Genomic DNA, 72,089 nt, shown 5'->3' on the forward strand with positions numbered 1-72,089 from the left:
ACATTCAGGCAATCTAACTACAGAACTGATGTTCAAAGTATAAACATTTTTTCCTTCATGTCCTTCAACATTCCCATTTCCCATCTGTGACCAAACATATGGAACACATAAATTTCTTTTATGGGCCCTAACATCACCATAGAGCCCTAGATAAATCTTGACTGGGTGCTGGATGACAAAGAAGCATATTAAGGATGGCGGGTAGCAGTAAAGTTGGCCTGATTTCAGTACTCTGAAGGATAAAGCATGTTGCTTTGAAAGACATGAAAGATCATTAATATTTTGATAGCCAGAAAGAACACAATGCCACGAAGTAAGGAATTCTACCACGCTATACCAACAACTTCAATGGCCTGGAGTTCTGACCATGCCAAGGAAGAGGCATACAGAGAGGCAGACCTTCAAAACTGATGCTCGGGGCATGAAGTCCCTTGGTGGCATCTGCTCTTTCATCTTAAATCCTTAAAATCCCCATTGCAGATGGTCTTGCACTTTATCACAAAACATCTACTGTCCAGAGTTTTCAATCTAGTCAACTAAAGAAGTAGAATTTCAGATAAATAGCAGAAATGGCCAGGAGCCATGGTGCAATTCATTTGCTTAACATGCAAATCTCCGTCCCTTGTGATTACCTGGCATTCAGTGTGTTTCTGACATAAAATCAAAGATAAACATGATTTCAAAAAGAAAGCAGAGCAAATAATTATAGTAGAACTTTTGTGTTTGCCAGGTCGTCTGGTGTTAAGGGCTCTGTCCTGCACAAAATATGGAAAAGTAAAACCATTGAGTGGCCCTTGAGACAGGAGAAATGATTGGGTGTGAACTGTCCCTTACATTTTGAGAGCCAGCTGAGGCAGAGATATTAGGAACCCGAGTGGCTCTAATACTGGTTGCCTAAACGTGCTTACTGAGGTGGGGGACAAGTCTATTTATCTCTACCGAGCAGGGCGAGCCGTCAGCAGAATGCTGAGTAGCTATTTCAGTGGTGCTGATTGATTTGCAGAGATGGCACAGATGTGACCTTCTCGATCAAAGTCAATGTTTTCTTGGCCCTCAAAATTTCAGAAAAATACAAATGTAAATAAAAAATAATGACAAGGCCCACATATAGCCCCAGAGTCATTGCCTCAACAATTATTAATGCCTGCCAGGTTTCCAGCATCCTGCTACATGCTGATGATGACATAAAAATCGTCAAAGACATAACTCCTGTTCTCTACAATGTTAATAAAGATAAAGTAGCAAAAACTATAGAGTTTTTGAAATCACAGAGTTGAACGTTACCTTTGCCACATATATCCCGCTTTTCAAATTAAAAACTAACAGATAACACAAGCATGCCTTGCACGTAGTCTTCCCTTTGTCTAGAATGCCCTTTTCTTCATCTGCCTGGAGAAACTCCATGTATAATTCAAAGTCCAGCATGGCTGTTGCCTCAATGACATGAAGGCCCAATGACCATGCCCACACTGCAATCCTCATCCTTTCTCTGTGCTGTCTTTATACCCTATCCACATCATTGCAATTTAATATGTTATTGTAGGTATCTAGGTATGTGTCAGAATCTCCCACTTAGTGACCTCATTTGCTTGAGGTTCTTCTAAACTCTGGCTGTTTCTTAGAATCATCTCTGAGTATGTTAAAAAATAGAAAAGTTCATGTTCCAAACCAGACCCATCAAGGCCCGCACATCTTAATTTTAACTTTCTCTCCACAGGTAATGTTGAGTTACAGTCGGGGCTTTGAAGCACTCACTGTGCCTGATTCCTCTTTACAGGTCCAGTGCCAGCACAAGGCCTAGCACACAGTAGGTGCTCAGATCATGCTTGTGGACTGAACGAATTACTTGCATCCATTTTATTTCTCTTTGCGTGTAAATATCTAAATTATCCATGGCACCAACTTGCTGTGGTCAACTAGGATGTTTTTGTGGACACTCCTTAAAGACATCTGAGTTTCTACAACCACACTCTTTGGTTGGTCCCAGTGTTTTAGCACTCTGGTAGGTAGAAATATTTTCTTTTGGACATTGATTGTATGAATTTTTACAATAAACAAGTTGGAATTTAAAGATAGGAGGTATTTATTGCCAAAATGTGACAAGGAAATAAAGGTTAATTGTAAAGGCTTCTCTGCATATTCACTCACATGTCCAAATTCAGACTAGAAAAAATACCGATAAATTTTTATTCTAAAGTATATAATCAAATTTCTAACTGCCCAATGGGCATTTACACCTTCAGACAACATATGTAAAATAGAACTTACTAAATCCTCCCTAAACAGTTCTCTCTCCTTGTTAGAGGTAAGGGCTGAAGTTCAGCCAGTGGTAAGATGGTATTACATGGTCAAGGACTCATAATGATAGAATCTTGCCTTGCCTCTTGCCCCTCTTCCCTGTGGAGAAGAGAAGTAGCCATACAAAGAATAATAGCAGAATACGAATCAAAATACCACATCATTAATATCTGAGTCAGGATCTAATAACCCAGTGAAATGTGTCATGGTTTAGAACACACAGCTTGGGCTGGAGGCTGAAGTGAGCCTTCCATTTCTTTTCTACTATTTAAATCTAAATCTTGAGACCAGCACACTCAATTCTCTCTGTGCGAAGAGGGAGTGGGAGGCCAGATCTGCAGAGAAGGCCTTGGTCTAACTTATGCACTCAACTCTGTGCTCAGAAGAGTTAGAAAAGAAAAGGAGAGAACCATGTCTGGGCCTGGATCAAGGAGACACACTCTGTCTAGATTTATTTACCAACAGGGCAAGAAGAGAAAAAAATGAGAGCATGTGTCCCTGCTGTAAGACACAGTAACCCTGTTTAAGAGTACAACACAGCCCAAAGAATGATCTAGTCTCAGATAGATCATATTAAAAACTCCTGCCCCCTTGATGGAAGATCTGCAAAGTAAGCAGAAGTAGATCTGGAATGAAAGGAGCAGCCTTAAGTTACTTCTTATCCTGCTGTCTTCTTGTCAAAAGGCGGCCATCCCAAATATCAGGTCTACAAGCCCCAATCAGCCACAAATCTTCTCTTATAGCCTATAAGTGTGTGTGTGTGTGTGCATGTGTGTGTGGTTGTTAAAACTAGGGGTGGAGAGTACTAGTAGTAGCTAGTGGGCAGAGCCCTGGGATGCTACTGAACATCTTATCATGCACAGGACAGCCCTCCACAACAAAGAATGACCTGGCCTAAAATATCAATAATGCCCAGGTTGAGAAACCATGGAAAGAACGTTTATTGAGCACTCACTTTTTACCACACAAAGAAACTTGTTCTTTACATTTATTATCCCATGTAATTCTAACAGAAACCCTTTGATGAAAATGTAATTCTCATTTTCAGATGAGGACTCTGAAGCTCAGAGTAGTTGAGTACCAGCTCGAGCTCACAGATCTGGAAGGAAGTAGAAGGGGATTGAAGCCATGTTTCTAATTCTCTCTCACGTTCATTCCTCTACCACAGAGTTCCCTATTTCTGCTACATCAGTCACATCTCCCTTTCATATCCCCATTGTCACTGAAATAACTGGGGGTCTCTCGGGGCAAGGTGTTTTGTCAGGTCAGCCTACAACCATTTCAGTTCGTTCAGGTTCCCTGTTTCCTCAGCCAGACTCTTGTGTAGCTATGCTACAAGTTTAGTGTTACCTAGGACAGGACACATGACAGAAGCACTGTCAGTCCTTTACTTTTAAACTCAGCAATGTATTATCCCATTCCTTTGAAGAATGTGGACTCATCTTTTGCATGCACTTCTGAAATAATGGCTGATTGTCAACACAGATTACTTGATCAAAAAGAAACAGCCAAAAAAAGTGTTCAAAAGAGCAAGTGTAGATGGGATTTTGGATAAAATAGATCTGGGTTTCAGCTACTCTATAACTTGGACTTGCTTATCTCTTCTGCTTCATGGCCTTCATGTCCTTTAACTCGCCGCTCACTTACTACCCTCCAGCCACAAAGACCTTCCTCAATTCCTCAAATGCACCAAGTTCTTTCTTCAGGGTGTCCACTCATGCTCTTGCTTCTTCTAGAACGTGCTTCCTCCTACAATCTATTTGGCGATCACCTACTTTTTTGTTCAAGTCTCAACTTGGATGCCATTTCTTCAGAGAGGCTCTCCATTGACCTCTCCTAGTCTAAATCAGCCTCTCTTCTTTTGTATCGCTTGCCACTGTTTGTAGTATATTCTTGGTGGTGTTTATTGGTGGAATGCCTGTCTCCCCACAAAAGGGAAAGAGCTCCATGAGGGCAAAGGCTCTATCAGCTTAGTTCATCAATGCTCAGCCCATAGCCTGCACTGAAAAATTATTTTTTGAATGAATGAATAAATGGTATTGGTTAAGTTACTTAACCTCTATGAACCTTATGTCCTTGTCTATACAATGATGATATTAATTCCAACTTCCCAAAGTTGTCGTTAGAATTAAATGAGGTGATATATCTAAATAGCCCAGTATAATACTTGGACCATAGTTATGTGCTCTATTACTATTATTCAAGACCTGAGAGTTCTTATCTTAATTCTTTGACTAAATTATTTTCCATGTGACCTGGGGTAAGAACTCTGCCTCTTTGTGCCTCCTTGCTTTCTTTTATTATTAGGTCACATCATATAAAAACACTCAAAAAGCAGCAATTTCATAATTTTTTATTTGTCTAGGCCTCTTATACAGAGAAGTGAAATATCATTCAATAGCTTCAGACATATTAGAAGATAACTTGTAAGCAAGATGGAGAGAGGGCATTTCTACCCCATTTAGTGAATAGTCATGTTGATAGACTGGGAGTCAAAAGATATTGCCTCAAATTATATTCCAGTTTGGTGGGAAAGTCAAGTTCTAATGGGGTATTAGTCCTCCAGATTCTCTCTTACCCCTGACTTGGCTCTTTTTGTTTTTGCTTCACGTGTTTTGGGAAAATTTTGTGATTCTTTTCCTTGCCATTGATTCCTGACAAGGCATTCCTGAGTTCAACTTTACCCACTCATCCTCAGGATGCCTTATTGAAGGGAGATGAACTTTTTATTGTCTGTGGTTACAAACAGCTGTTATTACAGCCCTAGCCAGGAATAATCTATATACATTCTCCTGTAATTGAACATAGCTACTGAGGAGTTGATAACCCAATTGATTGATGAATCTGAATGCATCTTCATTCATGGCGGATGGAGCTAAATAAAGAAGGATAATATGTGCATTGTACCGTATCATGAATTTCTCAAACTTCTTCCCTTTGTTCCTTATTCCTTATGTTCCAGAAACTGCAGAGCAGCATGTAGTGGCCTGTCAAACTCGGGATGCTGACAGTGTGACTGAGCTAATCCCGGGGGTCTTCACAGAAAAGGCAGTCGGGGTCCTGGTCAGCTGGAGATTCCATCTGAATGGTGAGTGAGTGCACAATAAAGCTATTGCTGAGGACTTTAGCAATCTCTCTCCGAATGACCTGGCTGTCCCGGCTGGCTGCTGTTGATAAAGAACCACAGTGAGACTGGCACTGATTGCACACACATGGGCAACTGCTAAATCTCCAGCTTCACTTTGTCTTTGACCTGACGGGGTGGGACGCAGTCACGGCACTCAGAAGGAGCCACGATGCTCTGACAATCAGCTACATTCACACAGACAAGGCAGGGGAAATTCTAGTGCAGCAATGTACCCTGTCACTATGGGAACTCTTCCTGCCCACAGATCTCTCTGAGGTCTGGCACTTCTAAGAGCTGAGTATGGAAGGGGAAATAAGCCTTGGAAAAAGCCAAGACAGAGCTATTATTTCTCATACAGCCCTGCTCACCAGTCTCCAGGGATCTCTGGTTGCAGTCCTTGTATCCAATCAGAATTTATATCAAGGCTGGTGTTGGGAACCAGGAAGCACTTAGAGTTCCCCACAGACCTTTCTTAGAGCAGCAATCCTCACTGCCATCTTTTCTCTTGTCCCAAAAGTATCAAGAGGCTGCAAAGTTCCCTCCATAGTAACCCAATTGTTTACTAGATTATTCCATTTGCAGTGAAATATTGGTGTAGTGGGTGCTGTAAATTCCCTGTAGTCAGATCTGAGTCTCTCAGCAAAGAAGAGGATGTCTGAGAAAGCACAGTCCTCAAATACCTGTCACTGGTTCCTGTACCCTGCCTCTAAGTAACTTCTTGAGTAATTTTTTAGCAGCTTAATGTATCATCCTTGGCCTGAGCTGTCTCCTGAGGCATTTAAAGACCCCCACTGCCTGTTTTCTCAGCCATAGGACATATCTTGGACAAAATCACCTTCTACTTGAGAAAGTATTCTTTAGAATAAACCCAACATCCTAAGAATGATCTCACATGGGTTATAGAGTTTCTAACCATCTGGTAAAGGAACCATTATTAATTCCTACTGGCACATCTTTTAACTCGTTAGGATCTTAAGGATGGTACTGTGTCTCTATCTTTCTATCTTCAGTGATAGGCAAAGCATCTTATACACAGGAGATACTCAATGAGGATTTATTGTTGAATTCATCCCTATTATTTAACTGATAGGACACTAAGTCAAACAGACAGAGTCTAAGTCCTGGAGGTTTGGGTGACATTTTAGCCCTTTGTTCTACTTTCTACCCTCTGCAGTCGGACTTAAGGGATGTCTGTCATTGGTATCATTGTTGCTATGATGACATCAACAAAGGGGGTGGTTTTGTAAGGCCCTTAGTAATACTAAACACTTTACAGTTGTTTTGACAGGCAATAGACACTACAGGCAGCTCTACAAAAAGAAAGGACATTAATGACTTTACAGGACAAGGACTGAATTTTGTCCAGAGTGTTTACAAAAGTCACTGACCTGCAGCAACATGAGCCGAGAGAATCACTTGGTTCATTGTCAGAGACCAGATGTGCAAGCTGTGCACAGACACCACCCCATCCACCGCTAAGATGAGCTCTTTCACACTGTTATAATTCACGTTCTTCGGCACACCTAACAAGAGGAAAGAGTGGGGGGCTGTTGTTACTCAACTAAACACAGCTCATTGACGTGGCTAAACAGGGCTGCAAAGTCCTCACCAAAATATCAACTTGCCCTCCCCTTTTCTGGTTTCTTACTTCAAATGTTTATAAATCAGAGTCACTTGACTATTTCAAAGGGTTTACCATCAATCAAACAAAGGATATTTGCAGATTTTACCATGCAGTAACCAACAACAGTAATCATCCTTCATTTTCAGGGTGTATTATTAAACCAGTTGTGCTTGTCTCAATTATCTTTGCAAACACTCTGGAAAGCAAAATGAGACAACATGGGATTTGGAATCAAATCATTCCTGGTTAGCATTCTGACTGCAACTATTTTGTGAATTTACCCAAATCATGGAACTTCTCTGATCCTCAGCACATTTGTAGTAAAATAGAAGTGATAAGAACAATATGTAGTTCACAGAGTTCTTGGAGCAGTAAATCAGAAAATATCTGTCCTTTGTAAACTGTAATGCTATACAAACACTAGCTATCCTACAGGTCACTTAGTGAACTGTGTTAATAGGGGATCCTAACATTGTAATACCATTGTATTATTCTGTTTGTAAAATTTCTATTATTTTAGATACATTAGTCAGGGTTTAATGTCCTAGTTGTAGAATGTAATAGTTTGACTGTCATCCTTGTTTTTAAAAGAATGGTGTGGGGCACACAGGAAGTTGGGGAGCCTGACAGCCAATCAGCTATTCTTTGGGGCTGAAGGAACTAGGGTGCCTCTAGCCTGGAGAAGAGAAGGCTAAGGGAGGTGGGATCACTTTTTGCAAACATTGCAAGGATTGTCATATAGAAGATGAGAGGATATGAAAGTGTAAGTGCACGTGCTTTGATTAGCTATAGAGGAAGAAACCGAGCCAATGGTTGGTTAGAATCATAAAAGACATCAATTCAATACAAGAATTTTTTTTTAAAAAATCAACTCAACCAGGACAACAATGGTAAAGCCATTTAATGCAATATGTAAATCTCTGTCAATTAAAGATGATCCAAAGAGGATGCTATAGAAGAGATTCCTAAGGATGACCACTTTTTAGCCTCTAATCCAAGTTTATATATACAACACAAACACCTAGAGTGTTTGTTAAAAATAAATACGCATCAGCTCCATTCCAGTCCTCCTGAAGAAAATTTCTGTGGATGAGGCTCTGAAATCGACATGCTTTCAGAGTGGCTCTCAACCTTGGATGCACATTAGTATCACCAGAGGAGATTTTAGAAAGCCTGATGACCAGGTTACACCCAAGATCAATTAAATCAGACTCTCTGAGGATAAGGCCCAGCATCAGTATTTTCGTAGCTCATTTGATGATTCTAACACACAGCCAAAGTTGAGAACCATCACGCTAATATTTATGAGACTCTGGGCAGCTCTGCCTTGTAGTTCTCAAGCTTGGCTGCATGTTAAAAAAACACCAAAGCCTGCCCCACCCCAATCAATTAAATCAGAATCTCTGGGTAAAGGGGCCTGGGCATAAGTACTTTTTGAAAGCTTCCCAGATGATTGTAATGAGCAGCTAGTCAAGAACCACTTATTTAAAGAACTATGAAATCCTTAACCTCCCTTTTTCAAGGTTTAAGAACCTTCATCTAGGGAATTTCCTCCTTGGGGCTAACTTAAAATTCTCTACAGTTTGAGTTTAGAAGTTTAATCCAACTTTGTATTGTTTCGTGGAGGTAACAAAGAGCTTGTCATCATGTTCTTTTACTCTGTGAGCTGCATGAAGCTCAGGGTACTGGAAACAAATTAAAGGAGTTCTTTTCTCAGATTAACAATAGAATGTGTGTGGAGTCATGGAGGAAATTTTTATATTGTAATAATAATAACAACAACTTTATTGAGAACCTACTATATGTCAAAGTTGGTGCTAAGCACTTTATTTATAGTGATAATCTTATTCAATAATTATAAGAACTTCAAGAGCTAGTTCTCAATATTACAATTCCTATTTAACTGGAGTATAGGAAATTGGGGGTCAGAGAGGTTGCTAAGGCCACATAGATAAGTAGGATGTCAGATTCTAAAGTCCATGCTCTGAGTGTGAAGCATTATGCAAATGCTAGACTCTAGGTGTTACAACCCAATGTTGACTATTATGCCTGATGTGCATCTCTGGGGAGTTTCATTTGCCCCTTTGAAGACCTGCTGTTACTCACCTAGGACCCTTGAGATGAAGTCATGATCCCGCTATGCTTTTTGTCTCTTGCCTCCTTTATCTCTTTACTTTTATGGAAAACACAAGTCCACTGTTACTTATTTTAATTTATGAAATAAATTTGACAAGCAAGAGGATATGCTCCCATGAGCCTCAATGCTACATTACATCTTAGCAGCCTTTTTTTTCTGAGGGAGATCCTGCAAAAATATTAATGCATCCAGGAAAATACCCAAATGAGCATTTAAAAAATAATTACGTAGGCTGATAAATATATGAAAAATCACTCAATATCATTCATAATTAAAGAATTGCATACGGAATCAATAAGATATAATATTTCACCTATCAGATTAGAAAGGATCAACAGTTTGATAATACCCAATGATGGTGAGGATGTGAAGAGATGGGCACTCTCACATGCTGTTGTCGGGAAAGAAATTGATATGGTATCATTGCAATAGAATTGCAAATTGCCATTGCATAGAAATGGCAATATCTATCAAATTTTAAAATGCACATAACTTTTGAAACAGCAATAGCACTCTAGGAATTATTCTACAGATATACGAGTGCTAAAAATATATATGTACAAGAATGGTAATTACACCATTGTTTGTAATGTCCATCAATAAGCGAGTACATGCATACCGTGGAATACTTTGTGACTATGTAAAAGAATGGGGTGTATCTATGTAAGTACTAATACAGAAAGACCTCCAAGGGAAAAACGCAAGGTACAGAACAAAATATGTATCAATGTGTAATCTCATTTGTATAAAAAATGACATACACATACTATATATATGTATCTGCTTATATATTATATGTACATATACATATCTTTGTAAATGCATAGATTTTTTTTTTGGAAAGATGTATGTCAACTTATTAGGTTGTTACCCCTGATGAATGGGACTGGGAATTCAAAGGCAGAGAAATAGGGATATTTTTTTCTTATCATTTTATACCTCTCCATATCATTTTAAAATTTTACCAAGTACAAATATTATTTTATGCTAACCTAATTTAAAAACCTACTTTAAAAATTAAGCATCTTCCAGATAGGATTTACCTGCCAGTTTCAATAATTAGCTGCACTTTTCCTTAGATAAAAAAAAAGATAATCACCAGAGAAGAGCTATACTGAGAGACAGAGAAAGTAGAATATGGTCATTTCAAATTGTACACAAGTTATCTTTTATCCCCTTCAAGTCAATAAGTTCCATAATAGCAACAACAGCTGCTGCCCAACACTCAGCCTTTAGGAAAGGAAATGGATGCATCTGTGACTTGACAAACTACATATTGTCACCTTCAGAACCAGAAAGTGCACTTTTGTTACTCAGTTATGTTTGACTCCATTTTCTGTTTCACTACCAACACTACCACCTGCCAACAACCATAATGCCCACTGAGAACAAAACCCTTAAATGTATAGTCGGCAGTGAACGCTAAGGCAGTGTCAGCTGTTCCTGAGGGCAATGGCACTCTAACGCTGTGCCTACCTTGTGTCAAAATGCGCTGGACAAAAAAGAAAAGTTCAGCCAATGTCCAGATATTTTTGGTCGTCTGAATGTTTGATACAACACAAACCTCTAGTTCTGACTGAATTTTCTAGGTGCCATTCCCAGTGCCCTCACATGGGAATCCCTTAAGTGGGAATGAAAAGACTAATCCAGTGTTGGTATCAAAGTGTGGTCCCCAGACCAGCAGCAGCAGCATCTCGTTAGAAATTCAAATTCTCAGACCACACCCCCGCCCCCTGGTCTCAGGAACTGTGGGGTAAACCCAGCAATCTGTGTTTTATCAGACCACCCAAGTGATTCTGACGCCACTGAAGTCTGAGAACTGCTGGCCTAGTCTGACAGGAGTTTTAGGCAAGTCCTTCATAGCAGTTCGAATGCTGCCTGAGGAATAGATTTACGCAGTCTTTCTTAGGTCTTTTCCATATGTTTAGGGATAAATTTATATTTTTGCAATACCTCCCTCAACGTCTATCTTTAGTGTTTGGACGTATTGTTTTTACTCTGTGCCGTATCATTCAACAGTTGCTGGACAAAAAATAGAAGCCAATTCTTTTTATTTGCTCCCATATGAATAAAAACCATAATATTTGTTTCCACAAAAATTCCTTATAAGCTTACATTTTCCCTATAATGCAAATTAACAGTGGGCATGCCTTGAAGCCATTCCCTTTTGTGATTATAGGGAAAAGAAGACATAGATCCTCAAATAATAAAATCACTCCTACCTTCCATGAGTAAGATGGAGAAGTCCTTTACGATAGTGATGGTGCTGGTCAAAACCAGGATGGAAAAGACAAATGTGCAGATTGGGTCGGCCATTTTATAGTCTGGCTAGAAACAATAGGGACTTCGGTTAACTCAATTCAGGCCTCCCATGCAGAAAGTCTGATTAATAAAATAAGTAAACCTCTCTCCTCCCTTCCCTCTCTATTACCCTCTCACCCTCCTGACACTTGACATCCAACTCAGAGGAAGACTTCCTGAAGACTCAGTCCTCCTTTTAAGCTTTAAACTAGCAGTGACTGAAGAAGGAGACTACAGGACATGCCGTCCCCATAATTTAATAAGTAGAGGGAAAGATATCCTTGAGTGTTCTCTCAAGAGGCCTGATTTAACTTCTCTCAAATTAATAGAAGTACAGAGTATGGGATGAAAATATGCACAAATTTGCACAATATGCAATGACTTTTCAGGCTTAATTATGATGAGAAGAAAGGGTGTTATCTGCTCAGAGTTTGCATATGACCGAGGTACAGCTGGCGCCTGGATTTGGCAGACTGGGATTAGTTTCTTTCTTTCTCTCCCAAGTATGATACTTACTGGAGGCAGGCATCTTTGATACAGTTCTAAGAGTAGGAGCCGAGGCCTCACTCACCGCTGGAGCCCTTAGCCTCAGGCTGAAACACCTGCTAGTCTGCCCTTGTTGAGGTCTTGTGCCACAAAAAAGTCTGTGCCTCATTATCTCTAAGAAACTCGGCATCAACATAACCTTTGTAAGAGTATTCCCAAACTCCACTAACCTGTACAATCTTGAAATACTTTGCCTTAAAGCTTTCAGTGAGCATTTGCTCAACTAAATTCAGATATGTCTTTGTAATTTTTATTTGCATGTTTTCATTTTTTGGTAATAATAAAGAGTCCTGGCTAACTGAACAATAGTGATGCAGACAGAGCTGAACGCTGTTCTCCTCGGTCACCCCTCCACCTCCACCCTAACCCACCTCTGTTAGTTCTTGTTATTACCAGGTAGAGATCTGTAGTGAATATTCATTTAGAGTCAGAGGTCCACCCAGGATCCATTTCCACTTTCCACTAGCACCCTGGCTCTTTGGGGAGAAGTTACCTCTCCCCATCGGGGGTGATATTGGGAGGACAGTCAATCAGGTGCTCTACCCTCCCCAGCCAAGCAGCAGGTATACAACCCCAGCCAGGTCAATTGGACTCCCTTTCCCAGAAATATGAATGTTCAGCAGACAAGAACAGGAAAAAAATTAGTTGAGTGGCATTCATTTCAGCATGGTGCTGGGGCAGAAGAGGGATAGTTTGTGAAATCTGAAAATCAAAAGTTGCCCTTAACTCTACCTTCATTTCTCTCCAAGACTAAGTCCAATAATTTTCAGCCAACAAATCTATTTTTGCTTAAGTGAGCTAGAGATCTTTTCTGTTGCTTACAACCCAACAACCCTAAGGTATTCACGGTTCCTTGCTGTCCATCTTAACCCCATGACAAAAGGAACTACTTCTTGAAAGACTGACAGCCCAACAGTAAAAGACACAGCTCTTAGGAATTTGGAAAGTCTAAGGTTTCAGCCTTTGAGTGTTTATTTGTTTGTTCAAACCTTGCAAAGTAGTTTGCATAGGCAAACGTAGGCTGTCCACCCTTGTTTAAGTTAATATTGGAGGGTCAGCTTCTATACTACCTAATCTATAACATTACTATGATGGTGAGAAAACTCAAGCATACTCACCTTAAAGTAGATAATAATTGCACTGGTTAGCACACTGATGCTCTGAAACAGGTCTCCGAGGGCATGCACAAAAGCTGCTCTGACACTGGCATTAGCTTGCACATCCCTGTGATTGTCGCCAGAACGTCTCTGGTGCAAAATCACACTTAGCCTAAAAGAGAGAACAATTCTCGGCACACATGAGATTAACCCTTAAAAACCTATGCAGCATAACGGAGGAGTTGACAGTAGCATATATTATCCAAAATGGCAGATAGTTGAAATATTAATGCTTTAAAATGTACTATTTTGGACTAATTTTGAACACAAGCATATCATAGAATTTTACATTTTTCACACGAGGACAGATTATGAAGATTCACCTCAGTTTTCTCATCCATCTACCTAACGCTACTCTGTTTCATATTAAAACCAGAAAGCATCACTTCTTAGATGAAGGCCAAGTATTTCACAGTGAGCAGGGGAAATACTTATTGAGGGTCTAATAAATGTCAGGCACTGAGCTAAGCTTAAAGCTGAACTTTGGTGGGAGCTTAATTAAATGTACTGGTTTTAAATGCAAAAAGCAGCAGAAAGGCATAAAACAAAATAAGAAGCAGTGAATTTCATCCACGTTGGATTTTTTATTCTTTTATTTTACCTAATTTTGTTCATATCCATGAGAATTTGAAATTTCAATAATTTCCTAATGGCCAACGATGAGAGTACTGTGCTTACGTATATGCAACTATTTATCAAGAGACTGAAATATGCAAATGTATTATAAATGTGTATATTTATATATAATATTGCAAAATTTAACTTCTCCTATCCAAGTCAAAGAGATAAGTAATGTGTACCTGCTTCTATTTATCTACAACGTTAGAAGGTATTAGACCAAAGTTAAAATGAGAATCTCTTTACTGATGGCCACAAGTATTTTGCCTAGAAACTCTTTCTGAACATTTTGGAACAAAGCTTAAAAAACAAAAAAGCACTGCGGGGCCGGCCCCGTGGTGTAGCGGTTAAGTGTGCGCGTTCCGCTGCTGGCGACCCGGGTTCGGATCCCGGTCGCGCACCGACACACCACGTATCAGGCCATACTGTGGCGGCGGCCCACATAAAGTGGAGGAAGATCAGCACGGGTGCTAGCTCAGGGCCAGTCTTTCTCAGCAAAAACAGGAGGATTGGCATGGATGTTAGCTCAGGGCTGATCTTCCTCACAAAAAAAAATTAAAAAACCACTGTTTAATGTCATGTATTCCAGTCTATTTGCAGGTAGTGTCTGTTAAATCTCAGGCCATCTCTATGAAGTGGAATGACTGCTACCCAACAAGATTTGATCATTACAGAATGTTAGGTTTTCAGGTTGTCAGTGTTTGGGCAGAAATTCACCCTCAATTAGGAATTGCATTTAAGGTTCTACAGACAGCCTGATGTAGCTGGCAATTAATAGACTCTTTTTTTAGATCTGCCATGTGTGCTCATCACATTGTCATGCATTCTTTTACTCATTTTATTTAAAAACTTACTTAGGGACTCTTGTATGTCAGGCACAGTTAATGGGCATAAAGGCGAGTGAAAGACGTGGTCCCTCCCTAGTGTAGCTTTAATTATGATGGAGATGGCAGAGATTATAAAAGGACAAATATAAATGGAAAATTCTAATTAGAATAAGTCTACTAAGGACTGGTGCTATGGATAGTAAAACAGGGGAGTCTGATTTTGTTAGATAGACAAAGCAATTGAGCTGGATTTGAAAGGTTATATTAGAGTGAAATAGACTAGGAAGGGAGGGAATGTTTCAGGCAGAGAAACCTTAGCATGCAATAGTTTAAGGCTCTGTCAATAATATTCATCCCAGAATCCCTTTGCAATTTCTATTAGAAGTATCTGTCCTGATATTGAGTCCCCAAGGAATAGATTTATTCCCAAATTATGATTCTGATATCTCTGTTTTCAGACAACATAGCATTTAGCAGCACTTGAAACCTGTAATCCCAGTTCTGGGAGAAAACATTAGAGTCACTCAGCATCTTTATCCATAAATAACTACCTACTTGCATGGAGAAGTCAATGCTTTTCAATTCCCTTGTCATTTTGTTTTTGTTTTTGTTTTGTTTTGTTTTGTTTTGTTTTGTGAGGAAGATCAGCCCCGAGCTATCATCCATGGTAATCCTCCTCTTTTTGCTGAGCAAGACCGGCTCTGAGCTAACATCTATTGCCAATCCTCCTCCTTTTTCTCCCCAAAGCCCCAGTAGGTAGTTGTATGTCATAGATGCACATCCTTCTAGTTGCTGTATGTGGGATGCGGCCTCAGCATGGCCGGAGAAGCGGTGCATCGGTGCGCGCCCGGGATCCGAATCCAGGCCGCCAGTAGTGGAGCGCGTGCACTTAACCGCTAAGCCGTGGGGCCGGCCCACCCTTGTCTTTCTAAGTATGAAAAGCACCTGCAATCTTAAGGTCCAAGTTCAAAAGCAGTTGCAGTAAAAAGAAAATTTGGATGGTATCTGTTTAGAAAGTCATACTTGATCATTGAGGTCCCAGATTTACGTGGCACTTAGGCTAGGTATATCCTTCATCCTTGTATAGCATCAACACGACCTATGTGACATACGACTCTAAGGAAAATATTAATACTTTTATTCTTCCTGCTGCCTTGTGGACACATTGTTCTCCTTACGTAAAGATGATGTTATTGACCCCCAGCCAGCAGAACATGTGCTTTGGCTTGTCTCCCAGTGGTGATAGATTTGCATTCTCCCCACACTTTTTCTCCTACTGCCAATGTGAAACATATTTTCAAGTTAACTGGGTGGAAATGGGGATCTAGTAATGACAGCAGATCAAGTACCACTCCTACTGTTTAGCTCAGAGATTTGGAGCAAAAGTTCGCAAACTAAGAGGTGAGGAACCGAGGCAGGCACAAGATAAGGGCATTGAGTGACATGAGGAGCTTTCTCAAAGCGTACATGCTCATATTTTCCTCCAATTCCAGAGATTCCATTGTGCCTTCTCTTAAAAACCACTGTTCAAAGCTCTATTCTTTTATCGCTGTCTTCTTCACTTTCATGTATAAGCCTACCTTGTAGCACGTATCACGTTGCATTGCAAGATAGATAGATGATAGATAGTGCACAAGTTTCCTATTGCTGCTGCAACAAATTACCACAGAGCCTTTGTGGCTTAGAATGCCGTAAATGTATTATCTTACAGTTCTGGAGGTCAGAAGTGTAAAACAGATCTGCAGAACTGCATTCCTTCTGGAGACTCGAGGAGAGAATTCATTTTCTTACCTTTTACAGCTTTTAGAGGTCACTTACATTCCTTGGCTCCAGGTCCCTTCCTCCATCTTTAAAGCCGATATTGCAACATCTTCTCTCCTCTCTGACCTCATGCCTCTCTCTTATAAGGGCCTTTGTGGTTACACTGGACCTGTCTAGGTAATCCAGGATAATCTCTCCATCTCAAGATCCATCCTTAACTTAATCACATTTGCAAAATTCTTTTTACTATGGGCGTTAACATAGTCAGAAGTTCCAAGGATTAGAATGTGGAAATCTTTGAGGGGCCATTGTTCTATCCACCACGGTTGATGGAAAGATGATAGATAGATAGATAGATAGATAGATAGATAGATAGATAGATAGATAGAGAAATAGAGAAATAGATAGATAGATAGATAGATCAATAGATAGATGATAGAGTTTTAAGTAGGTTTGTCCATAAGTCCAGACTATCAAATGAGAAAGAACAAATCAACCCAAAAGGATCAAAGCCCTGGCCTCAAAACCCCATTGTCATGAGCAATCAAGTGGTTTATTTTGGGAAGAGCAGACCAATATGACAATGATCACAAATCCAATAGGACATGATCACATGTCCCATAAGAATGATTTAAGACTGCCTAGATAAGGGAATGGGCCCACAGGTGGAAACCAGAGAGAGAATTTAGCTAACACAGCTTACGGAAGAATTTTTATACAGTCACAATGATGCAAAGATAGATAGACTGCTTTTAAGGGAAATAACTTCCCTGTTATTAGTTCTGTTAAAATGTATGAAACTAATGACCGTTTTATGAGGATGCTGCAAAAAAGAATTCAAAAGTAGAAAGGAGACTGAAGTAAATAACATTTAAGATCCCTTCCAACCCAGCTCTCTGGGAACATGTAATGTGTTCATGTAACAAAAAATGAACAAGAGTAAGTCACAACCCATACGGAATCATCAATATGCATGAGAGTAGAATGTCTAGGAGTTCGATTCTGGATCTGGTGGGTCTGGATTCAAATCCTGGCTCTGCACTACCTCATTGGCAATTTCCTTAACCTACTGAGCTTCAGTTTGCTAATCTGTAAAGTAGAGGTGTTGCAAACATTGAGCTTGATAATGTAGATCAAAAGATCTGAGCACAGTCTCTGGCACATAGGAAGCATTCGAAATGGTAGCTATTAGAAGACGATATTAAAACACTCTTTAACTTAAACTAGCACAACCAGCCTTATTTTCAGTCTTAGAGCCATTTGAGCACTCTTTCAGGTATCTACCATCCTCAAAAGTAGAGGAATTAAACAAAAACCAAAAACAACAACAACAAAACCAACAAATCTATGTCCAGACTAAATTAAAGACAGCTTCATGGGCAGTGTGTGGGGTGACTTACATAATGTTGGCTGCCACTGCACAGCCTGACACGATGATCATCACGGTCGCCTGGATCTGGTAATCAGGGTACAGCAGGCGCTCGCACGCCAGGTACACCAACACACCAGTCACCACCCAGACGCATAGGATGGACAGCAGGGCACCAAGGATCTCTAGGGGTTCAAGCACACAGACACCCATATACAAAGAATTCATGCATCACTTTAACCTCCCCAAGAGTTATATGACATTAATGTTCCCTCCTCTCCCCAAAAAGAAGCTTCAAACTAGTTCACTCAGTGATTCACAAAGCAAGAGTGTGGATGGATTTTAACACTAAGATGAGGCACTTCAACGTTGAATTCATAAAACGCCAGTGTCTGACTTCATTATGCTCCATATTACTAAGTAATTTCCAGCAAATTTTTAAAGCATATTAATTGCCGCCTGCCCTTGCTGTTTTCCTCGGGGATTTTAATTTATGGGTGCTAAAATGATCGAAACTTATTAGGCGATGAAATAATGAGACACAAAGAGTAAAATGTGTTTAGAAACTCTTAATTTCGCCATAAAACATTTACAACTTGCCAGTACCAGTACCTTCTGTGGAATAAATAGTAAAAAGGAAGGCTTCAGAGGGTACTTGAGGAAAATGAGTTCCATTTGCCAACTCAACATATTGTAAACACAGAGGCAAGCTCAGAGGTGTATCAACACTCTGACTGCATTTTAAAAGCAACTGTAAAGAAAAGAAGTACCAGAATGGAGACATTTACATTAATATTTAAAGATAAGATAGTTCCATCTGCCACTGAGTTAAGTACATTTCCTTACTTAGGAGTTCATTACACCTCACCTTGATCTTTAACTCAACCTGCAGGTAGGTTCTAAAAGCCTGCAAGGGCCTAGAAACATTCTCTGAGTCAGTGGTCAGGCACATTCCATAATTTTGACTGTCCCCCTTAAAGTAGAGCAATGTAACATACTGTTTCCCAGTGTGGGACTAGTGTTTCCCAGACTCTAGTCATTTACATACAACCTTCACGATTTTTCCTGTATCTACATGCCACCTGTCTAAGTGTTACATGTCTTATGAGTCACTTATATTTTCTTTAAATAAATTCACTTTTTACACTTAGCTTTTTCCTAAGCAAAGCTCCCCATGAAATTACTTTTGATGTGCTAGTTGATTTTCTAATACATACTAGGATATGTAATTATTGTTCATGTGACACTTAAAATCATCTGACTCACCACCAGTGGTACACTTCTTACACTACAGGAAATGCTGGCGCAGGTGTTTAGGGCATGAGGTCATGATTCAGACATATATGGTCTGCCGGTTACTGGCTATGTGACTTTAGGCAAGTAACCTAACCTATTTGAGCCTGAGTTTCCTCATCTATAAAGTGAGTATAATAATAGCATACAATGTGTAATAAGTTGGCATATGTTTTGGGTTGAATTGTGTCCCCCTAAAATTCGTATGTAGAAGTCCAAACCCTCAATATCTCAGAGTATGACCTTATTTGGAAATAGGGTTGTTGCAGATGTAATTGGTTAAGTTAAAATGAGGTCATACTGGAGTAGCACAGATCTATGCTGGATTCAACATGGCAGATGCCCTTATTTAAAGAGGAAATTTGAACACAGACATGCACACTGGGAGAATGCCATGTGAAGATGGAAGCAGAAATCTACAAGCCGAGGAATGCTCAAGATTGTCAGCAAACCACCAGACGCTAAGAAAGAGGCATGGAATAGATTTCCCCCCACAGAACGCGAAAGGAACCAACTCTGACAACTCTTGATCTTGGACTTCTATCTTCCAGAACTATGAGACAATAAATTTCTCTTATTTAAGTCACCAAGTCTGTAGTACTTTGATATAGCAGCCCTAGGAAACTAACACAATATATAGCAAGCACTCAAGAAATATTTATTATTTCATTAGTCTAGCCAGGGTATTTAAAATCTCCCTTTGCAGAAATTTATGAGAACCAGGCTCAAGAATTTCTGGTTAGCCAGAACCAGAGATTGGGTTTGTAGAAGTCAGCTAGTGTGTTTCCTACCCAGGGGCACTACATCAGGGTATGGAAGTAGAGTATGTCCAAATCAAAACCCAGGGACAGAGAGGCATGATGAAGCAAGGACTAGGAGGACAAAGCCCAAATACCAAGTCCAAAAGTCAGGAGTGGATCAAACATAGGACTAAACGGAGAGTCAAGAATTTTAAAGTAGCTAGTTAGGAAAAGAAACATGTTAGGAACCATCAACAGGTGCCACAATGATTGCTAAAGAAAACTGTTAGGATAGCAGAGTCATTGGGTTGACCACCAGTCTGCGGTTATGCTGGCTCACCTATATGTCTACAGTGGTGCTGCCTGGGGTAGCCACCAATAACATGTGGCTATTTAAATTTAAATTAAGTAGAATTAAAAGTCCAGTTCTTCAGTAGCACTAGCCACATTTAAAGTGCTCCATAGCCACATTATACTCTATATTATACAATATTTCCCTCGAAGCAGAGAGTTCTGTTGCACAGCATTGGTCTTCTAAAGTGTCAATGCTCATGGACTTCCACAGCCAGGATGAGAAAGTACAAGCAGTGATCTAAATTCTGAGTCCACTCTACCTTTACAAAACAGCTTTGACCAATGGTACCAGAAAGGGTACAGCACTAAAAACGTATACGGACAAATGATGGGTGTTCAGCCTAAGGTACATGTTTTCCAAGTGTAGCTCTGTTCAGGGACTGAAAAAGCATCCTCAGATCACCTTGTGACAAACTCTCTTTATTGCCTCATCTCGTTCTGAATGTTAGAGGAAAGGCAATTGAAAACACTTGCGATGATAAATTGTTTGGTGTGGAATTAGAACTTCCTATCATTCTAAGCTTGAGAAATCACAGTCCACATTGTCAGTCTACAAGCTGTGGTCTGTGTCTAGGGGCACCTTTCAGTGAAGGCTGGCTGTGACAGCATGTTGACCACCCCTGCTCTGCCCTCAGATCTCCTTCACGTTGATTCTCTCAACCAGTGTAAAAATACGGAATTGTGACTATTGTTCACATGATTTTCACAAAACATTCAGCCAGAAGCTCTCCCAGTTGATATAAGGAATAATACAGAAGAGGAGAAGTGGAATGGCAGTGTGTGTATTGGGGACAAGGGTGGATTGTAAAAATAAGCCAAAATAAAAATTTCACAGATAATAAACCCTCATCATGACCTGGGCCACTTCCTAGACAAGAGCAAGCAATTACTCGGTGGAAGAACCATCTCTAAGAAAACAGGAAAAGTAAAATTTCATTCCCTTCTCTTCCTTCTCCTTCTCCTTCTTCTGTTTTTGTTATTGTTGATGATTGATTGAGCAAGATGTTCAACTGAGCCATTCACTGAATGTCTAAATGCTATGTGAGCAGGCAAGCCCATATATTCCCAGCTCCCCTATGAGAAGTTCTTCAGTCTCTCCAACTCTCATGGGCTCTCTGTGCCTTACTTTGCAAAATGGCAGAAGCTTTACCCCAGCCTCTCCGCCAGATGCAGAGTAATGTAATGAATTATATCATGGCTATTACCGTACGCTGAACACCCTTGGGCTGGGGTGGTTGCTAAGGTGATACATGTGCTCCTGTTGTCCCATCAGAGTAGAGGTAGCCCATTAATCTGGCTGTTAGCTGAATTAACATTGAGAACACATTCCCACTTGCATGTCTATTTCACTCTGTGAGCCAGAGATGTGCCTCTAAGGGATTTTCAAACAAGCCTTTGCCTTGTCCTTCCATTTTTATCCTTGGTTTGACTCTGCAGCACTACTCTGTGTTAATGTTCAATTGGTGAACTCTACCTGCTCGGTGCCATCCAAATGTTAGCCGCTTGGAGGGGGGCTTCGATGACAACCACAAGGAGAAGAGGCTGAGCAGGAAACTGGTCAGGTCAATTAAGAGGTGGGCAGCATCTGTGATGACAGCCAGACTCCCAGCAATGTGCCCACCTAGGGGATACAGAATATCACACGGGGTTAGGGCCTCAGAGTGCAGCTAGATTCATATGCATACCCTAACCACCGTTGGTAAAAATGCCACCGACTCACAGAACCTTAGAAGAGAAAGGGTCTGCATGTTGATTTAATCCACCTCTTCTTCCCAATATGACAAGTAAAGAAACTGAGACCCAGAGTGAGTAGGATTTGAACATGTAGAAATGAATTTCAAGGGAGAGGCCATCCCTGGGGGAGCAAGGGTACAGAGACTGGAAAGTGTGGGGCACATTTGGAGAACACCTCAGTTAGAACAGGGCATAAGGATTCAAAAGAGGAATACAAAAAGATGCAGCTGGAGGGGGCGAGGCCAGATTCAAGGGGTCTCACACTCCAGACTGAGGACCTGGACTTTTGTCTGTAAACTAGATGACACAGTCTGGCCCACTGGTGTGTTTTTATTTGACTTGTAATTTTATCATAGTTTTTACTTTCCTTCTGCTCTACTGGGTTATATTACCCACCTGAGTTCTAGATCCCTGTTATGAACAGTGGGGAGCAGTGAGGAGAAGGGGCAGGCACCTTCCAGTGGGACTCTTGAGTGCAACAACAATCCAATGAAGCATGGAAGAGAACCTAAGCCACGGCTCCATTGGGTGTGCTCCCTCTAATTCCCTCTAGTTCTCCTTTGAGAAAAGACCTCCAGCCTCCAAAAAAGAAGTCAAAGGAAAACCTTGTCTTTTCCTTCCCAAACAGAGCTTGTCATTTGAGAGCAATAATCTTTATTGCTCTTACTACCTCTTCCCAGCAAAGAGCTTTTGCTGACTGATTAGTCCTTCCAGCAGCTGTTTATTGCCTCATGTACCACAAAGTGACAGAGACTGTCAGTCACCAGCCCCTCCATCATCAGACTCACCTTGTCTCAACTAATGATTTAAAAAAATTACATATATGGCTCATAATTGCAATAATCCCCACAGACCGCTGGCTCTAGCTGTAGTTAATAACTGGTTTGTCAAAGTTTAATGGTCTGAAGCAAAGTAGCTTCAAGCTTGTTACTGAGCTGTCAGTACAAAAATCCGAATGATTCATTAGCCAAAAAGCAACATTTTGCTAACAAATCAGCTGTCCTTCCAATTATCCTCTAATGTTGCTCTATCTGCCAAACTTGGGCCTGATAATAAAGCTGTGTTAATAATGCATTATTTCTTGCCTGGAGAATTGACTGCATGCAGATAAGCAGAATGTCAAAGTCTCAGCAATGAATGATGGTGACGATTCTATGTACTGGGCTAAAATTGTAGCCTAAATCAAAGAAATGAAGTCTTATAGGGTTTCTTCAACAGTCTCAGCTGAGTCAGGAGACAACTGAGAAAGAAAACGGACTTGCTTTGGAGAAGTATGTTAACGTAGAGGCCCAGGAAATGAGAACCGTTTTGCAACCTCAGAGCTACTTATAAGAACAATCCAGAAAACTGTGGGCAATCATGCTAAATCCTATGGAGCAAACTATTTGCAAGAAGTAGTTTGTGACTGAACTTGCATTTGCTTCTGAAAGCATGTGGTATTATTGACAATTAATTCAATCTTCCAGCCAGTATTTGTTGAGCCCTTACTGTGCATGGTACAGGGATAGGGTATACACAGATCAACAAAGTTTACAAATCACTGTCCCTCTCTTTAATGATCCCATTGTCTAACACTCAATGTACTGAAGACATGCATCATGAGCTAGGGAATTGGAAAGCCACGCTCATTGGGAGCACTGAGGAACTTTTCACCAGAGAGGGGTAAGAATTAGCTAGAAGAGAAACTTTTTTCAGAAAGAGATAAGAGCAAGAACAAAAACAGAGAGAAACGAAAGAAGACGGCACCTTGTAGAAAAACGAGAGGTGTGGAGTGTTGGAGAATAATGAGAAATGAGACTGGAAAGGTGGATTGGGGACCCTTGCTTAGGGTGTGATAGGTCTTGCCAAAGAATTTGAATGTTATGCTACGGGTTAAGGGGATCTACTTATGATTTTGAGGCAAGGTTTTGACATGTTCAGATCTGTATTAAGAGAGAGATCTTTGCCAGGAATATGGAGGCTGACTTGGAGGAAGGAGAACCTGGAGGTTAACACACCACAGTAATAGCCAAAGGAAATTACGATAAAGGCGTGAAGTAGGCAGTAGCAGTCGTATTTCTGAATTACTTGGCAAGATGTAGAAAGCAATGCACTTATAACAAGATAGGAGAGGCACTAAGGACTAAGTCCTGGAAACAGACTCTTCTTAGGGCCTGTGGCGTGAAGATGACACTAGCAGAGCAGGGGAGCCACTGGTCTTGGTTCTCATGTTCACTTCAGATTTAGAGTTGGTGTTAAGTACACATGACATTTTCCAAGGAGAACAGAGACATACTGATGGGATTGAAAGAAGTAAATGTTCATCTGACAACATTAGCCTTGTGTCTCATTACTGTACCATAACATTCTATGCTATTAATTCATATTTTTAAAATTCTTTAACTGTCTTTTGAATAGGAATATTATATTATACAACATGTTATGTTGAAAACTCATAACTTGTTATTATTTAACAAGTATTCAAAATATACCATAGTTTGCATGGGCATGTTTTGACATTTCTTAAATTTTTAATCCCAGTAATCTCAAAAAATATAAGTAGCCTAAGCCACTGAGACACCGTGGCTCTAGTGCAAAGTAAGTTCCCTTATCAATAAAGCTTGTGGTTATCACACCACCCAGCTATAGCTTTCTCTTACTAAGAGAGATTTAAAAAAAAAAAAAAAAAAAAACCACCTGCTCCCAGGAGGGAGTTGCTCCCAGCTCTGTATTCCTATCTATCAATCTAGTGTTTTCTCCATCCTTGCTTAACTCTAAAGAGTCCTTCTTCAAGATGCCTTTCGCTGACCACTCTCAATTTCTTCCACTAATGGCCGTACTTGAGCTTATTCTTCTGAGTGTATGTCTATCTTTTTAAATACAGATACATGTTTACCTCTGCAAAGTAACTCCTCTTTATGAACTTTCCATGATTAGGAATTTCCACAAGAAATGAGAAAGAATCCTGATTCAACAGGTTCAAAGGCTCATTAACAATGGAAGGATTGATTCTTATAGCCTTCCTTAATTTCTTCCTCCAATCTGCTCTGCACCCTGTGGCCAGTTATCTCACTAAACACAACTCTATGACCTGATTCTCCCCTATTCTAAATATGAATTACTCCCCAAGGCCCACAGAATGATCCAGATTCCTCAGCCAGGCCTCATGGTCCTTCTTGACCCCCAACTACCATTCCAGTTTTATTCTCCACCAACCATGTTTTACCCTACACCACTGCTTTAGATAGGGTCTTTCAGTCGTAAGCCATAAAGGCCTAGCTCAAACTAGCTTAAACAACAACAAAATGATAATATATTGGCTCAAATCACTGAGAACAAATCTAGGTGGGATTGGATCAGGTGCAGCCTAATCCTAAGGTTGAAAAACTGCTGTTGGTGCTCTGCTCTGTCTCCAACCATAGCTACTTAATGTCCTACCCGAGACAGACTTCCTCCTCCTCAGCAAGAAAGGTGGGCCTGTGGAAGCTCCAGGTTTATATCATTTCAGCATACTATTTTAGAAGAAAGAGAGCCTTTTTTCAGCCTCTCTATATAAAGACCCAGGGACTCTGATTAGTCGAGGCTGGTATCTCACACCCAGCCTTGTGCCAGGAGGGCCAGAGCAGCAACCAGCACAATGAGTATGAGAAGGCTTGCTGAGCAGGCGGTACCAGTCCACTACAGACTGAGGCACCCAAATGTGGCTACACAGCAGAATCACTTGAATAGCTTTCTAAGAATACAGATTTCCTGGCCTGCTGCAGGCTTACCCAGTCAAAATCTTTTCCAGGTGCATCGGGTGCTGCTCATTTGGGCCCCTCCATCTAAAAGGCCCTTCTCATCTCCCTCTTACCCACCTCTCAATTCCCACCCATCCTTCAAGACCTTGCTCACATCCCATATCCTGCAGGAGGACCTCCCAGATCCCCAAAAGTAATCTGAGAATAATAATTGCTTTCTCTGCCATGGTAAAAGGTGGCTTTAGGGAGGAGGTGAGTTGTGGGTTGGGGTCGTAAATGATGGCCAGGGTTTTGATGAGTGAGTGTAGGAATGAGGAGAGGGCTTTTCCATTAAAATAAAAAAGCATAAGCAAAAGCCTCAGAGACGTTAGGTACAGTGATTATTTTGCATAGAATGAAAAAATAGCTGAAACAGAAGAGTTATGTGAGGAAGTAGTAAAAGAAAAAGGTTGTCAGTTTGGCAGCCAGAGGGTGGAATGACTTGAAAGCCAAAGTAAGAGTTTTTCATTTTGTCCAAGATGCCAGAGCTTTCCAATATAGTGATGTCTTTTCACTTGGAGTAACTAAGTGGGGCCTGGCACAGAGGGAGCCCCTGAACGAGCCTCTTCCTGTTACCAGCATGCTTGTCAGTTTACCCCAGCACTCAGTAGAATTTCCTATGCTTGCCATGATGGGGAAAAGGTGGTGAAGCACTGAATCAGACAAAGGGGAGCCACTGAAGGATTTTGAAGACAGAATTAATGTGATGAAAGTAATGTTTTAGGAAAATCAGTTCAAAATCAATATAGCTCCAATTCCAAATGATTGTCAGTGTCCATTTAACCCTTTACTGACAACATCTCTTTCTTCTGACTCTAAATTAAAGTCAGTTTCAAACTCATAGACTAATTATTAGGAATGAGAAGGAAAGGAGGAGATTGACTTGCTCAGTCCCATTTCCCCTCTAAAAATATGTCATTTTAAAAGTAAAATGACAGTGCATGAGGAAAGGTACCAGGAGAAAAGCGATTTTGTGAATAGGAAACCGTCTCATTTCCAACTATTAATTAGACATCAGCTGGGGAGAAGATGACATCTATTCTCAGCATCCACATGGATTCAGGGAAAAGCCAAGGAAGAAAATAGTGGAGGAAACAAGCCAATTTATATATTCTCCAGAGCTGAGTTTCTATGGGGTGGTGCCAGTACTTGACTTGGAAGGCTACGAATTTCCAGAACATCACCTTTGCAAATCATGTTTCAAATGGATTCTGTTTTTTTTTATATTTTCCATTTTGTTGATCTCTTACATGACCAATTGAATATTGTCCACAATCTTACAACTTTCAATAATAAAAAAGAATACCCCCTGTCATAAATGTCAATGGATTTCCAAAGGGAGTTTTCCAGATTGGAACTGCTAAGAGTAGATTCTTTGCAACTCCATAAAGCTATTAAGTCAGTTAATTCAAAAGACTTATCCTGGCTCTAGCAATTTTGTGGTATCAATTATTTTAATAAACTTTGACTGGAAAGTTATTTACCAACCCTGAATTTGTCTTGGATTGGATGAGTCTAAGTTCTTTTCCAGTTTTCAAAAGCTGTAAAAGTCTGAGTACGTAGGACATAAGATTCCATAGCTTGAAGAAACCAATTAATTCTGATTGCTTGCTATTATATTGCAAAAAAATAACTTAGCAGATTCTATTTTCCTACAGTCTCAGAATATTATTAATTTATCCCTCTTTTTGGGTACTAGAGAGAAAATGAATCCAAAGTATTGTTAACAGAGTGTAACAGGTAATATTGGGAACAGAGAGGTAGTAGCTTGTGGTACTATATGCCAGGTAGCTTGTACTGTGCTTTTTCTTTTTCGGTAAAAAAATAATGAATAAGATGACATTGCATATCAAAACCTTTAGACTGAGTAATTTCACAGCTGCATATAACTTTATTATTAATAAAAATACAGGAAAAACTATATTAAATAAGGATATAACTTAAGACATTAAAATATGCAATAAGAATACAACCCTAACAAAAGAAAGATGGAGGAAGTAAAAATGATTTTTAAAGCCAAAATGATGAATTACAAAACACAAGAAAAATCAAAATAATAATATATTCAAAAATGAATACATATAGACATCTACCAAGTTAAATCAAGGAAAAGAAGAGAAAATATATAAACAATATTAAAATGAAAAAGGAGCTAGAATAAATAAGAGAATGCCAATATAAGACTATCATGTTCCATTGAATGATAATAAATTTGAAAATTTCAATGAGATGAATGACTTTGGAAAAATGTAAATAACCAAAATTTACTCATGGCACAGAAATTTTGAGTATGTCAATGAATAAGGAAGAAGCTAAAAATATACCAAAAAATTATTTTCTGGAATGTCTCCAAAGCCAGACAATTTATCAGGGAGTTCTTGAAAAGGAAGAGATAATTGCAATGCTGTATAAACTGTTTCAGTTTTTTAATAAAAAATAAATTATTAAAACTAAGCTTTCCATTTTAATATGCATAACTCTGATTCAAAAACCTAGAAAAATAGCTCCCAAACAGGCAGTTAAAGTACAATGATCAAAAAAGGTGTAAAAATCTCAACAAAAATATTACTGACTCAGGTTGACCAATGCATTGAAAGAATGGTGCACCATGGTCAATTTGAGAGGGACCATAGTGAGAGCCTAATAACATGAGCTCTGGAGTTCTTCCTGCCTGCCCACTTACAAGTGTGTTACTGAGGTAGCGTGCTTTATTCTTTGTGCTTCAAGTTTCTGGTCTATAAAGTGCAATTCATAATAGGATCTGCCTCTCAGGAATTTCATCAGGTCTAAGTAAGGCAATACATGCAAAGCACTCATCAGAGTTTCTGGCACATACATAGTAAGCATTAAATATTAGTGTTGTCATCACAATGTCAGAAATGCAAAGGTCATATTATATTAGGAAATCTCTTCATATAATACACATCAACAATGGGTCAAAAGGTTTTAAGAAAGAATAAATTCAAAAGAAAAGATATTTGATCAAAGTCAACACTCATCCTTGATTATTTGTTAACCATTAAAAAACTAGGACAAGGAGAACACTTCACTAACATAATAAAAATATTTAACCTCTCACTAAACATTTTACTTAACAGTTAAGCAGTTGAACATATGATTTGATTTAGCATAAGATATTATTTAACATGGTAAAATATGAAACATACAGAAGAGATATAAATATTGAAAATGTGGAGAAATATGATTTTTTGCACAAGAGAGGGTTATCTCCTGGGATGAGGAGGATGGATGAGAGGGGAACGAGGAAAATGGACTAAGAAACATTTAGAATGACAATAATTAGAAGGATAGTAATTCAAATACACTGTTGAGTACAAAATGAATATACAAAACGGAAACTTCCCAGGGTACAAAAAGTAACCATCTAGAAACAGGACACGAGAAAAGGAAGACCCACTCACTACCAGAAAGAATAAAACAAACACGTAAAATAACTATAAATAACTCTAGCAAGAAATAGGCTGTCCCTGTGTTAAAACAAAGAAATAAATAAACTAAAACCATAAAACCTTGATGAGAGATGTAGAATATTTGGATAAATGGAGAAACATACCATATTCCCGGAGGGGAAAACAGTATTTAAAGAGATTTATGGGGCCGGCCCCATGGCGTAGCGGTTAAGTGCGCGTGTTCTGCTGCTGGTGGCCCGGGTTTGGATCCCGGGCGCGCACTGACACACCGCTTGTCAGGCCATGCTGTGGCGGCGTCCCATATAAAGTGGAGGAAGATGGGCATGGATGTTAGCTCAGGGCCAGGCTTCCTCAGCAAAAAGAGGAGGATTGGCAACAGATGTTAGCTCAGGGCTGATCTTCCTCACACACACACACTAAATAAATAAATTTAGAGAGATTTATGTTCCCAAATTAACTTATATACCAATAAAATCATAATTAGATTTTGGAGGAAATGAACAAAACAATTTTCATGTTTAATTAGAATAATAAACAGAAATGAATAGCTTTTACCTTTTTTCTGCTAAACAAAGAACAACAAGGAATGAACAGCAGATATTTTAATGTGTAAATCTACATTAATTAAATATATTACTACTGACAGAGACAGCAGCACAGATCAATGAAACATCTTAGAACCAAACGCTATTATTTATAAAAATTTGATAAATTATACAGGAAACATGCAGGAAATCAATGGAGGAAATAATTAATTACTCCATAAATGATGCTGAAACTTCGTTAGCTATTTAGAAAAAGAATTTTCAATCCTTAGAGCATATCTAATTTCACATTGATTTAAAATTAAATGCAAAAAATTCAACAACAAAATGATATTTATCTTCTCAGTAGATAGGAAAGGCTTACTAAGCATTAAAATAGTCAAGGAATAGTAAAAGAAATCAGCTCAAAATGAAATATTTGATACAATTACCTATATAAAATTTGAAACTTCTCTAAGTCAAACCATAAATTAACCAAAAATTAAAAATGAAACATCAAACTGGAATAATACTTATAACAAATATAACAAAAGTTTAATATCCTAGCTATATAAAGAGCTCCCAGAGATCAATATAGAGAATTACAAATTATCTTTAAAAAAATGAGCAACAGACATTAAGAGGCAAGCAGGAGATGCATTAACAGATGGAAATACAGATCACTAATAAGCATGCAAAAAATATTCTAACAGTAACAATTAAAGACATGCATATTAAAATACAGCATATTCAGCCTACATTAACAAAGATTTTTAAAAGATTAAAATAAGTTCTAGTAAAGATTTGGAATGAGAATCATTCTCATGTAGAGCTGAAAGACATATGAATTGTTCCAAGTTTCCTGGATCACATTTGGCAATATACATCAAGAAGTAATAAAAATATTCATGTCCTTCAACCGGTTATTTCCACTTTTAGGAATCTCTTTGAAGGGATTAACGAGAAAGGCAGGCAGAGTTTTATTCAAGATTTTTTATTGCAGCATTGTCCATAAGCAAGAAAAAACTCCCTAAATATCTAACAATAGAGAGATGGTTATGTAAATCACAATGGAGCGTATTATAGAATATTGTTCAGGCATAAAAATGTTTTTGAAGCGTATTTGATGGCATGGTCAGAAGCATTCAGTATGCTCTCAGTTATGTTAAAAAAAACCCACAACTGTGAGTTATGAATAGAAAATATATTGTACAAAAATATTCCATAATGTTATTGGAGGTTATCACTCAAATGTGGGAGAGTCATGAATTTTATTTTGTTTCCTTCTATTTTCCAACTTATCTACTATGAGCATATTGTTACTTTATACTTACAGAAAATATTAAATGTTTTTTTAAAAGAAGAGCCTAGGTAACCCTCCCATATTATGCGGGGTTTTGTTTGTTTGCTTGTTTAATCAGAGAAGTCTTCTGGAGAAACACTCACCCACGACCTCTGCAATCATGAAAATGAAGCATATTCCCGAAGCAACGCAGAGTTTCCACTTGGCGTAGACTTGCTCATCTGCCCTCTTCTCTGTGGCCCTGGAGTTGCTGTGGCAGTGATAGATGATGGCTCTTGACTCCAGCTCCTCTGGCTTTTCTCCAGGACATTGATCTTTATTCAGGGGTTTCTGCTGGAGTTCCACACTATGGATGAATTTGAAAGAAGCAAGAAGTGAACACGGTTGCTAACAAACACCTCGCTGACAGCCCTATCCATTCTCGGAACCACTATTAGGACATTTGCTAATGAGCTAGGAAGTTATAATTCACAGCTCCTTCTACAAGAAATATCAAGTGTAAGGAACAAGCAAGAAATTTCCTTATGAATTCTCAACTACTAAAAGTTTTGCTTTTATTCAGTCAAGCTCTTGTTCAGTCTATACCACAAGTGATTAAAAGATATCAAAGGAACAGGAGAAAGGAAACAGATATACGTTGATACTTTTCCCTCCCAGTTACTTCACTTTGAAAAGATTTTGGACGCTGTCCTACAAAAAAAAAGGAGACGGGGGCGATGTTAGATATGTGTATATGATTCAGCCTGATGAGTCAAATACCCACTATGCCATCAATTTCCCTTTCTTTTCCACGGCAACATTGTTAATAGATCATAGATAGCCCTTTTTCCTGCTGAGACCCCATGGACCCTCAGAAACCTTCTTAACAGCTTTGCAGACAATCTCTACCAATCTATCAAAGTTGTAATGAGAGTTAAACCTACTTATACTTCCTAAAGCAGGCAGTGCATATCAGTTCTGCTCAAATATAAAGAATTAGTTAAAGCTACTTATAGAATTATAGAATTTCACAGATGAAAAGATTGTAGACAACATTTAGTCCAACCTCACAGTTTCTTAGCTGAAGTAATTAAGGTTCAGAGAGGTTAAGTAACTGCTTGAGGTCAAATAGCCAGGAAATTAGCTGGGAATCCATGCCTAGTGATTTTCCCAGCACACCCACGTTGCCTCTGTACCTGAACATCAGTCACCCAAAACCAATCTTTACCAATGCAAATGTCAGTGTCCTCAGATCTTGAACTAATCAGATTTTTATTTTTTAAGGAAAATTATTAGAAGATATTATAAGATTCTTAGAATTAAGAACTTTGTATTAATGTCTTTGAAAGGTATAAAACCAGAAATAAATTAGCCTCCACTTGAGGAGCTATTTTCCTTTGTCTTCTCACCATCTGGAATTAAAGCTCTGAAGGGTTTGGCTCAGATGATGATGTTTTATGATTTTAATTATTGTTTTTGGGTTTTTTCTGAATAAAGTAACGTATATATTCATCATAGAAAATCTGGAATTGCAGAAAAGCACTAAGCAGAAGGAAAATTCACTGGTAACCTACCTCCAAGAGACAATGATTATTGATATTTTGTTTTTAGATTTTAATCTAAAAACAAAATTTAGTGTTTTAATATATAAAAACACTTTTTTTACATAATTAGAGACCAATATTAATTAGGATGTTTTTGATTCCAGGTACAGAAAACAAAGCTCATGCTGGATTAATTAATAAATGGGAATTATTGGTTCTGCAACTGAAAACGTCTAGAAGTATCAGAAATTAGATGCAATGTGTTCATATGTGTGTGCGTATGTGTGTTTTATTGGGGGGAAGCCAGAGCCCACAGTCTTCACTGGTTTCCCAAAAGGGTCTATGATTCCAAAAGAAGTTAAAAACCAAAGTTAAAATACATTCCTCATCATCTCACTGGAGTGGTCTGAAGTGGTCTAATATCTCTAGATATGGTACAGGCTCTTGATTTAAAAAATGATGTGAATTCTAAGAAGAATTTTAAAAAGTATGTTCTAAAAACAAAACCAGACGCATCAAAAAATGAAATGTGAATTTGCTATCAAAGAGTAAATCACCATAGATTCCCAGGCATTCAAATATGGTTGAGGGTTTGAAGAGTAGGAACACTATGCCAGAGAAAAGAAATGTATTGTAGCATCAAAGAGAAAAAAAACGGGGATAAACAGAGAGGAGAAATACGGAAATATCAGAAAATTTGATGCCATTAGACTAGAACTTTGAGTTCAATTTTTAAAATAGGACTTAGAAAATGGAGCTTTATTTTGTGATCTCAGAGAAGCTTTTATTTTTATTTTGTATTTTATTTTTGTTTGGTGGTAAAAGTCAAACTCCTTTGTATGTATCTAAAACGGAGACAGTAATATTTTTCAGCTTCTTACTTCACGTGTCGACTACATAAAATCACTTCGTTTTTGTACTTTCACATCTCTTCTCCCAAGAACATTAAATCACTATTCCTGTTAGAACAGTAGATGAAAGCTTAGGTCTCATGATGTATTTCCAACATTTCATGTATTCACTCATTCAGCAAAGATGTATTGCCTGCCTGCAGCGTGCCTGCACTATCAGAGGTGCTAGTGATCCCGGGGTCTTTGAGACAAACAAAGTTCCTGACCTAAGAAGCTTATATCCTAGCAGAGGGAGACAAACAGTAAACCAGCTGATAGAAGCAGAGGCTGTGTAGTATCGTGGGCAGTGACTGGGAGAGGAAAGGTCCCACTCTACTTTAAACAGAGTGGTAAAGGAAGGCTCCTCTGTGGAGGTGATATCTCAGCAGTGAGGTAAGGATAACCAGGAGCAGACCTACGAGAAGAAGGAACATCACAAGCAGAGGGCATTGTTGGTGCAAAAGTCCAAAGGCAAGAAAGAGCTTGTCTTGAACAGAAAGGGAACTGCGTAGGTGACTGCTGTGGCATAAAAAAAGAGTGAAACGGGATGAAGTCAATGAAGTAGGCAGAAGTCAGATCATGCAGAACTTTGCAGGCCATTGTAAAGGGTTTAATCTTCTTCAAAGTGTGAAAGGAGAAGTTGGAAAGTTTTGAGCAGGGAAGTAACCTTATGTGGTTCACATTTCTAAAATTATCACTTTTCGTGCTGCTTGGAAGGCTAGAGTATAAAGAGGAAAACCACGGAGACCGTTTAAATGTTTGTGAATTAAATGAGTGATATGAAAGAAGCGTTTGAGGGGAGAGAGCTACAGAGAGTGGAGAGTAGAAATATTCACAGAATCAGATATAATTTCTTAGACTAGGTAACAAATGCCTCATCCCCTTTTTAAAACAGCTTTATTAAGATATAATTCATATACTGTACAAATGACCCATTTAATATATACAATTTAATGAGTTCTAGCATATTCACAGAGTTGTGCAACTATCATCACAATCTAATTTAGAACATTTCCGTCACCCCAAAAAAGAAACTCCATATCCATTAGCAGTAAGGCCCCAATCTCCTTACACACAACTCTGCCCCACGCAACCAGAAATCTAACTTTCTGTCTCTCAAAATTTGCGTATCCTGGACTTTTCATATAAATGAAATTATACAATATGTGGTTTTTGTGAATGACTTCTTTCATTTAGCATAACATTTTCAAGCTTCATACATGTTGTAGCAAATATCAGTACATCAGTTCTGTATTGCTTTTATTTCCAAATATAACTCCATTGTATGGATATACAACATTTTATTTATCTGTTAAGCAGTTGATGGATATTTAGGTTGTTTTCTTTTTCTTTTTTTTTTTTTTTTTTAGCTATCATGAGTAATGCTTCTGTGAAAATTTGTAAACAAGATTTTGTGGAAGTATATTTTCATTTCTATTGTTTTTCTATCCATGGAATATTGACCTCATAGAACGAGTTGGAAAATGTTCACTCCTCTTTTATTTTTTGGAATAATTGATATTAATTCTGCTTTAGTATTTGGTAGAAATCACCAGTGAAGATATCTGGGCTTGGGATTTACTTTGTGTGACGTTTTTTGGTTACTAATTCAATCTCTTTACTTGTTATAGATCTACTCAGATTTTCTATTTTCTCTTAAGTTAGCTTGGTAGTTGATATCTTTCTGTGAATTTTTCCATTTCATCTAAGATTATAGGCATTTTATTTTATGCAATCTATTTTTAAATCAATTAAGAGAAAAAAAGAGTAAATATGCTGTCTTTTATAATTACCTACATAATTACCTTTACTTGTGCTATTTGTTTTTTTGTGTTGATTCAAGTTAATGTCTGGTGTTATTTGTGCTCAGCCTGAAGAATTTTCTTGACTCTTGAGTAAGTGAGTCTGCTAGCAAAAAATTCTCTCAGTTTTTGCTCATCTGGGAATGTCTTTATTTCACCTTCATTTTAGAAAGAGTTTTTCTGAATAAAAAATGATTGGTTGACAGGGTTTTTTTTTTTTTTCTTTCAGTACTTTAAATATGTCGTCCCACTGCCTTCCAGCCTCCTTTGTTTCTGATAGAAGTCAGCTATTAATATTACTAAACTACTCTTGTACATGATGAATCTTTTTTTCTATCTTACTGCTTTCAAGATTTTCTTTGTGTGTTTTGCTTTCAATATTTTGACTATGATGTGTCAGGGTGTAGATCTGTTTGCCTTGATTCTTCTTAGAGATTGTTGACCATTGTGGCTGGATAAATTAGTATTTCCACCAAATATTGGAAATTTTCAGCCATTGTTCCTTTGAACAGTTTTCTGCTCCTTTTGTCTCTTCTCTCTTTCTGGTCCTCCCATTATATGTATGTAAGGGCACTTAATGACTTGCCACACTTCTCTGAGGCTCTGTTAATTTTTATTCATTCTTTTTTCTCTCTGTTCTTCATGTTGCATGATATCTATTTATCTATCTTCAAGTTCACTGATTGTTTCTTCTGCCAGCTCATATCTACTGCTGAGTCCTTTCATTCCACTTATTGTACTTTTCAACCTCAGAATTTCCATCTGGTTCATTTTCATAATTTCTATCTATTTTTATTTATATTCTCTATTTGATGAGACATTGTCATCATACCTATCTTTAATTAAACCTGATTTTTCTTTAATTCTTTGAACATATTTATAATAGTTGCTTTAAACTCTTTGGATGCCAAGTCTGACATCTGGGCCCTCTCAAAGGCAGTTTTTATTACCCATTCTTTTTACTGTATATGGGTTATTCTTTCCTGTTTTGTTGTATGTCTTGTAAAATTTTGCTGAAAAGTGGATGTTTTAGATAACACATTGTAGCAATTCTGTACAGTGATTCCCCCATGGGCTTGTTGCTGCTATTTACTTGTTTTCTTTTTTATTTGTTTAGTTACTTGGCTTGTCTAGTTCAGTGGAGTCTATTTCCTCTGACTTTCCCTGCATGTGCAGCCTCTATTGTCATTCCTCAGAGAGTGCAGCCTTGGGCATGTGCACAGTCATCCTTACCTGCCCCCACCCCTTTGCCCAGAGATGGTGATCATTTTAATCATGCTTGCTTTGACTTTCCATAATCTCACTGTTAAGCTTCTGGCTGCTCTGCCTATATTGGTATCTCACCCATCTATTGGCCTCCTTAATCTCTTGTTGATTGCTCTACTGTTTTCAACATTGCCCTGAGGCATAAATTTCTCCACATTCTGGTGCAATTAAAGTTGGGCCCTGTATTAGTCTGCTGCAGCTGCTATAGCTATAACATAACAAATACCACAGGCTAGATAGCTTAAACAACAGAAATTTATTTTCTGATAGTTCTAGAGGCTGCAAGTCCATGTAATGTGCTGGAAAATTCGGTGTCTGGTGAGACCTTTCTTCCTGGCTTGTAGATGGCTGTCTTCTTGCTATGTCCTCCCATGATAGAGAGAAAGATCTCTGATATCTCTTCCTCTTTTGTAAAGACACCAGTTCTATCATATCAGGAATCTACCCTAAGGACCTCATTTAACCTTAATTACCTCCCTAAAGGCCCTACCTCCAATACAGTCAACTGGGAGTTAGGGCTTCAATATACGAATTTGGGAGTGACAAAAATATTCAGTCCATAACAGCCTCCTTTACAGGGGTAGTATTTGAGCCCAATCTTTGTGGCTGGTGCCAACTCCAGGAGGTCTCTTTTTATCTCTGTCTTTCTCTGGCTGTTTCTGTTAAAATTCTAGCCAGTCTACCCTTTAGCTTGTTGATCTCATGGAGCAACATGCCTACTCTTGATTGCTCACCAACAAAATCTTCATTGTTTTCAACAGTGCCCTTACGCTTGGAATTCCCCATGTTCTGTTCCAAATAACTTAGCTGATGTGTCATCAGTCCTCTAAGGGAAAGATGCATAGCTCTCTGTTATTATGGTCTGCCTCTTCCCATGGGTAGAACCTCTGGATCAATGCACCAGAACTGGGAGAAGGAACAGTGACTTACTGCTTCTGGAGTGAAACCTCTGCTTTATAAGTGGGTGCTGAAGAACCTCCACGCTATGTGTGAGCCAAGGCAGGAATGTTCAGGACCTTGCTGCTCCTGGTCTAGAGATTTTGTCCTATGAGTAGGGACTGGGTAGAGGAAGGGGGCCCCAGTCCTCTTGGCCCTGTCTGCATTGAATAGAGGCCCTGCAACATGGAGCTGGGACAATGAGAGATTTCAGTAGCCTTTTGCTGTAGGGGTGAATGGTAGCCCTCACTTGGAAGCTGAGAGGAGAGGGATCCCTGTCTTTTGGTCACACCCACCCAGAATAGAGTTTTCATCCCACTAAGCTTGGAGGAGAGGGAGGTTAATGGAGCAGATCATGGCTCAAATGCCACAGACTCTGGCTTCTTAATGACGTTTAGTAGATTTTCTTGAATAAATAGTTCTCAATTTGCTGCATGCCTTAAGACAATTTCCAGAGACTTTACATTGTTGGGGTTTTTTTAAATATAATTTTTTCAGTTAAATGGTTGTTTCACTTGGGAAAGAGGTCCATTGAGCTCCTCACACCACCATTCCAGAAGTCCTACCATCCTCCTCACACACACACTTTTAAGGTTCATACTGAAAAAATTCTAGTAATTTGTCCCTACCATCTATTCCTGCCCTCACATCCCCTGCACTTCTTTAATATATGACTTGGGAAAAAGAGAAACTTGATACCTCCTATCCAGCACGAAGAAAAACGTAGTGAGTGTGTAGGTCGACTTTGCACAAGTATCTCTTTGTTACCATGAGCCCAAAGCATAGGGAATCACATCACTGGAATGGAAATTTGGAGAGGAGGCAGAGGAAGCTACACAATAGTGTTCATGGCGCCTACAGGGCCCAATATTACTACTTCCTGTGGTAAAATGTTTGTAAAAATGATGTCCAACAATTCTTGTCATCCTATATCCGCATGTCATAAAGAGATGGAACCTATTGTCCCACCCCTTAAATCTGGGACTTGGGACTTGCTTTAAGCCACCAAATGAGGTAAAAATGATGCTATGCCAGTTCTGGACTTAGGCTGGCTGAGACATATCAGATTCCACTGTTGTGCTTTTGCTATCCTGAACTGCCACATAAAGTCTAGGCTAACCTGATAAAATGAGATACCACACAGAGAGAGAAGCCATGGAAAGGAGGACAAAGGCCAGTCAAAAGCCAGCACAAAGACCCCAGACATGTGAGTGAAGCCATCCTTGACCTTCTAGCACAGCCCAGACACCAGCAGAATGCAGCCTCATAAGTGAACCTAGCTGACTCCATCTGGACCCCTGCCCAAATCCTAACCCTCAGAATTGTGGGTAATAAAATGATTGTTGTTTAAGCCACCAAGTTTTGGATGTAGTTTGTTGCACAGCAATGGAAAAATGAAATACTCCTTTTGTAGAATTAGATGATAAAGATTCCTTCAGCTTAAGTTTTTTAAGAGCTGGTGACAACTTAAATAGAAAGCTGATGATAAGTAGAAAAAAGAGAAGGAAGGAGAAAAGAGAAGGAATATCAGAGGACAAAGTTATCTATGAAATAGAGATGGAACAAAACCATGAGAAAGGAGATTGGGGGAGGTGAAGAAAGGAAGTGAATAGGTGAGGAAATCAAGGTCCATGTGACCTCAAGAGGAAATAGATTAAGGATCCAGAAGGCCACATGGTGAAAGTGTGTGTGCAGGAGAAGCAGAGGAGGGAGGGGAACATGAAGTTCACAAACAGAAGGCATGGGTCCAGATCCCAGCTCTGCCAGAATCAGATATCTGACTTTAACAAATGCATTTATTCTCTGGAATTCAGTTTCCTAACTAGTAAAATTAGGGGTCAGGATAAATAATCTCTTCCAGATTTAACTGTTTTAATTTCAAAAGAAAATAAAAGTGAGTTTGACAGTTTTATCGTCACCGTATCCTGAAAACTGTACCCATTTATGAAGTGAATGAGACCCTGTAACTGTAAATAGTTGGCTTTAATTGCATAACAGAGTACTAATGATCTATTTTAATGAGGAGGGAAATACTGTTATTTTAACAATGTAGAGATGCTCTCTTAACAGTATCCGTGATGTTAACAATTTGTCATCCAAAGTTTCTGCCTGACCTAACATGAGGCTTTGTTGTTTATGATCTCAAGAAGTCACATCTAATATTATTTTCTAAAGAAAAATAATGCTTAAAATGTGAGATAATAGATGTGCTAGATTCTTCATCATACATTTTTAAAGCAGTTATAAATATCCTGAGAAAAAGTCCCTTTGGAGTTGCTCAAACATTTGATGCTGTCAAACATAATGTCACTACTTTGTAGAAGATTAATTTTCCATGAAACAAACAACATTACACGCATTATTAATGGGTAAGTAATCTCTTAAAGTCTGCTCCTAACATGAATTCATTTCAGATTTTCATTCATTCATTTACATGCACTGAATGTGTTTCTGTTTGCTCCCCACTTGGATTGAAATCCTCGAACACACAAAACTCTCATTATTTTCTGTCTCTGTCTTTACCAGGCAGTTCTCTCAGCCTGAAAAACTTTTCCTAACCCTACTCCTTATATAGGGTTTCCCTATCCTTACTCTAACTCCTTTTCATTTTTCATTTCTCAGCCTATCACTTAAAAGCTTTCTCTGATCCCCAAAGTCCAGCTAAGACCTAGGTTCCCTCAAGGTATTCTCATTCTCTCAAAAATTCCCCCAGAATGACACTTACCTGCTATTTGGTAATTGCCTATTTCTTATATGTATTCCACATTAGATTCAAAGTTTCAAGAGGACAGAGATCTAGGACTAGGAATGTTTTCTTCTCCATTATATATCCAGGTGTGTCCATTCAGTAATTGTTAAATAAGGGGAAAATGAATGAGTATATTGTACGTGGGACTATGCGATATATTGGAACTAGAATTAGGTAGAACATTAAACTCAGCTATTCTTAATATAGGTGTGTACATTTGATGATAATGTTATTATATGATTTAAGAAAATAGCAATTAATTTTAAGATCAATGTAACCACAATTTTGCCACATAGTTGAAAAGGCTTAATTTAATATAATTTAATAAAATATAATTTAATAAATTTAATATGGATTTTTAAAATTCCTAAATATAATTTAATAACTATAATTGGCAAATTTAATAAAAATTTACTATCTACATATAATTTAATGAAATTTACTATCTTAAAAGTGGGAATAATTGAGGAAAAGAAAGGTAAACACAGATTGTATATGTCTGTTTTCTGAAAGAAAATCTACAGATGAAAAATACATTAGGGTTGGCCCCATGGCTTAGCAGTTAAGTGTGCATGCTCCTCTACTGGCGGCCCGGGTTCGGATCCCAGGCGCGCACCGACTCACCACCTCTCCTGCCATGCTGAGGCCGCGTCCCACATACAGCAACTAGAAGGATGTGCAACTATGACATACAACTATCTACTGGGGCTTTGGAGCAAAAAAAAAAGGAGGAGGATTGGCAATAGATGTTAGCTCAGAGCCGCTCTTCCTCAGCAAAAAGAGGAGGATTAACATGGATGTTAGCTCAGGGCTGATCTTCCTCACAAAAAAAATAAAATAAAATAGAAAAATACATTAATAAAATGTGTCTTTCACGCACTTAGGATATTTAAGGAATCAAATCAACTATATAGAGTATTGCATTTTTCAGGATATGAATTATTCAAGTCAGTCAACAGTTTATAAAATTTTACAAAATGCTCCCAAGTTGCACAGCAAAAGTTTCCAATTCTATAGCAGTAGAATCTAGGGATTTATTGAACATTCAAAACACAGAAAACTGTGAAGCACAAACAGATGTCTGTTACCTGTCTAGCGCGAAGGCATACATCTTGGTGGCTTTATCATTCACAAGATAAGTTCTTTCAAGCAACTCCATGGTGGTCTGGATAAGAGCTATTGTTGTTCTTGTTGCTACTGCTGTTGTTTAACTCACTGTCCAGTTTTGCAAGCAAAGCAGGCTTACAGTTATTCACACACTTTCCAAAGAAAAAGTAAAAAGTCTTTGAGACTTAAAATAACAAGCCTCCTACATCAATGTTCTCGGTAGGTCTGCTAAAATTACAGCCTCCTTGGAACATCACCTGACCGCATTCTCTCACGCACAGAAACTCCTTTCCTAGGGAGACCTGCATATGAAGTGTGTGTGTGTGTGCGCGCGCACGTGTGTGGGCACATGCACACTTCCCACGCTATCTGATTCTACTATGCTTTCTAAGAGGTTGAGGAGCTCAAGCATTCCTACTAATTGCTGATGTAGGGGTTTGGTCTTCAGAGCACACCTGGGTGAGCTGCAAACAGCCACCCTTGTGTACACTAAGCTCATTTTTTTCCTTTTCTTATTCTTTCCTTGCTTGGAGGGGTTTCTCTCTCAACCTGAAAGCAATTCTCCTGGGAGTTAGTTCTAAGATGACCTCTAAGCAGCTGTCAGGTTTACTTCTCCTCTCCTAGGACCATTTTGGGATTTCACCTCCAATCGAGGACATGGGTCATTAGTTCTGAAGTCTGTAATCTGAAACAGTTCCTGGTGCGGCAGATTTGAAACCTTTTTGACAGGCAGGAGAAGGGCAGACTCAGTTTCTAAATGACTAATAGCCCTCAATCCTACAAGAACCAGAATGATCTTTGTTCTCCCTGGCCGGGGTACCCTCTGCTGAGGCTAAAAGACTCACCCAAGGAAACTCTACCAGGCAAACCAATCGCAACTCTTAGCAATGGAGCCTTCTGAGTTGCTTCAGAGGAAGCTTCAGCCCCCAAACTCCCAGGAATTGACATTGTATTTCGTTACAAAGCACTTTCCTTTCCAAAACTCTGGTCCAACGGCAACAGCCTGGTCAAACGGCATGCATTTGTGTGGGGGACAAAAAGCATTCAAGACCTGTACAGATGCACGCAGCACGGGTGAGTGCAGAGTGGAGAAGAGGGCATAAACCCCAGACTACTGAGCTCTCATTTCCTTCTCCCTCTGTCGACATTAACTTCCTAGTGAGAAAACTCAGAGCAGCGTCATCCCGGAATAGCCCAGTGGCCCAGCATCTTGGGAATCTGCGTACCTTAGAGATCTCCCACAATGACCTAATGAAATAAATACTGCCCTCTAGAAGAAGAGCGGGATTCAATGGCAATTGCAATAGGCAGCGAGGGGAGAAGTCACCTTTGGCTGAGAGTGAGAACGTCAGGTCTCCTGTCACATCTGTGGTGAAGCTGTACCTCTTGTTTATTTTGAGATTTCAAATACTCTCATCTGTAACAAATTCCAGAGTCTTTTCATGTGATCCCATTGCCTAACTGATTGTTAACTTTGCTCTGACTGCTGGAAATGGCTCACAGAGGCCATCTTTCCTTGCAGAAGAAATTCTAGGTCTTGTGTTAGCAGAATAAAAACCAAAGTATTTCCTTCGCATACATCTTTACTCTTAACTTTGCAAAAATAATAGGTTATTCTGTGGAGGCAAAAGTACGAAACCAGAAAAGAATTACTAATCTGTCCGCGCAACATGTTGCCACGCTTTACAGCTTGAATCATTTGTGAGTAGTTCCTAGCACATACGAGAGAAATAGAACTCAAGTGAATGAATGTCAAAAAGTGAGGAAACTACTTAAAAGCAGGCTGAAATCCATTAAGGATGAATGCAAAGAAGAGACGATAAGCAGATATTCAAATACAGGCAACAGAATATTGGCTATAAATATCAACAGGAAAAAAAACAATCTGGCAGTTTGAGATTCTGCACCACAAGTTTTGTCTCTTGCCTACATTAATAGATGCACAGACATACTTGTATCTGTTTTATGATTCTACAAGAATGTAGATACACACTAGATTGTTAATGTGAATTTCCTGTGAGGCAAGGATAGAGTGAGGTTATATGAGAAGGGTAGAGTAGGGTTGATATAGGATAGGGTAAGATGGAGATGGGAAAAGAGGGACTAGGGACCCAAGCAAAAATAGACAAGAAAATATTGTACCAAAAAAATGTGTTCCATGATCTCTCCTATTTATTTATAAGTTGAACTATATAAAATTGCCATTTTTATAGGCCCAACATGGTCTACAACCAGCAATTTCGCATAATTTGACTTAAACATATATGCACACATATACATACCTATAAAATGTATATGTGTACATGTGATAGTTTTAAAAATTAAATGTGCATATTTTTAAAGTATTGAGAAATTAGGTACTGTTTTCAACAAAGGTTTGTGAATTTCTAAGTGCTAGCCTTGAAGAGAACTACTTTACTATAAACCAAAGCTTCTGGTGTAAGTAGCATAAGAGCAGGAAACAGTGGATTACAGCAAATAAAACTTTTATGTTAAAAAAGTAAGTTTTGCTGCTATAAATTTAGATGTAGGTGAGTTATGCTCAAGAATTGCATGTATGTTGCATTATGTAAAATATTCATCTGTTGATCACCTTATTGTTTTACAAATGCATTTTTTTTTTTCTGCTGAGAAACATTAGCCCTGAGCTAACATCTATTGCCAATCATCCTCTTTTTGCTTGAGGAAGATTCACCCTGAGCTAACATCCATGCCAATCTTCCTCTATTTTTTGTATGTGGGTTGCTGCCACAGCATGGCTGCCAACGAGTGGTGTAGGTTCATGCCTGGGAACAAAACCTGGGCTACCGAAGTGGAACACACCGAACTTAACCACTAGGCCACGGGGCCAGCCCCCTACTGCACCATCATCCCCCTGCCCCCAATATGTTGTCAGCACAACATTTATGATAAGTTTCCCATCCTCCCTGATTAACCTTTGGCCAGTTTGGCATGCACTGCCCGCCAAGGGCTCATAGCCCTGATCAGACTCCACAAGAATCACAAAATATGTATTTGAAAAGCAACTCAGACCAAAAAAGAAAATCCCCTCTCTTGTTGACAGTTGGTTTTGGTGGGCATTATGCTGCTCATCCCAGTTTCCTAGGCAACTGGCTTCCAAACCATCCTGAATTACAGGTTGTCCTCTCCGCCCACTCTCCATCACAAGCTTGTAGCAACGGAAAGAGCAAAATGCAATTTATAACAGTTACCTCTGAGAATAAATATTCTGTCAGCACAGAACATCACTCACACAACCAAAGACCTGGTTCAGCTCCCCAGTGCTAAGTGTCACTGTCAACAATTTCTTAATAAGATTTTACAAGCAGTAGCTAATACTTGTGCAAAAATAATTTACACAGGTGTGTTACACATTGTTTGATATTTCACTTGCAGAAAGGATGTGTGTATTTATGCAAAACCACAGTGATCATCTATAGACACTAAAGTACTGAGTTCTCACAATTTGCATTCCCAAAATTTAAACTGGTATTTCAGAAATATATCACGTTGCTATTGTTTGCTTGTAACTATCCTTTAGAAAGAGATATGAAAATGTGCTTGTTTTTAAATAATAAATGTGGATTTTCATCCTGTTCATATCTTTCTTGTTTGTGTGGAAAGGCACTGTAGTAACGTAGTTTAATGCATGGGCTTTCAAATTAGATAGACTTAGTTTCATTTTCTGGTTTGACCACTTCCTTACATGTGTGACCTTGAACGAGTTACCTGACCTCTGTAGTTTTCAGTTTCTCATCTGCAAAATCCAGGCATTAATAGAACACTTCTTACAGAGTTCTTGTGAAGAGTAAAAGAGATAATGTGTATAAAAGTTCTTAGCATAGTATCTGGCATATAACCAATTTTATATACGTATGAGTTGCTATGTACTTGGCCATGTCTAAGTAAAATGTCTTGGCTGTCCCTGAGAAATTGGCCCCAGTCTTAGCAGAAGATTGAGAATTACCCATGGATGGAAGAATCCATCAAGGAAGTAGAGGTTATTGGAAAGAAGACGGGGAAACTTGAACCTGCCATCAGCTGTATGACATTGGGTTGATCCCTCATATTCTCTGGGCTCAACTTTCTCAAATAATAGATTTGTGCCTGCCTCATTCTACCTGCTTAGCAGTAGAGTGACTTTCAGTATGCACTCTTTTTGTTGACACAAGAGGAGAGGAAATGCAAACTCCATCAGGGTAATCATCTGCTAAAAATTCTGGACTTACGTATTCCCGTATGGACCATAAAGATATTATTTCTGAGTTGGGTAGCATTTCCCTAGCAAGATGGTTTTATAGATATTACTACAGTGTGAGTTTTTCAAAAGTTCCGTCCCAGGAACGTGAAAACAAAGACATTGGAAATTTAATTGGATTGGATTTTAAAGAATGTTATGAAAATTTCGTTTTAATCTAAAGTAAACATGTATAAAACACAAACCATTTCCTGATATTTCGTACTTTATTTAAAAATGGACTGAAAGCCATCTGAATTTTATTTTCTTCTTGATAAATTGGAACTATACAACTCTTTTTTTTTGCCATTTTCATTTTTAAGATTAAGCTGTAGAAGCGTTCCAGTGCAAATGCAATTTGTATTTGTTGAGAAAAGAAGGGTTTGATAAAATATTGATACTAAAATTATAAAAGAAATATTTTGTTAAGCCTGATAGATTCAAATGAATAATGCAAATATTAACTAGTAGTGTTTTGGTGGGCGGGAATATTGGGGCTACATGGTTAAAATGTTTACAAAGTGTATATTTTATTGATTAGACTCCATGTCCCATACTTCCTTTTCCAAGCAGTCTGCAAACTTAAACTAATTAACCCCTAAATGCATCCTCTCAGCTAGATATGGTTAACTGTGTCTTGCAAACTCCAAAGTAATTTTCTGCTGGTTTCACATTCCCACAACTGTATGTCTCTTTATTTTATTTACATTGGCAAGCTAGAGATGGCTCCAAGGACCTAAATCATGATTTTAAGGCATTAGAATAAGAAAGGTAGACAAAAACATATTTTCTAATATTCCAGCTCCTTGATCTATAAATGCACAGTTTTAGTGACAGAGCGTCGCTAAAAACTAAAGCATTGAATTCCTGAATTTAAAAAAAAGAAAGAGACTCCTCTTGTCATTATCTGGAATGCCATCATTTAATTTTCATGAGTACAGTTTAGTTTCCTTTAGTGAAAGTCTTGAAGGGCTGATAATTCATCTTAGGAGAAGGATTTTCACAGCAAGTTCCCAAATGAACGCCAAGAGAGCAAAGGCATAGCTCATCTTCTCCTCTGAATCTCGAAGCCTGGATTTATTTGACTTGAGGCTGACAAGACTGCCTCTCAGGAGATAGTCCAGGAGACAAGACAAAAGCTGCCTGGAAGCTCCCCTTGAAAGACTGAGCCATTGCTTTTCACATCAAACCCCAAATGCGTCAAGGCATGGCAGCTGGGTTTTCTGCTTGGAAGCACAACCACAAGGCACTGCAATTAATTCATCTCTCCTTTTGGTATTAATGAATTTGCATCCAGTGAGTCTAGATTTTAAAATGTTGCTAATCCAATTATAGCAAATCTCACCACCACCACCACCAGAGGATGAGTTCTTTGAATTTGCATCCAACTCTGACAAGTGAGGCCTCATATTACCTTTTGTAACCCTAAACTCTCTATTCAGTCACCCAGTTATTGGTCAGTGAGAAGATGATAGGAGCTTCCATTTCCTTCACAGTCAGCTAACTCCAAAAAAGAAGACAAATATTTATTTAATTATTAACAAGCAAACACATAACACTTTATTGAAAATAGTAGATTTGGCGATAGATTTTTTAAAAGATTTGTGTGCCTAGAATGATGTTCCCTTCAGAATCTAAAACTAAGATTTTTCTCTGAGTCTTCACTAGAATTGTGATATGTCATCATTCATAGAGAAAAAAGTTTCATTTTAAACATTATAAAGGTTCAGATTAAACGGCTACAAAAGTAATATCCGAGACACAGACAACGACACTATCCTCGTATTTTAAGTATTATTTATGCAACAAAAATCATTATGACAAAACAATATGAACAGTTTTTGATAGAAGTTGGTTAGAATGGGATTTGGCACAACCTACATTTCCTATTCATAAGTTAGTTTCCAAGAAAGCTGGTAAATAGTAAACTCAGATGCCCCTTGGCAATTTTCTATTGAAGGAAAGACAAGTAGAAATCAAGTCTGGGCCAGCCCCATGGTTTAGCGGTTAAGTGCACGCGCTCCGCTGCTGGCGGCTCGGGTTCGGATCCCGGGCGCGCACGGACGCACCGCTTCTCTGGCCATGCTGAGGCTGTATCCCACGTGCAGCAACTAGAAGGCTGTGCAACTATGACATACAACTATCTACTGGGGCTTTGGGGGAAAAATAAATTAATTAATTAATTAAAAAAAAAGAAATTGATTCTGTGATTAATGTAATTCCCAATGAATACTAATTCTCCATCACTTCTTAGAACCATCATTATTATGGATGTTGCTGTCAGCAAACGAAGAATAGCTCTTTTTAATCTGCTGTATGCCATATAGTCATTTCTCCTTAACATTTAATAACCAGGCCCCCAACTAAACTCAAGTATACTGCTTAGTCCTAACGTTTGAACACACTGGATTCACTGTCTGCTAGATACAGGCTTCTCACTGTTGACTGGCCAGATTACAGGCCTTTGGGTGTTCCACTCTAATCCATGTGGTCATTAGCTACTAATTCAAACTCTTTGCTGGGTAGATGTGATTATTTAATTTCTACCCAATGGCTTAGACAATACAGTATATTTCTGGGTATTAAACTCTTCTCTGAGGTTATTTCTCATCAGGGCTAGCTTATTTGACACCTGAATCCAGCCCCACCACCCATTTTAACTGATACTACTGCTGAGTTGACCATGCTGTCATTGAATGCACCCAGTTGGTAACTCTGGGGCTGCAAGTTCTAATTCCATCCTTTTTACTGATTTTCAGTGTGTCAATGAATAAATTTGCTTCCTTCTGCCCCAATTTCCTAACCAGAAAATTTTGAATGACAGTATTGAGCCAGTTCAGAAGACTCTTGTGAGTAAAAATAATCCCGTTCCTCCTTCAGAGGTAACAAAATATTTCCTAAGTATTTAATATTGTTAAATACTCACATTAAATATTGATAAGTCATTGATGGATAAAATAAATAAAATGTACCATAAAGTAAATACCACCTCAATAAAATTTTTAACGTAATTTTAATTTAAAAAGTAACATATATGCACAGCAAAATGTCTTTAAATTCAAGAAAGTAGCCAATGAACAATAAGTCCTCCTACCTAAAATCCTAGGCTAAGATCCAGGGAATAAATCAATTTTAAGAATATCCTAAATACCTTCATGGAACTCTTTGTGCATTTATGGGCACACGTACACACACATACACTTTTTTTTTTTTGTCCAACTTAATGTGTATTTTAGGAATGATTTATAAGCCTGTCAATGGTTAATTACTTACATGTCATTTCTTAATTATTAATAGACTTTATTTTCTACAATAGTTTTAGGTTCACAGAAAAATTGAGTGGAAGGTACAGAGATTTCCCATAGGCCTCCTGCCCCCACATATGCATGGACTCTTCCATTATCAGCATCCCCCACCAGAGTGATACATTTGTTACAATTGATGAACATACATTGACACATCATTATCACACAGAGTCCATAGTTTACATTAGAGTTCACTTTTAGTGTTATACATTCTATGAGTTTGGATAAATGTATAATGACAAGTATCCATCATTATAGTATCATACACAGTAGTTTCACTGCCCTAAAAATTCTTTCACACATATCTTTTTAAACCAAATTTGCCCAATTTTTATGAGGCTACTGTCTGGTGAATCCTAAAGCAGCATTGATAATGAAGCTATTTTCTTTCCTTTTGCTCTTGCTGGGAGACTTCCAGACCTGTCCTCTACTTACTGGACCAAGAAGATTTGATGGTTATGGCCACTGTTCTATAACTGCCCCATAAGTCAGCACATGCAATTCCACGTCCCACCTCATGTCTTGTTTACTAGCAAACTGATCAGGCCAAAGCTTACAGAAGTTGCTTTTCATTGGGAGAAAAGTGAAAGAAGAAAGCAAGAAGCCCTTGGGGACAATTCAGCTCATTGTTCAACCCAGCAACTGGCACATTATCCCCATCCTCCTCCTCCTCCCAAGCCTTGATGAAATTCCTACTGCTAATGGCTAAACTCGCTCATGCTGAGCTGTAGTAATTCAGACAGACACAATTCCTCCTCTCTGAGAATTTATAATCTAAGAGAGAATTGCCTTTGAAAAGCAATTCATTCAGTACTTGGTATCATACCATAGTAATCACACACTAGCAGTACTGCCAACATATTTATACTTAAAGTACATAACATTCATTCACAACACCTGAAGAAAGAGTGAGGAGAAAAGTGATTATCACCAGCCCAGTTACCTTCAATGCCAACATTAGGAATCAGACACTCCTTTCTTAGCCCCTTGGATTATTAGATCTGGCTCTGTCCGTCAAAAACAATATTACACATCACACATTATCTTATAGTTGCTCACGGCTTTACAAAGAAAATCTCACTCTCCAAAGCCTGAAATTATAGACACTGAAGCTTATAACATTGTTCTGAGCAGTTAGACAACTTAAAATGAAACATTTACTTTGTCATATGAATCCAAATATTTTCCTGTCTTTCAGGGAAAGGTCACAAGAAGGTGAATCTTTTCTGGCTTAGTCTAATTGTGGCAGTAACGACAGTGCACAAGAAATAATATCTCTTCCAACACCCTAAGGGCAAAATTATCCTTGTCGCTCTACATTGCAGATCTCTTTTTTGCAGCGTTTCAGTTATTACTGTTCAGCATAGTGTTTACAAACACTCAGCAACTTATTATTCAGTAGATGAGAGGAAATGGGAAAGCTACCAAAAAAAAAGTAATTTAACTAATACATTAAGTAATGTGAAAAGACTAATTAGAAGTGTGACTTGCCCATCATTTTCCCCTAAGAACTACCACATGAGATTTCTTTCTCCTAGGTTTCAAAAATAAATGTGGTACATATAATAAATAGACTTTAAGTTGTTTATCTAAAATGAACACCTGAGGATGTAATTGTGGCCTTAATGTAATCAACAAAAACCAGAGGACACGTCCAGTGGCCTCTCTTCTAGAGAACAGCATGGTCTATAATTGATTGTAGATAGTTGCCACTGAACTAGTTACCTTGTTTTTAAAATTGGCACTCAAAAGAGTAAGCTTCGTGTACCTGGAAATGGCCCTCTTAGACATCTCCCCAGTACTGCCTCTTCTTCCTGGAACACTCCTCCTTCTGGCTGTGCACATGGATGCCACCTTCTCATCCTGAAGGTCTCAGCTCAGATGTCACCTCCTCAGAGAGCCCTTCTCAGATCTCCCTGCAAAAAGCAGTGTGATCTCAGCCATATGTAGTTTCTCTCCTGCACATTGCATTCTTCATTCCTATCAGAGCCTTTATCACTATCTGTGTTACTCTCTTTATTTTTTTGTTTCTGGTCTTGTCTATTCCTACAGGAATGCAAGCTCTTGGTGCGTAGGGGCTTTGCTGTTTCACGCTATTAGATCCCCGGTTCTTGATACAGAGTATCTGGTATACCAGGGGGGGAATCATGCAATTTAGAAATAAGTGAATGAGGGAATGAATGACTAAATGGATGGATGGAAGGATGGATGGAACATACTGCTAAGAAAATATTACATAGCAATTCAGAGTAAACCTTTTGAACTCTTGTAGACTTGAGTTTCATTCTACTCACCAGCTGGGTTATCACAACCTATATGAACCTGTTTTCTTATCTACAAAATGGGGATAATTAGATTTTTCTTATAGGATTGTGGAAAAGTAAAAAGCAATGAGGATTAAATGCAATAATTTATATAAAATGAATTTCACATATAAAGCTAATACTAATTACTCAATAAATAAAAGATATCCATATTAACACAATATATAAAACCAGCCGGTAATCAGATAGGCCTTCAGCCTGATAAAATATGAAAAAAATCACGAAATACTTTCAGATCTAGTTGTCAAGTCAAGTAACATAGAGAAAAAGGTATAAGAGACTGGACTTTTCTGCCTCAAAGAAAATCTTGGAGCTGGCAGGGATATTAAGCTTGAAATTGTGCTGCTAACTGGCATTTCTTAGCTATATCTATGCTTCCTTGAAGCGGGGGAAAAAAGAGAGAGGAGAAGATCACGGAAGCAGATGCATTAGGGAAGCAAAAAAGACAACTCTGACATTTACTAGTTAAATTATTACACACCCAGATCCTACTTTCATTATTTTTTCTTCTTAAAATACAGAAACTGTATTGCTTATTTCTTTTACTAAAAGTTGCAGAATATACTTTATTCTAGCGCTATTTAAATTTTTAAGTACATTTGGACAGTATATATTCATTTTAAAATATATGTGGAGAGAGCCAATTTATTACAAGACATGAGGAGTTCTGCATTATTTCTCACTGGTGCAAAACTAATTGGCTTTTCCCAGTCGTTGCACAAATATTTATTTTTCCATTTTATCATCCTTATAATTGCAGCTTAAATTAGAAGAGGGCACAACCACGTGGCAAAATCTGGAGCAAGAAGCTTGGCATTTCCAAGCATCCTAGTCACTCTGATTTTCCAAACCTCAAAAGGTCCTTTCTCCACTAATGCCACCCAATTGACGGAACCACTTTCCCATGCACATCTCCTTTCACAGCATTTGATGAATTTTTTCCTTGAGCTGAAAAGAAATTCCTAAAATATATGTGTAATCTAAGACTCCAGAAGTAGGAATTAAAATTGTAGCATAAACTCCTGATTCCTCCACTGATCACATTAGAGTTACACAAATCTAGGCTGGTGTCTCTTCATGTGAAATGGAGAAGGAAGGATGAAAAGTATAAGAGAAAGGAAAGAACCAAAACTCATAAGACAAAGTTACATTTCCAAATTTGGGGACTAGATTCAAGAATCTCAATAAATGCAACAAGGAAGCTTCTTAACATCCAAATTTCTTACCCTGATAAAAATTCTAGGTATAAGCTGATATAAACAAATGGGGAGCTCCTGGCTCCTTGAGATACTTGGCTTTAACCCCAAGTTCCATGATCTGTGGAAATCCAAAGTCTTCCCTGTTTTTTAGCAACTTTCTTAGGGAACAGAAAGAGTACAAGGAGTAGGAAGGTGTCTGCCTCCAAGCTTTGCTTCTGTGTAAGCTATCTTCATTTAGCAACGCATTAAACCAGAAAAGAAGCTCTCCTTCATTTTTTCACAGAGTAAATCTATGCACACAGTGCATTGATGAATGTAGAAGACTTACTAAAGATTGAGGGCAAAGATGAAGGAGGAAATTAAATTGCAGCCATGTGAAAAATCTGAAATGAAACTGTAGGCATCACTGTTCTGAAAAGATACTTCAGTCATTTTACTAATAGTCTCAAGGTTTTCACTGGTCATTCACTCACCTTGTCGCAGTCTCTCTAGATGACAGCTATCTCTTCATCCTTTTTCTGTTCTTTTCTCTTCTTCCTCTTGGAATCATAGCAAATTCTTAAACTTATCACATTCAGGGTAATTCAGGGATAATCTTCTGTTGCCTGGTTAGTTACCAGGCAAGTTAGTTAGTTGGTTAAAGGGTTCTCTACCCTCACAGTGAGATGTTTATCAAGATATTTTCCCAAATGAGAAGGATTCTCTGACCAAAAAGAATTTTGATGCTAGAATTTTGGTATCTTGACATTTTTTTCCCCTCATTTCATTAAATAGCACTATATATGTGGCAATCTTTATTGCCATTCACTGACTTTCAATTCTCCTCTCTTTCTGGACATAGGGGAGGACTTCTCTGCCCCCTCGAAATTGGATGTGGTCATGTTGCTAATTCCCAATTGGTTGAGGATGAAAGTCACAGGAATTACTTTCTGGCAATTGGACTTATAAGAAGGGAAACAAATCTTTGTTGCTGTAAGCATCTGAGCTCTGTAGCTTGTTTTTGCAGCATAATCTAACCTCTTCTCACTAATACAGTATTCTTATCACAAAGGCTTGGCGTGACCCTTTGCTCTCTTCTCCCTATGGCAAAAGATTGCATCCCCTTAGACCAGGTTTTACTATCAGGGGAATGAGCACTTAAAATAGGTTCTACCCTTTGACAGTGTTCTCTCTGAGTCTCACGGCCTGAAAAGGCACCACTTTTGGAGAATTTGGTCATAGTAATCAGTTGGTCCTTCTGCCCATCCACTCCCCTCCCCAGCTTTGCCTCTACCTTGGACATTGCCTATCAAGAGCTTGTCAAGTTGAAACTAATCAGGCACTTGTCAAGTGCAAACAAAAAAGGTGAGAGAAGGGAGGTTTCTCCAAAGGAAGTCGATATACTGGTTGTACCAGGCAATACTCAATGCTAGCTCTTTGTTCAATTTCTTCACCAATAGTTCCCAATATCTTTCGTGTCCTCTCTGTAGTTTGTACCACCACATCTGAAAATGAATTGATAAACTAAAATAAGCAACTATCTTGTATGTGAGGTACATTAAGAATGACACCTTCTAAAACTAGAATGTGATAATATTGCACAACTGTGTAAATTTACTAAAAATCATTGAAATGTACACATAAAACAAGTGAATTTTATGGTAGATGTTATACTTCAAAAAAACTGTTCAAAATGACAAATTGAAATATATGATTGCTTTAAAGTATAATTTTAAAAATCAAAAATTACTTTATGTTACGAAATTTTCATATTACTCTGCACAAAAAAGATACTATAAACTTTCATTTCAGTATTTCAAGAAGTATGATTACGTCCCCAGAGTATTAATGGCTAACAATGAAATTAGTTCAGGTTTCTAACTGATGTTACATTTAAAGATTCCATCATGTTATTTTAATGTTGATAGCCTATTTATGTAAATTTCATCATTACTCTCATTCTTATGTCTGTTCATGCATTATATAAAATCAGGTAGATCACATTTTTAAAACATGAAAGCATCTGGTCAGGGGAGTAGACCTTTAGTCTCTGTGTCATCTGAGTAAGTGGGAAAGTTTAGTTGTTGGCACATACTGTCTATTGTCATGTGTTAAAACTTAGGCCCAGGAGAGGATGGTAGGATGGTTAATTTCCTAGTTGCAAGGAGCAAATAGTGAAAGTGGGGGAGATTAAGCCTGGCCTGAGGCCTGCCCTCTAAGTTGAGACAGAAGACACAGAAACTTTCCATTCATTCATTCAACAAAAGTTTGTTTCATGCCTGCTCTATGTCAACAATGTGCTCAATGTTGACACTGCAGTGGTGACCTCGTCCATATTCTAATGGTATAGGGGAATGCTCAGTGTAATGCCAAAACCCATGACAAGCTCAGTGATGATCTGGGGAGCAATCAGCTCAAGGATTTCCATGCAAAGGAGCAGAACCCCATCGAGGGGAAAAGAGACTGAGGTCCTCCATGGAGTAGACGGAGTGTGGTCATCAACAAGGACACAAAGTATACTGCAAGGCTTGTGGTCCTCACTTGTCAGAGAGGAGATTTGGGCTTCAATAAGGGATCAGGCAGCTCAGAGGTCTTCAGCGGAACACCCAGAGCTCAAGTGTGGGGTGGAACCTAATACCGAGTCCTGCTAAATGAGAGTATGAGAATGATTAAAATGGCCTGCCTCCACTATGGGTTCATCTGGGGCCCCCAGTGGATGTCAGTCCTCAGATGAAGAGTCCTTGTAGATGGTGAGCCCAGCTGTTGGAAGTTGTGATGAGTACAGACAAGGAGAGGCTCAATGGCAGTGATTAAGGGTATGAGCCCTAGGAGCAGAAAACCTGGGTTTGAATCCCAGTTCTGCCACTTGTGATGTAGGTAACTTTGGGTAAGTGGTTGAATCAGTTTTCTTAGGTGTAAAAGTTTGATGACTACAATAGCATCTAATTTATTGGATTGTTGTGCTTATTAAATGAGATGATGTTTGAACAGTGCTTAGAATATTGACTAACCCTCCACAGACTCTCAAGACATGTTACCTACTATTAAAGGACGCCAGGATCTAACATTTGCAGCTGCAAATAGGTCTCCTGATCTCATTTTCCCACATAAGATCCTACTATAAACCAATTAGAGTGAGTATACAGGCCATACAAAAGTCAATCTTATCACTGCTTCTAAGACTTAGTTACTAATAAGTAGTTAGCTTGAGTATAAACGTCCAATAAAGCAGTATCAAATGTAAATGACCACTCTAGTACCCTGGGTTCCATTTCAGTAAAATTCCACATACTGTAGATGATACTGTAAGAGCACCCTACATTTTTTGTTAATATAGCACTGCGCCTTCCCAATACTACAGCTTCTTCTACCTCTCAAGACTCTAGGCTTCCTGAGAGCATTTTAAGGATGGGGTGTGACATGATATTAGCCATCAGAATGATACTCAGGCTTAATCACCACACTTATGACCAGATGATGTGATAGAAGAGTGGGGGGCAGGGAAGTTACAGCACAGAGGAAGGAAGAATGGCTGAATGGGTGGTCAGGGTAAGATGGCAGAATAATTCTTAAGAAAATATATTCTTATTACATTTCCTTAGCTTCCTCTTTGAATAAAGTGGATGTGGCAAATGGAGAGGCATACTTTAGCAGCCAGAGCCCTGCATTGGCCAGGACTCTCCTTTTCTTTCTGGTTTGCAAAGTCAGTCTAAATTGTGAGGATGGAAAAGAGGCCACAAGGACTCACTCCCAAAGAATTCTAGCCTAGAGTTGGTCTCAAATGTTTCCCTAACACAAAGTGGATGAACTACGGGTGTGAGAGACAACAGCTAATGCTCTGAATTGCTATGTGAACATAGTGGAACTCTGGGATTATTATTTAGAAAACACCCTCCACTGCTAATCTCGCAGTTTATCAGCACCACATTCAAGTTTCTCTTAGCCTATAAGTAGAACCTGCCTGGAACCTTCTCTAGACACTCTTGCTGAGACAAGTAATCAAAACTTGGATCTGTCCTTCTCAAATTAGGGCTTCCATATTCCTTGCCATGGAAGCCAATCAAAAGGGGACTGCCATACATGATTTCTACCAACTCTGACACACCATGGACATTAGGCCTGTGTCCAAGGCTCAGAGTCTTTTGCCTGATTTCCAATATCACATCTTTGAGGGAGTTTCAACTTTAACTGAATTGTTTACACTATTTTCTTTCTATAAATTCACAAAAATATTACCGTCATCTACTGGCAATGCAAAGATGAATGACTCAAATTGTTGGTTAGGTAATAAAAGACCAGGTTGACAAATAGTTTCACGCATCAAAAGAAAATGATGATATCTTTCAAGTGAGGAGGTATGCTGAGAGAAGGAACAAGATATGTTTAGATACATTTACACTTGGGATGGCTGACCTTTTTAAACATATTTGTGCAAAAAGTAAAAGGGGCCTGCTGTAACATACTACTTCAAATCTGCCTTAGTTTTGGACTGCTCTAGACTTTCAAGTCCTGAAATTATGACTTATCCGGTATGCCCTGTGGTTTTTTTTTTTTTTTTTAAAGAGCTATTGATCTTAGAAGATTTTAATTTAGATTAGTTCACTTAAAAGAGTAATAAACAGCAGGGCTCACATGTTGAATCACTAAGGCAGCAATTATTTTAAGAGTATCAGTCATCTGTGCTTCCAATTTAATCAAATGTCTTTATAGAGTTTTTAGATGGTATTTGAAATAACCACATAACATATCTGTGAAAATGTTTTGTGTTGTATGTCAAAAGTCGAAGACAAATTAGAAAGACAACTTATAGTTTTAAAAGACCAATGATGACAGATGGGCACTTACTTTCATTTTACTTGTGAGCAACTGTTGTTTTGTAAGGCTTTTTTTTTTTTTTTGAAAGTGAGAGAGAAGGTACAGTATCTAAACTAGAAAAATAACCCAGAATGTTTCTGCGTTAAATGTGCAAGGGCTAAAAGTCTTTAAGAAGTTAGAAAAAGAGCAATTATATAATTTTGGTGACCTCTAGAAATGAATTCTTGGTCATGTTCATAAGGAAAAGGCAAATATAGAGAAAAGAGAAAAGAAGAGAAAAAAAGAGAAAAGACGAGACAGACCTTGCTGTTAGCATTAAACGTGTAGTTTTCCTTAGAAGCCGAATAAGTAGTCTGAAAGGCCTTTTACCTCTGACCTTTCCAGGTTTCAACGAAGATTTCATCATCTTGGTCCTTGAGCAGCTAGTGGCTCCCTGCTGAGATGAAACCAGAGAGGCCTTCATCTCTGGCGCGGAGACCGCTTCCCCTTCCTTAATCCTATAAAATTCATTTAGAGCCATCTTTCCTGACATTTGTACATAAAGCAATATAAAACATTACAATATAAATTTCATCTGAGGCATTCATCTGAAATTCTATTTCACTGTTTAATAATTAAAAGTTGAAAACTCCTCTGTAGCTTTATAGCAGTATCTAACAAGAATAAATTTTCTTGATAAGGCATCCTCCTCCCAAACAGTGGAAACCATTGGCATATTCTGCAGAAAGAGTTTAGTGATTAACAAATCCGACCCTCTGGGATGTGACTCCAGGGTTGAAGCTCTTATTGAGGTGGTGTTACATATTCTGAGTTCCCAAATTATCGACCCATTTACAAGTGTGTGAATTGAGCATAAGTGCCTGCATTTTCATAAAATGCGGATGGGCAATGGTACCCACTACACGGGGTTGTTGCCAGGATTAAATGAGTCAATATAAATAAAATGCTCAGAACACAGCCTGGCACACAGAAAACACAAGTGTCATCTCTTGTTATAATTGCTATTGGTTTTGTGTTGTTATTCAGAAGACCCTTTCACTTCACGTGAATGAGAAATTCTTTGGCAAAGAGGCCCTTCTAGGAGGACAGAAATGATGGTAGCTACAAATTGTTTTTCATTACTTTTTGAGTCTTATGCATTTCTAGATTGTCACAACATTAATTTTCAAGAGCCTAAAACCACAGAGTAGTAGGGAGAGGGAGCAGTGTTCTAAAACATTAGGATCTTAGGCAACACTGTTGGGTGGAGAAGAGCTACATGGGGTAGTTTCAGGAGTTCTAGAAAAGACGCTTGCTGCAATATTGGTCTCCTATAACCCTGACTCATGCTTACTCACCCACATCCAAACACTTCCAACTAACGAAACCACTGCCCCTATTCAAATGCACATACTTGGAGAATAAACATAATAAGTCACTGTTTCCTACAGACACTCGAGTATAAACTAAACCACCAGAACTTTTCCAATTTCGCTGTAATAGCTACCTGAGTAGAGATTGTGATGGTGGCAAGAAAAAAAGAGAGTAATCTATAGGACAGCCAGACTACCTACCAGTTTGTGAGGTATGCTGGGATCAATGTGTAATTAATAATTCCAATTCTAATTTTTTATATAAAAATCAAAGCAGATTTGAAAGTAATACCCATAAATATGCCACTCACGCATTCTGATTTTTTTTTTTTTTTTTTTTTGGAGCAGGGCAGAAAAGAGTGGACTTACAGCTAGGACTCTTGGAATTGCCCATACTCTACCATGTATTATATCTAAGCCATAGCCCTTATGAGCAGGAGTCACACATATGCCATTGGCCGGCTCTTCCCTCCCGTAAAAATCTCTACAAATCTTCCCCAAGCCACTCACAATAAAAGCACACAATCAACACACAATATAAACAAAAAGAATGTGCTTGCTCTGCAAATGCAGCTTCCAGATAAGTCCTGAAACCCCCCTTCCTATGAGTCTACCCCCAAGCACTTCCTGTATTAAAAATCTGGAACCACCAATGACTTTGCACCTGCAGTTCCTCTGTCTAGAATGATCCTTTCCAGATTGCAGAATGCCTGGCCCCTTCTCATCGCTTGGGTCTCAGCTCATCTCCCACTGCCTCAATGAGCGTTTCACCGAACTACTCTGTAGAAAGCAGCTCCCAACCCTTACCCCATCTTCAGTCATGTCACTGTGGAGCTGTCTTTCTTCCCCTTATTGCTAACTGAAATGAACCTATTTCATTTTTGTTTGTTTGACATCTGCCCCCCTTGCCCAAAAAGAATCTCAGGGAGAGAAAGGACCTTGTTTGTCTTCTAACACACATAGTAGGTGCTCAATGCCTGTTTGTGGAGTGAAATAAAATTACAATCATGAAAGAATAATTGTAATGCGAATACTTACTGCTACTAAAAAAAAAAACGCAAACCTCTTGAAGGACTTGGGGGTGTGACCAAGGGGATAGAGGGTGGAGGGTGCGGGATAGAGGGTGGAGGGTGCACAAGGGAAGAAGTAAGTGCCCCCAAAGGAACAAAGAGAATTGGAACAGAGGACTGACGAGAGGGCAGAACCGCAGATAGGGACGATACTTGGCAAAGATAACCTGTAGCTGCTCACAGGTTTGCGTGCATCCCGTGCTGACTAGAGCACTTCCTCTTGCTGGTTTTCCATTTAGAGAAACAAAGAGGGCAATTATCTTTTCACACAGCTATGGAATATTCTATGGCCAGGGAAGCATAACCTGCAGAAGGAGGGCTTTCCGTCACACCCCTACTTGTTCTCTCAGTAGCCTCCAGTCTCTATGTCTCACACAGCTGAGAATCTGCCGAGTGAGAAGTAGGAATCTTGAGCCTCTGGCTCACTGAAGAGCCAATTAATTCACTTTTTAACATGAAGCGCTGCGTAATAGGGAGGCTGGGGATTTAAAGCTGACAGGGTCAGGTTAACCTTTGAAGCGGGAATTCACTCTAGTGATTACCCCACTGCTTAAGTGTTCAGTAATAAAACTTAATTCCTCCAGATTGATTTTCCACTCTCTGTCATCACCAAATCGTTGCTGCTCCACCAAGTATACTCCGTTGGTGTCCAAATGCTGTGTTGTGAAATCTGAAAAGCATTTCAGCGCAGAAAGATGGGAGGGGGGATGACACAGGAATGCAGCGGTTCAGGGATGGTTCTTGTCAGTTGAACATTGACGTCGTTTTTCTCATCCAAATCCTAATCTGATTTCCTCTAACAATTGTTTCTAGCTGTAGACGGGCAGTGTGATAGCACTTTCCTGAAGAAACATCATAAAGCATAGGAGAGAAAAGAGCCTCTGTTCCTAAGTGACAGGTGTCTGAATTCTCTAATTTGATGGATGATAAGATGAGGTGTCCGTTCCCACCTGGAGCTAGGTCATCACTTTCCAGTGACCCAGAGATAGTTTTCTCCAGCACCTGTGGATGTCTCATGTCCCAACTGCCCTGAGGGGTTGCTAAAGGAGCAAGTGATAAAAATTTAGTCTCTGAGTAATCTGTTGTGTTCTTGTTTTACAAACCTCTGTGCTTTATAAATCTACCGATGTCTTCACCTACTGTCTCATCCTCTCTCAGAGCACCTACATTTTTGTACCATGAATTTTAATTATTTTATATATGACATCATTATCCTAAAATAAACACTCTGTGAGGGCGGGAACCAAGGCTGCCATACCCAATAGTTTTTGCCAGTAGTCAAGCCCTCAGTAAGTTTTATTGAAATAAGTTGAATACATAAAATGCCTACCACAACAGTTTCTGTATTTGTATAGCTCAAAAGCGCTAGAACCTCACTGCATGCTGGCGCCTTAACAAACCTGCTATTCACATATCTGAATCCTAGAGATAAGAATGTCTTAACATAGAATCATAATGCAGGAAATTGTTAACTCAGAATCAAATCCCAGTTCTGGGCAATGCAGCCAGACATGATACACAGAAACTTCTCCAAACCTTAAATGTTACAATAGCAATGCCTTGCTTTCGGATGGCACTAACACATTTGCAACTATTATCTCATCTGATTTTCACAATAGCACCCAAGAGAGGAAGCACAGATATTATTATCTCCATTTTGAAGATAATACACTGAGGCATAACACAGATAAGTGACTGCTTCAGAGTGAGCATCAGAGCAGACAGTTGGCAACAAGTAGCACCCATGCTTCTAGACTACTAGTTCATTTTTTTCCCCCAAACTACACCATGATATATGTCTTTCTAATGCTGTACTTTTCATACTTTAATGTGCATACAAATTGCCCAAGGATCTTGTTAATACACAAATTCTGATTCAGTATGTCTAGGGTACCTGAAATTCTGTATTTCTAACAAACTCCTTGGGGGTGTTGATGCTGCTGGTCCAGACCACAATTTGAGCAGTGAGGCTCTAGAGGGCAATGACCTTGCTAATCCATCTTTATATCTTCCCTGCTTGGCACATAGGAGGTGCTCAATAAATAATTGTTGACAGTGAAATAATGAATGACCAACCACACTTGACCCACTTTTGTTATCTCTAGTGAAGAAGAAATAGTAAAACACTCAAGAAATAAGCGGTAAATTAATGAGTTAATTGAGCAGTCAATGAAACAAAGAAAGCACTGACTGTTTAGAAATCCATGTGACCATACTCGATAGAAAAACAAGGACTTCCAGAACAGGAACGTCCTTGGGACACACCCCAGCATTTGCCCTGTGCTAGCTATGGAGTCCATAATAACACATTTTGTTTATGTGATTGCATCCATCAGAATATATTTTTGACCCTATAAGTAATATGAAGACCTTTGTCTCAAGTCCTTTTTGTGCTTTGAAGACACTGTCTCCCTAACACTTCCTTCCAGCTCAGTGAAGTACATCAATTTCAGCATTCTAATTTTTGCTCTGGAAAAGAAGTCTGAGTTGTCCCAGTCTCTCTGGCAGGGCTGAAATTAGAGCCTGGGCTTTCTGCCTTTCAGCCCAGATCTTGACACTCGGCTGAGTCTCAAGGAGTTTTTCCTATACACCAACTCCTTCATCTGCACAATGTTCCCATGTGGTGAACAGGAGGTTGCACGTCAAATGAAATATTTAATTGTTCTGAACTGAGTTATGAAATGAAGGCCTTTATTAAGAGTAAGGCATGAATACAATGGAGCTTAATTAAAATTCTCTGAACAGTTGGTGAGATAGAACAATACAACCCACATTAAACCATTTTCTAGGAACTCCGTCTCTCAAGGTCTGAGACACAAGACACTCCGGCACTTTGAATCTGTCTCAGGAAAGCATGAAGACACTTGCCATTTAAAAATTAACCCATAAATGGTGTTACCGTCACAATCTCCTAGCAGCAATTATAATTTTAAGGAAGTGGGGCTGGAGGGGAGGAAACAATAACCAGAATAGAGAGGGATGGACTGTCGTCCCCTTCTTTACAGAGGGACACGGCCACTGCAGCCTTCCTCTCACCGACCTGGCATCACCTGACTCTCACCTGCGGCACAGACTAGCCCCACTATCAGGACATTTCCAGATGTTAAGCAAGAAAGACATTTTGGAATTGAGAATCAAAAACTCCCCAATTATAAAGAGAAAGAAAAGAAAGCCTCGCCCAGGAGCAGAGCTGGTTTGCTGTGCAGCTACCCCAAACCATGTAATCAGGACTCAGCTTCCCAACATCTCTCAGCTCTGTGTTCTTCCAGGTTGACCTCACTATCAGGAAGGTGTCCCCTAGACAAGGTGGAAAGGGTAGAAAGATGGCCTCCAGCCCCTTGGACCTACGTTGTACTAGCTCAACAGCCCCAGTGGAAAGAGAGTGCCTCTTTTTCTAGCAGCTTGCACAAAAATCCCCAGATTCACTCTAATTAGGTTAGCTTAGTCCACTTGCCCAATGCTAACCAATCACCATAGCCAGAGAGTATGGTGTTCTATTTAGTCAGGCCTGGGTGCGTGCCCCCTCTTGGGCTGGAGAGTAGAGCCCCACCGAAGCAGAGCAACCAAGAATGTGGAAGGAGTAGTTCTCCTAAGGAAACGTGGGGTGCTGTTACTAAAAGTAGAAGGAAGGGATGGTGAGTAGGCAAGCAAGAGAGGTCTACTACTAAGTCTAATCTTACATTTTGTCTGAGTTCTGACCACTAGATTTCTCCTTGGTTCCAAAACCCAATTCCTAACTTGAACACCATTTCTATTAAGTGGCTCCCTGTCTTTCCTATGTATGGGTCCTGGCTTGGTAACCTGCCTGAAAACAACAGTAATAATAGCTAGTAGTGTTTATTAGATACTCACATCATGCCAGATTTTGTGCTAAAGGCATTATATGTTTTGTCTAATTTTATCATTACAAACACCTATAAAAATGTGTTTTATCATAACTCCATGTTTACTTGAAACAACTGGGGCTCAGTGTTAAGTAGCTTTCCTAAGGTAACATGACAGTTATGGGAGAACCAGGATATAAAGTTCTGTTTGATTTCAGAGTCTAAGCAATTAATCGCTATGCTGTGTTGCCTGGCTACATCTCCGTGGACTTGTCCATAATTAATGCTGGCCTGTTTTATGGCAAATCGCTTGATATCTTTGGACCTTAGTATCCTCACCTGTAAAATGAGAAAGCTGATACGGGCCCCAATCTGCCTCTCTCATCTCTCAGGGCTATTGTAAGGATTAAATGAGGTGATGTGTAGCATTGGGATTATGTTATTCCTTATATAATCAAGCAAAATTACAGATACAGGTATAAATTTGGATCTAGAAACACATACACCTCGCCAGTTCCCATAGTCACTCACTTCTAGCTCTGCCAAGAACACACATCCTTTTCAGCCAGTTCCCTGGTCCTCTCAGACACTCTGGGACTTGGTGTACTTTATCCCCCTAAGAGGTGGAGCTTCCTTGTATGCCCCATGTATGTCCTGGTGTCCGGCCACCTCCTACAGATCCTTCCCTCTCAGCTTTTTACAGTCTTGCTCTGCAAGTCTGATGGCCACCCCAGGAGGACATCTTGCCATTCTGTGTCACCATTCCCCACTTGGTGCCCATGACACATGATAACCTTATGCCATTGCTCCTGCTCATTTTATCTTTTTGGCACTTATACACCCACACAACTGGAAATAACCCCTCAGCTCTGTCATCCAGAATGAGCAAGTGACAGAATGCACAGTGTTAGACTACGATTTCTACCTATTTGATGGCTTTTTTAAAAACTGATGTTGCTGAATTCCTATAAAATTCAAAAGAGTGGAAAGAATTTGGACAAGTCTCAGCACTTCTCTCTGGGGCCCATCCCAAACATCAATAGCAGCCACATCTTCTGTCATCTTCTTAGGGACGATTTTTTTAACCAACATATTTTTATTCTAATAATCTTACCAGGTATACATATCTTACAAGGTACAGTGGGGATTTAAAAAATTCAGAAATTCTTCTTTAAGTGAACAAAGTGCTTTGCACTTCAGTTTAGTTTTGCAAAACAGAGAGGGCTCGAGAAAGTCAATAAGAAAGGATAATTCTAAGCAGCTTAATTGCTGTAAATGCTGAGCTGGCTCTTCTGTGAAGCAGTTTCCTGACTGGTATCCACGTGGTAATTCCTCTTAGATCATGCCCTCAAAAGAATGTCTTCTTTGAATTCTCAGTATTTGTCCTTAACAGCACTAAGGCTCTTTGTTAAAGACTTTTTACCTTGGTAGACAAAGCTGAAAGCATACGAGACTGTTGAGATAGCAATTTTTCAACCTAATAACAGTGTGTCTTCAGCAAACGTAAATACAGATGTTGCAGTTTAAATGGGTGTTTCAGAATTGTCAGATAAGGGGCCATTCATTTAACACAAGTGAACAAACAACTCTCCAGCCAAAATATACTCAGGGCTCTTGGGTGTTTATAAAATCTGGTTAATTACTTCTCATTTTTTCCTATTTGCAGGGGATGGATTTAAAAGGTGAATGGAACACTTCTTCCTGACCTCAGTGACCAGCGATGTGTTGGATGTCTGGGCAGATTTTCAGGAGCTAGAAGTTAAGGGCTTTGTCCCTACCATCCATTACTGTCTTTCTCTTAATCAAGCTACTTAACTTCTCTGAGCCTCAATTTTCTCATTTATAAAATGGACAATATTTTTTACCTCTAGAGGAAAGCTGTTGCCTGCCAATCGATATTCTGTCCTTTTTCTGATAACAACAACTTAATTTTCTGTGGAGAACTATTCCTTCCAAAGCTAGTGAAATTTACATGGGGCTGTCCCCACACATCCTTCCTTCATGGTTAGGTATATGACACAGGCCTAGCCAATCAGTGTTTGATCCCTCTGGCCACTGTGATGGGTTCAGGTATGGACACATGATGCAGACCAATCTAGTAAAACTCAATCTCAGGACTTTTACTGGAACCATCAGTCAAGATGCTTTTTCTATGGGATATCCAGTTTAGAAGAAGAAAGTTAGAGCCATGGGATGCCACCTCATGGAGAGGGACTACCAGAGAGGAAAACTGACACAGAAGAAAGAAAATTATCAAATAAAATGGTGACACCGAAACCAGGAAAGTAGGTTTGTTAAATCCTCAAATAGCCAACAGCCCCTAGACAGGATAATACACAATAGATGCTCAATAATGATTGGCTAGAGGAGTGGATAAAGACATTTTAGGTATTGTGTTTCTCAACTCTTAGAAATGCTGCTCAACATCCTGAGAATTTGTTTATCTTCTTGAAGAGTGGAGCCAGGAGGACTAAAGGCTAGAGCTCCACGCTTATCCACCTAACTTCAAGGATTCTCAGCAACTTCTGGAATCCTTTATCACCAAGAAGCTATATGAGTAGACAGGCTACATACTTGACCTTCACCTTGGCTTCATCATATGTGAAGAGGAGTAATGGTGGTTTTCTAAACTTTTTTTAGGAGAGTTGTGAGGATTTAATGAGACAATAAGGGAAGAGAATCTTCTCCATTCTTCAGTTCAGGTTGGGCACTTAGGGAATCTCCTCTGAGCATTGTTGACTCCCTTGCTAAAATAGCACTGGCACTTCACTCTTTGGAGCCATTTCTGGAAAGAGTTTCTGTACAAATAAAATTGTAAAAGTCTGAATATAACATTAGACCTGCTGTGGCCATTGTTAAGTGTCACTCTGAACACCATGCTGCTTATTCTTGTCACCTGGGAGTATTTGATTTTAATTTAGCCATTTAAATATTGGCTTCCTCTGTAGATTTCCCATCCAGCAGTCCTTGTGCAGGCAAAACTTCCAGTAACTTTAATGAGAGTTTTAAACATGAAATATTGTTAGGAGGTAGTTGACATTTTATTCATACTGCTGATGATTGTTTTAAATGTTTTAATTGTTCCACTTATGCTCCAAGGCTGATTAAGGGAGAAACATAGTTTTACTCATCAAAATAAAACATACAAATATAAAATGATGCTGATAAATATTAAACAATAAACTCCCCTAGAACTTTTTTCCCCACAAATTTGGGGACCCCCTACGTCACTAATTATATATTTCAGAGCAAGCTGGTTAATAACAGAACAGTAAGGGTGATAAGAGTGAAGGAGAGGTCATTTGAATTGACTTGGTTTTGCTGCACTTAATATAACTTTTAAGACTTTTCCATAAAAGCAAAATAAAAATGATTATCCCAAACCTAAATCACTATCGTTGAATTGTAGTTGATTTTGTAGTAACTTATCTTATCCCATAGATTTTTTGGTGTTAGTTATTGCTATTTTTCAGCTGAGCAGATTTGGAGGAGTTGGGCTTGTGGCTCAAGTATCCAATCTAAATTTGTTTCTCTGATAGCAATGGATGGATGACTCACCTCTCACAGGAATGATGAAACTTGGATCGTTGTGTCAATCACAGATAGTAGATTAGACGTCTGTCCCCAAATAATAAAACTCTGCACCAAGAGATAGTGTGGTCTCCTTCCCTTAAGTAACAATCCTCATTTCTAGCTGGTATAAGAACTTCATCTTCAATAATTGACCACTGTGACAGAAAATCTGTTGTTGGCAAAGCATGTTTAAAATTATATTATTCAATCATTCTCATCTCAGAGAGACTTTCCGTCTGCTTCCCAAATCTAATGCACATTGAAAGACACAGGTCTATTCATGCAACAACTGATTGCCATTATTTTTTAAATTTACTTTATCAAAAAAAAACAAAGGCAAACTTTCCTCTGAGTGCTTCGTGGCTTATATTTTATACTTCTATATTAAATTAAATGCAGAATCAATATGACGTCTTGCTTTGGTATAGTGCAAAATCCATCTCAACAAGGATGATATTCTGGCAAAGGTACACTGTTAATATACATCTGTTCATTTTGCACAGTGGAAGGGAACAAAGAAAGATTCGTAGTAAGAAAGTCAATCGGTGGCCTTGTGAGAAAGTCTTAGGATGCTCTGCTCCCTCTGTTTCTGTCAACTAGAGATTTATCAAAGAAAGTGCTGTCAAAAATTGTATCTTGTCAGCCAGGTGGCATTTTCCTCCAAAGAAAATACTGATGACTAAGTGTTATGCAGATAAAATGGTTTTTATTCAATAAAGCATATGGGGGTCATGCATGACCGGAGAGAATATCCCATTGGCATCATTGCAGAGGTGATAGGCGTGTCATAAGCCACCTGGCTTCTGACAGAGAAAATGCCAGATCATTCTGCCACGGTGCAGGCAAGATGTAATCATTCTGAAACCATGTGCATGGTTGAGTTCCATTTTTAGAGGCATTTGTTAATTATAGTCAAAATGGGCTGAAGATTCCAAGTGGAAAGTCAAACGGTCTAATTAGAAGGGGAAGCAGCACAGACTAAGGGAGTAAACACTGGACTGAGAGTTAGCCAATCCAAGTTCTGGGTCCTGCACTACCGCTAACAAGCTCTAACCTTCAGCAACTCATTTGACCTCTGTGTCCTCATCTATAAAAGAAGGTTGGCCAAATGACCCCTAAAGTCCCTTCTAACTCTAACATCTCTGGAACAATAATCAGAATCCAATTTATCCCTACTTCTTAGTAAAACAACCTCAATAATTTAGAACTATGTTGCCTAATACAGTAGTCTCATTTGGGTATTTAAATGTAAATCTAAATTAATTAAAATTAAACCAAAATGAGTCATACTAGCCACACTTCAAGTGTTCAATAGCCACATGTGACTAGTGGCTACTATATTAAATAGTGCAGATTATAAAACATTTCCATCATTGCAGAAATCATTGGTTTATAAAGACTATTTTTCATCACCTAGAGCCTGGTGGCATTCTATAAATATTTGTGGAATGAATAAATGAGAGAATGAGAGATGAATAAAGCCAATACCAATACCAGCCCAACAAAGAGCTACCACTGAAAAAATATCTAAAAAATGATGATGTGCAATGAAAATGAAAAGAAATCTCTATTATATTCTTATATTCTTGGTGAAGTAACACCTGAACTGTCATGTATAGCTCTGTTCTTTGCAATTTAAGAGCGGTAAGCTGGAAATGGAGAACAAATAGAGATAAGCATTTGTGAAGGTTAGTTTTATGCATCAACTTGGGTAGGCTCTAGTACCCAGTTATTTAACCAAACGCTAATCTAGCTGTTGCTATGAAGACATTTTGCAGATGTGTTTAACATCTACAATCAGTTGATGTTAAGTAAAGGAGATTACTCTCAATAATGTGGATGGGCCTCATACAATTAGTTGAAAGGTCTTAAGAGCAACAACTTAGATTTTTCCAGAGAAGAAGAAATTCTCCCTCAAAACTACAAAGATAGAAATCCTGCTTGAGTCTCCCACCTGCTGGCTTGCCCTGTAGATTTCAGATTTGCCAGCCCCTATAAATGTATGAATCAGTTCCTTAAAACAAAGCATATATATATATATAAATATATATTTAATATTTAACCCACCTCATGGTACCAAAATCTATACCAGAGGCTGATGATCTTTAGCTCTCAGGGATCCTATTTAAAATTATTTTGGTAAAATTTATAGAAAGCCCAAACATCTGGCATTCTGTACACTGGTGGCTCTCACAAAGTCTCGTCCATTTTTGCCATAAAGCTTCCTTCAAGACACCCCAAATGGTGACTTGTGGTCACCAAGTGCTCTTGCTCTTTGGTTGACCTTTCTTAGACTTAAGATGGGAGGCTCTTACCTCTCTTTCTCCTATGATATCAATAAACTATTTTTTCTTTAATTGAAATATATATTTTTGATTGAGGAAAACAGTTTGAGACTGGAAAGCTTGGGTTCTAGAGTGAGACACTATGTGGTATTTGTCAAATTACTTAACCACTCAAAGCTTCATTTTAAAAGAAAGGGAAGGTGACATTTTAGCTGAGAGGTGAGACCCGAATAATAAGAAGGAGCTAGTCATTCAAAGATCCCAATGGAAGGGAGAGGAGGTGGGCAATGACTAATCTAGACAAAAGAAACAGCAGGTGCAAAGACCCTCAGGAGAGAAAAAAGACTGTTTAAGAAAAAAAAGAAAATGGTTTGGCTGGAGGCATCCCATACCTGAAAATTTATAAGGAAAGATACATATCTTATACTTTATCTTAAGCTGCTCCTGCTTCTAGCGTGGTGACTTAATTTGTTGATGAATTGATTCTCTCTGCTAGAACTTTATCCCCAATTATAACCTATTTTCTAACATTCTTAACCATATGCAGTCATTTTCCACTAAATCTCTGTGCACCCAAGTAATTTCACTCCTCACTTGATGTTTCTGATTTCTGGCATTGTAATGGGAAACTATTATGACAGTCTCTCAAAAGCATTTTACATTTTCATCTTTTTCCCAAGAAGCCAATTATCCTTCCCATTCATTCCTCTGCTCAGAACTTCCTCCGATACATCTCTACGCTTTGCTGCTGAGCTAACAAAATGGAACAGCCTTTTTTCTAAGAACAGTATTACCAAAGACCAGAGGGACAATCTCCCCAATAGGCTGTGACTTGGTGCTTTTTTGTGCCCCATCCCAAACGGTCTGTTTATTTTCTGTTACTGGAGCCCCTTGCAAACACAAATGTGCTTTTCTGCCCATGACTCCCATGCCATTCTTGAAGCCAACTTTCCAGGATTTTTCTTACTCACTTAGTGTCTGTTTCAGACATCTTCTCCACAGGTGGTGGTGTACCTTATGAATTGAATCTCAACTTCAATTCTGCCCATACTCTCTGCCATTTTATGTCTGGAAGCATTTGTCAATTATTTCTGTATTCAGCAGTGTCTTAGAGAATCCAGCCAACTCTGAACATCTAACCCTAAATGAATAGAATCAGAAATTCTTAACTGTGATGTTCCCAGGGCAAAAATCCACTAGGAGAGTTGCTTTTCCTCAGATAGGGTGGATGCTAGAGGCAGGACATATTGAGAACAGAGCTCCAAGTGCCTTGGCCTATGAGTGTAGAGGCCCAGGTTTAAGTTGCCTCTCACTCTACATTCTCTATGGCCTTGGGTCCGCCATTTCTCTCTCTAGTGCTCATTCATCTTCTATAAAACAAAGTCTAGAACTATTAGTGGTTTGCAAACATTCTTTTAGCACTGGAAGATTTTTTTAAAACACATTTATTATAACTTAAGTTGAATTCAGTGGACTAAAATGGCACTCTTTGAATTTGGAGTTGAGACTGCTCAGTCCAACTATCTGCTCATCCCTTCGATAGTACTCCATGGATCTGTGGCAACTCTCAAAGTATAATTTATAAACCTTTAGACTAGATGATTCTATAGGCCCCTTTCCATTCTCTGGGTCTATGAGTAATAGATTGCACCTGGGGAAAAGAAATGTATAGAAATGAATATGATGGGGAACTAAAAGATAGAGGATATAACAGGCAAACTAGTGTTAGTTCAGAATCTATTATGTCCAGTCATTGATAAGATCAAGAGGTGGCGACAGGCCTTCACTAATAAAAGGAGATGTACGTGCATTCTCAAGAGAAGTTATACTATTTACGTGTATCTATACCAACCGATAACCCAAACATCTATAACATGAAACCAAAATTTTATCTCAAATATAATTGAGTATCCACATCTTTTTTCTTTGATTACAATATGCCACCCACCCTTCCCCACAAGAGCATTACTGAGCATTCAATGTCCATGTAGTATATCAAGTGGCAGTTTATCCCTGACGCACATTTGGGGCAAGGAGAAAGCCATGTTCTTTCACGAGAATCTGGTTCCACATGAAGACAAAGGCTAAAGTAGGACAGAAGTATTCACACTCTTTTGGAGCTTTTGAGTAGAGTGTTTTTAACATTTCCATCCTTGCGCCAGGGGCAGCACAAAGAGAGCCGGGTCTACTGACTTGTCCTGATTGATCAGAATGCATGTTCATGACCTTATGTGCAATAAAACTACTGAAATACCTGGAGGGAACTTCATCCCAGAAAGCATGTATTCACAGAAAAATGAGACCATCTCCAGCTTAAATTCTACTTTCTCCGAGAAGTCTTCATTAATCAGATGCTCCAATTTTGAATTATGTCTCTCTGTTTTTCCCTCTTTTATACCCTGTTACTTAGCTTCATAGAACTTCCGTAAATTTTTAATTATGTGTTCATTTATTTAATACCTTCTCCTCTTCCAGACTGCAAGTTCCATGTAGGAAAGAATAGAGCCTACTTTTTCACATATTTTCTTTACTTCTCTGCCTCCATACTAGAATATAAGTTCCCTAAAGACAGGGGCCAGGTAATTTTTCTTAACGTCCCCAGTTCCTGGTGGTACTAGTAAAGCAAACAGGCCAGATGACCCGGGACCCCATGGTTTTGTGTGTGGGAGGGAACTGGGGAGAAGTCCAGGCTTCAAGGATAAGTAGAACATGAGGTTAAAATATCGCTAAGAAAACCTGTCCGTGCTCACATGATAGTATTCCATTCCCTCACTCTTTGCTATATGTCTGCCTTTAATCCCCACCCTTGCTGCTCCATTAGAGCAATATCCTTTCTCTTAGGATATTACTATCCTAATGTAATAGGACAATAATAATGCAATAAGATAGTAATAATGTTGCTAATGATGAGATTTTAAACTAATATTTATTTATTACTTATTAATAAGTAT

At 38.9% G+C, this 72,089-nt stretch overlaps 1 protein-coding gene across 1 annotated transcript; it reads right to left on the bottom strand.

Annotated features, from left to right (window-relative positions):
- Positions 1 to 5,319: 5,319 nt before the first annotated feature.
- On the bottom strand, positions 5,320 to 41,227 carry SLC30A8 (solute carrier family 30 member 8). The gene is made up of 8 exons (XM_004431122.3): positions 41,157 to 41,227; positions 31,046 to 31,248; positions 21,627 to 21,773; positions 17,797 to 17,950; positions 13,152 to 13,302; positions 11,409 to 11,514; positions 6,814 to 6,948; positions 5,320 to 5,465 (listed from the first exon to the last, which is right to left on the bottom strand). Exons 1-8 carry the CDS (start codon positions 41,225 to 41,227, stop codon positions 5,320 to 5,322), a joined length of 1,113 nt encoding a protein of 370 aa, XP_004431179.2.
- Positions 41,228 to 72,089: the final 30,862 nt, after the last annotated feature.

The sequence above is a fragment of the Ceratotherium simum genome, chromosome 23 (genome assembly GCF_057802395.1).
Source record: "Ceratotherium simum simum isolate JZ-2026a chromosome 23, ASM5780239v1, whole genome shotgun sequence".
NCBI lineage: Eukaryota > Metazoa > Chordata > Mammalia > Perissodactyla > Rhinocerotidae > Ceratotherium > Ceratotherium simum.

What these genes read in the sequence shown, in the direction of transcription:
- SLC30A8 (XM_004431122.3), bottom strand. Translation starts at nt 41,227, where the DNA reads ATGGAGTTGCTTGAAAGAACTTATCTTGTGAATGATAAAGCCACCAAG. An exon ending in TATGCCTTCGCGCTAGACAG is followed by an intron (nt 31,249 to 41,156) that starts GTAACAGACATC and finishes ATTCATCCATAG; the next exon opens with TGTGGAACTCCAGCAGAAAC. An exon ending in GCAGTGGCAGCCAACATTAT is followed by an intron (nt 13,303 to 17,796) that starts GTAAGTCACCCC and finishes TCTCTCTTTTAG; the next exon opens with GCTAAGTGTGATTTTGCACC.